This window comes from Lactuca serriola, chromosome 9 (assembly GCF_051521515.1).
Source record: "Lactuca serriola cultivar US96UC23 chromosome 9, Lser_US96UC23_V15, whole genome shotgun sequence".
Classification (NCBI taxonomy): Eukaryota; Viridiplantae; Streptophyta; class Magnoliopsida; order Asterales; family Asteraceae; genus Lactuca; species Lactuca serriola.
The window spans coordinates 157,295,990-157,368,078 of record NC_136416.1 but is presented as its reverse complement, the minus strand read 5'-3'; the positions used below and the strand labels follow the sequence as shown (position 1 = coordinate 157,368,078).

Below are 72,089 nucleotides of genomic sequence, written 5' to 3'. Positions count from 1 at the left end.
TGATAGAAACATCACACCTGCCACATACATTCATCCCATCCCACCCCACCCCTCATTCACATCTACTACACCACATTCATAAACTACCAATAAATATAAAAACCCAAATGATTATAATTTCTTAGTACCCTAAAAAGAATGAAAAAAATTAACAACAATTCAAACATGTACCTCTCACAATGGAACATATTCCTTGTTTGAATCTTGAAATTTTGTAAAAGATGATAGTCAACTAATATGATGTGAGATAGTTTATGAAAAAATAAAATTAGATTCTAATTATAAATCGTCTATGACTATCGACCTCTTCTTGCTCCAACATTAATATAAGCTTTATAATCCTTAAGTAGATCAGGAAGCATTGGTTTCTTTTCTGCTTAACCAATTGTATCCTCCTATGTTCTATTCTCTCTCTTCACATTTGAATCATTGTTACCTTTTTCCTAAAAACACTAAAGAGTCGACCATTACGTGAATTTGGAACAGAAGTTGTTAAATCTAGCTGTTTTTTTATTCTTGTTACCTTTAGATTGACTGATGTAATTTATTATCTTTGCCTTTTGAAGATGCATCTTTTCTATTTCTTGAGTTCTATTCATTCAGGTTCTTGAATCCAATTTCCATTTGGTTAAAAACATAGGATTCTTTATTTAAATTGGGTTTATTGTTGAGAGTACATTTATGACCTGAGATGTAGCCTAATCCTTCATTACATCTGGATCACAGGAGACGATAGCTACCAAAGTTGCGTTTAAGAGCTTTCAATCATGATTTTAAGCGACTTGCATGATTTGATGGATAACCCTTTGAAATCAAATAACAACCTGTCATTAAACAGTAAAACAGCCAAAAAATCAGCAGACGTTTATTATTGGAATGAAATTTCAGATATCTTGTTCAAGCATTTCATCAAACATTTGGTGTGCAACACGAAACTTGTTTTCAAATCCAACATCAGGTGCATGGGTAAATGCAGAATCTGAAAGGGATACATAAGAAAGGAATTAGTATTTGCACCAAATTAAGCATACAAACAGATATCTTAAACCCAATAGACTACATGTATGCATCTGAAATTTTGAGTATCCAACAAATCATACATCTGAAAGTTTGAGTATCCAGCAAAAGGAGACTAAAATTATCAAGGATAAAAGACGAATATACATTTAAGTCATTTTGAGTTTCTCCTTGGAGCTAGTGAATCAGGGTATGCACTATTGTACTGATTTTAACAGATTAAAACACATACATCAAGGAGGGCTGACCAGACCTAATATCCATCAAAATTTCTTCTATAAAATATAATATCTCAGTTTTTGACACTCCTTTATCTGCTTATCATTCTTTCTCAATATAACAGCAATAGATGGAGGCTGGATACATATTGTTTTATTTCCAAATGAAATAAGAACTCAACGCTTGTAATTAAAAAACTCATCATATGTAAATATTAGCAAGCGTTACCGTTTAAACATGAAAAAAGAAGTGGGCTTGCTTAAATCGAGCATAAACATGGTGGTAACATTCGAACGTATATAATCGAACTTAAATTTCCTTAAAGGCTAATGACCATTTTCGAACATTAAAATGGAATTACCCCAAAATTCTTGATGTCCTCAATACTATGAAAAAAGAAGGGTACAAAGAAATTACCTTTCATTAGAAGGAGGTAGCAAACAGTAGGGAAGAGGCAATCGACAACTCAGCTGCCGGCACTGCCATCTACAACACACAACACACAAACAAATGGAAAAACCATGAACCCGACTTTACATCAGGAAAATAGATTTTGGATACCGATTAACCCCAAACTGGAACTTGATTCACCAGCCTAGCTAGCAATGAACTTGAAACAATTTTAAATTATAAGAAACATGGAATCGATTTCCGATGGGGATGAGGAAGGATTAGAAAGGAAAGTGAGATTTCCACGTTCCCACCAAAGATGTAAGATGTATGCGGGGAAAACATGTCTTCTTGGGGTAATATGTAGGGACGACAACTGTTCTGGACCGTCGCCAGCTCAAGATCATGCACAATATTGAGTGAAGGATTCATCGCCAAGAGAGTACACCAGGTTAGCTCGTATCTTCTTTATTGATAAACCGACCGCTAAAAAAAGCTTCAAGGTGGGGAAGACGCTCATATCAAAGCATACGATTAAGGCGTTTCTCCTACTTCATAGTTCAAGTTACAAGTAAGGAACATGGAGGAGCTTCAACATTGGGCTTAAAATTGAGGCAGTTCTCTTATTGCATAGGTTTAAATAAGATCAACTGAGTGACAACGCATAAATTGGCACTTCATTCTAAGCAGGAGAAATCTAAGCAGGAGGTGGCAAGGAACTCCGAAGCCACCGCATAGGTAATGGATGACTCAGCTACTTGAGGCGACAAGAATGGAAGCAGCCAAACACCTTAGCAATATATAACATTTTTCTGATGCCGGTGGATGAAGTTGGCAGCCAAGTAGCATATCGACGTGGACCAAAATGAAAGTCTTCAACATATAGGTAATGAGATATATATATATATATATATATATATATATATATATATATATTGTCACAACTAGCATTTTAGCTAGGAAATTATATTCCTGTGTAAGCATTCAACTATTGTAAAACATATACTCTAGGTAAATCTCACTCGATGCTCATCTAGATTCACCATTTATGTTCATCAAAGAGTCTAAAAACCCTAAGAATCCCGGTTTGAGTCCATATTGGACTAAGAGTTCCTTATTAGGCCTAATGGACCAATAAGCACCCAATTCAAACTTTATTGGACTTAGAAGCCCTAATTGGACCCAATTCATAAAATCTATAACATTTTGGACCATTTGGGCTTAGAATGATTCATTCTAACCCTAATGGGCCTTATTGGGCCATAACTAATTTAATTAACATTAGTGAACCATAAGCCCATTCTTTTTATTCTATTTGGGTCGTGAATGCTTCCAAGGGCCCAATGGGCCGAAAATTTTTATGTTTAGGATTTCAATGGGCCCAAACTACTCCACCCTTTCTTCTTGGCCCAAAAATCTCGATCCATGTATAAAAAAAGGAAAAGAAGTGAAAAAGGGGGGGGAGGAGTTGACTTTGGAAGTGTCACCTCCATAATGTCCAACAAATATCAATGCAAGGACTCTCATATTCCCATGCTAGTCACTTCACTATCTCTCTCCCCTCTCTTCTTCTACTCTCGGCCGAGAGCCACAACACACACACACACTACACCAAATTCTCTCAAACACTCTCAAGAATCATCCTACTCCTTCCCTCCAAAATCTCGAAATTTTCTTATGTTTCAAGAGGGTTCTCACAAGATAATCATCACTTCTTGGTAAGTCTTTACGCATCCAAGTTTTATAACTCCATTCTCATGATAGATCACTCTTTTAAGCAAAGTTTTTGGTGATTATACTCCTATAAATCTTCTTAACTTTGAGATCTACTCAAAGGAGTTGCTAGGGCCAAAAATCACTTCATCTCTTCCCACTTCTTCGTCAAAAACCGAAACATCAAGCAAGGGTGAGTTCATACCCCCTTGTTTTCGGTTTTCATATGATTTTTGGGGGAGAATACAAGTAAAATGTGTAGATCTATGCGTTATATGCATGTCTTGTGTGATTTCTTAGTTTATTTGGTAAAAATATGTCAGATCTTTGTAGATCTTGAAAGTTTAAGTAATATTGAGCAAAGATCTATGAACTATGACATTTTATACATCACTTGGTCAAGCAAAAAGTAATCACATGTTTAAGATACAAAAGATTCCAACAAAAACCTAGTAAAAGGTCAAAAATTGTCAAGAAAACAAAAGATAAGGGTAAAAAGTGTCATTTAAGTTTTCATAAGGGCCAAACAGGTCCTGCATGTATATAAATGGTATTTCTATGTTAATCATACTTTAAAAAGGGTCAAAATGAAAATTTAAGCTTAATGGTCCAACATTTGGGCCTCACGGATTTTGGGGCCCAAATTGCGAAAATAACATTTATTGTCAAATTGGACCAGAAATGTAAATTTTTCCAAAATTGGGCCGAAAGTGTAAATTTTTACAAACAAGGGGTTTAAATGCACTTTTATGCAAAACAGGGTTCTAAAAGTGAAAATATAACTTTTGGGCTAAAATCGTAAATTTTTAGACATTTGAGACAAAATTGCAAATTTTTATAAATTATGGACTAAAGTGTCATTTTTATAAACTGTGGGCCGTAATTAAACATTGGAAGGTTATTGGCCAAAAATGTCGTTTTTACAGAAAATGATATTTTTATTATCAATCTAATAAACCTCGAGCTAAAACAAACAACGGAGTAAAACAAACGAATGAAACATGTCGATAACTATTTATTGGACCTAATATTCTCGATCTTGGCCATTGGGCCCTAAGGGCCCAATTAAGTGTATATTGAGCCCCATGTTTTCCATGACATGTTTACTGGGCCTTGCGACCTACCTACATGTTTATTGGGCCTTTGTGGCCCATTTACATACCTATTGGGCCTAAATTACCCTTTTATTATGTTATTGGACCTTGTGGCCCATTTACATGTTAATTGGGCTTTGAATGAAAATTCACATACTTTGTAGATCGTAATTATACCTCTACATAGTTTATGAATTTGTATACTTACCTTTGGAAAGGAAAAATCTATAACCTACGCGTAAAACATTAAACATGGAAAAATCTTATCAAACGAGAATGGTTGAGAATCTAGTGAGACTTGTCGGTTGGCACCTCTGAGTGTACAATCGTAGCCTGTAGTTATAATCAGAGTTTCCTGGATGGAAAGCGGAAGTTTGTGTATAGATCTATACGGGGTGACCCACCACGCCTTAGCTGCTCGCTACAGCTAGACTAGGCCAGTCTAGGGCGACAACATCCTTAGCAAGACCGGCGTTTAGAAAAATGCCAAGACTGGCGACTTAGTCATTATCATGCATGGTTACAACGACTCATGTAGGGATTCAACACCACTTAAACACATTGAAGATTAATTCTTTAATTGTGTCAACACGAAAACACTTAATCAACGAGACAAGAACCTACACATTAAGACAGAAAATATCGAATTTTCTGGAAAAAATATTCATATACATTTAACACTTATTCACGATACAATGAATTTAAAATACACTCATATATGTTATAACTATGAAATACACACATGCATTTATACTTGATTTTCACATCATTTTCAAACATTATACAGAAAATATCAGATTTTCTGGGTTTTTACAAAAGATACAAAGACTTTTATTCAACCATACTTATGAACACATCAACATTATATATGTTGACCGTTTCAAAATAACTTGTATTCTCAGGTAATCGTTAAGCTGGAAAAATTGCAAGTGTGTTTGGTTTTGTTTATGTAATATCACTTGTCGCATTTTTAACAATTTGAACTTATGTAATTTAACAATGTTCTTGATATAAACAATGTTGGTTGTATTATGTAATGTTGGTGATGAATGTGTTATGTTTCATATATATTCATTGTGATGATTATTCAATTGTTAGTCACACGAGCCCCGGGACGTTTCCGCCGTCTGGTTCGGGGGTGTGATATATATATATATATATATATATATATATATATATATATATATATATATATATATATATATATATATATATATATATATATATATATATATATATATATCCTAGCATAACCCATATTCATTCCTATTCATCTTTAAGAATCTTCCACAACTCCATCGGAAAATTGTTTTCATTGTCTAAGAAAATATTTTCAAAAAATTGAGTTGAGTTTTTATTTTCAAATTTTAATGAAAATTTTAGAAAACGCGTTTGGTTGAAACCGATTGAGTTTTCATTTTTCATCTTAGAAATTTGGAAAACTTTGGAAAATTGTAAAAATCACTTTTCTAATTTACATACAATTTGAAAAACTGGAAATTTTCATTTTTTTGGAAAATTTTGGAAAACTTAACAAACCAAACGCGTTTTCAAAATTTTTATTTTTCTTGAAAAATTTTCCTAGAAAACTGGAAATTTTTCCATAACCAAACACATCCTAAGGTTTCCACCTGAAAACCCTAGCAGCCTCAACTATATAAAGACCCCATAGCATATGATTTTCGGCCCTATGCCTTCTTGGAAAACCCTAGCCGATTTTCATAGTGTTTTATCTCCTCTCTCCTTCTTCTTTTGTTATTGGTGTTTGTGACTCCATTAGAGGTGCAACACTTGAGGCACTAAGCTTTCGAGAGTCAAAATCAACCAAGGAATTCTTGTTATTACTAGATAGCAAGCAAGGTAATCTTCTAACCCTAGTTTTCATATGAATTTCTAAATTGTATGCTAGTATTAGGGTTATTGCTTTGGAATTTCTATTTGCGTGTATAACTAGTAAAAAACTTAGATCCAAAGCAATTAGGGTTGCATGATCACATAGAAATGTAGATATGATTAAAACCCATCAGCAAGAGAATCACGGATGCCCTTTGGAATATGTTGGGTACCAGGAATACACAGGGCGTACTCCAGTCAGGTGCAAACCTTAATTTAGTGTCTTGGACCTTATTTAATAGCCTTAACTCAACTCCAAAACATCTTACCTCCAGCCTCCATCTCATTTAACCTTAAATATAAAACCTATCCCCCATTAGAGTGATTCTTGAGTTCTTGGTGTGATTTCATGTGTTTTGGTGCTCATTGAAGAAGGAGTTTCTTGAAGGAGAGTTGGATTGCCTAGAGCTTGTAGATCCAGTCTTGGTTTTCCTTTCTACATCTTTTGGAGATATAAAGTATCAATCTTGGTAGCTTCTCTGTATACATGTGGTTTTGGGTGGTAATTTATCATGTTTTGGCCCCATAATTATGGTTCTTGTGAGTAGAAGTTACTCCAGAACATTTGAGGCTCATATTTGGTCTTTGGTGAGGTCATTAGGTCATAAAAATGTCATATTGAGGGATTTTGATGAACCATGCAAGTGTTAGTGTTCATATTATGGATATAGATGGATAAAAACAAGTATTGGGTCCCATCAAGTCATGTAAAGGAATAAAGTTGACAACTTTATGTGTTAAGACATTATTTAGGATCAAATATGAGAAGTGGACTTAGTGGCTTAACCATTTAAGCACTTAATAGTGAGATTGGGCTACTGTAGATTACATTGGGTGTACCCAGCTCGTACACAACGCATACTGGCCAAAGGTGGCGTACGCAGCCATTTGACTTCCGTTGACTTTTGTTGACTTGTTAACTTTAGGTCAACTGTGGATTAGCTTGGGACTTATTTACAGCAAAATGGTATTTTGCCCATCTTTGGAATATTTGACTCGTTTATGGGGTGTTATCCTATTTATTAATTAGGGTTATATTTATTGTTAATCAGTGTGAGATTATCCTGTTCAACAACCCAATCCATTTTGTGGTTATCAGCGGTTGAAGTGAGTCTCCTATTTGTACCCGTGGGTCGAAGGCACCAATGTCAGTCAACTAGGATATGTTATACTAATTGTCTTTGTGACTCTTGCATTTTATGTTGTGCTAGACCCATTATATAATGGGCTAGGCCTATTTGTATGTTGGGCTAGGCCCATGAATCGGGAAGGGCTAGTCTCATTGTATGTTATGTAGGGTGCTATCTGTCTCTGTGACTCTTGCATTTGTATGTCGGGTTGGGCCCATCGATTTGGCAGGGTTAGGCCCATTTTGGTGGGTTGGGCCTAATATGTGGGCTAGGGCCAATGATATGTATGGTATGTTGTATTTTGAGGAACTCATTAAGGTTTGTGCTTACGGTTCTATAGTTATGGTCTCAGGTACTTCTAGTTTGAAAGGGAAGGGCCTGACTTGATCGCAACGCATCCACCCAAGTTTCTGCAACTTGATGATTTTGGGATTGTACTCTTATAACTGTTTTATTATGATATACCGTTAAATGTTTGGAAAAAGATAATTGGTGTTTTTGGTTGAATTAAAAATGAAATTTTTACCTTATAATTTTATAAACGTTACAACAAAGCTTAGTGAGTTTTCTCACAAATACCCCATACGATAAACATACAAGCGTGCATTGGGTCTAATCAGCCATCTGGCTAGAATACCCAGGGTTTGTTGGCCTACCGCCTCAACCCAACCGCTCCTCATAAGCCTCTGTGCCTTCGGCTTATAATCAGCCCGTACCGAGTATCTTGGCCTACAACACAAAGCAGGACTGCCTCAACCCACTACCACCATATGTCGACATATAAACAATCAAGGATCGAGTAGGCACATAATACAGGAAAACAAAAATCATACAACTCACTACCGCCTACCAATCATTACACTATACACTGTCCTGCTACCAGTTATCCTCAATGAAATGTGTAACCATAAGTAACGTTAGGTGAGATAGCCACCTGAATAGATGATCCTACTCTAGAGCCACAACCAAACAAGGAACGGGCAAGAAAGCCTAGATCAAGAGTTCTCATGCTATCCTACATGACCACATACAGTCCCTAGGGCTCTCCACTAGATGATAACCAGCAAGTACATGTAGACATACAGATCTACAGATCACTACCACATAGAAACATCATATATACCATGATACAGATCTAATAGATCACTACAACATATCAACATTGTATACACCAAGAGATAGATCTAACAGATCACTACAACATAGCAACATCCTATATATAAGGATACAGATCTAACAGATCACTACAGCATATAAATATCCCATATACCAGGATACAGATCTAACAGATCATTACATCATAGCAACATCCTAAATACTAACAATCCAAGGAATGCATAACCGTATATACCCAGAGGTGAGATAGACACTCAACCAGGTGATCCTACTCTAGAGCTACAAAAAAAAGGAACAGTCAAGAAAGCCTAGATCAAGAGTTCTCAGTCTATCCTACATTACTATATATAGTCCCTATGACATTCCTCTAATAAAGATAACAAAAACTATTGGGCCGGAATTGGTGCCTTCATCCCACGATACAATGAGGTGAAACTCACCTGAATCGAAGAACTTTGAACACTGCGATATGATCCATCCTTTTTTTAGAATTGCTTGCTCCCGCAAATCCACTAACACCAGAACCAGATAGAATCTCAATCAAAAACCCAAAATCCTCAAATTTGACCCAAAGTAAAACTTGGTCAACGGTCGATGAAAGTCAATAATAAATAGACCCTCATGACGTGACCATTTATGGCTCACGTCGTGAGCCACTACAGAACAAAATAGTTGACTCTCACAACCCTCATGATGTGACATGCATCTCCTCACGTCATGAGATATGTCTGAATGCCATTTTGATCCAAAAACTTCTTAATCCACTAAGCCACTAATCCATATTTTCCAGGAGGCTTCCTAACACTTTAAGGGTCATAAAAATTGATGCTTTAAGGTTTTGTATGTCCAATACAAGACTTGAGCTCAAACTAGGTCATTCTAGAAGAAAAATGAGATAAATCCTCAAGCATGAACTATAACATCCTCTAAAACTCAGATCCATAACATACAAGCACCAAGGGACCCTAAGGACCCATAAAGTTGCTAACTTTATGGAGTCCCAACACTCTAACTCTTAAGCTATGGTTAAACATGCATAAAACCTTAGATCTAGCAACAAGGAAACATAAAGTTTGGATATTGGTTACACACAATGGTCCAGAAGTGTAGCTAAAGGTTGCAAATGGAACTCCCAAGCTGAAACTATGCCTCAATGGTGATCTCTTCTTCTTCAAACCACCAAAACTCCACCAAAAGCTCAAGAATCACAATGAGAGGCTAGATTTAGGGTTTTATTGAGCTTAGGTACGAAGGAGGTTGTTTAACTACCCTAAACTGAAGTTTATGAGGTTTAAATGCGAAGAAAACCCTAAAAGATCATGGGCTTGGGCTACAGCACATCTTACATCGTGAGCTCTTATTACTCACGTCATGAGCTCAACATAATTCAACATTTTCATTTAATCACTCCTCACGTCGTGGCCCTTCTATGGCTCACAACGTGAGCACGTTTTACCCAAAAATCATGTATTTGACTTATTGAAACCCTAAATCAATCCGATGTCGAAAACCAGGTGTTACACAAATGAGTATGGATGTTATAGAAGATACACAGGAAAGCTAATACTAGGTTTGCATGGGAAATAAGTGCACATATGATATAAGGTCCTAAGGGTGAATTGACTACCAAAAACAACTTGACACTTAAAATGTTTTTTTCTTGTTCTTTGCCATGGACGAAAATTTAAGAGGGAGTGGGGTTGATATGGTTTCAATTTAAACAAGTTAAGGAGGTAGTCACTATAAATTGGTTTTAATAAAAATCGATGTTAAGACATAGAAAAGAAAGTTAAGGAATTGATTTGAAAGAAAATATCGGTCCATTAAAATAGAAATTGGTTTTAGGGAAAAGGTTGTATTTTTTTTCTTCATTTAGAAACGTAGGATATTATGGGGTGAGTTTAATTTGTGTTAACAAAAAAATGGTTTAAGTTTATGTTTATGAAATGGTTTAAAAATAGGTTCATGATTAAAATTGGTATTAATTGATAAGAAGGATTAAAACTAATTTTTCAAAACCAAAAAGGATATAAAGTGAAAATAAACTTTAAATAAAAGGACTAAAGTTGTGTTTATTTGATATGCAATGGAAAGAATCAATGAGCATATTAATCATATATTGATATTTTCAAGGCTAATTTCCGAATTCATTCGTCCAAATAGCACCAAAAGTGTTTAGTAATTGTTAAAAAAAATAAAAAAAATAAAATAATAAAAAAAAAAGTACCCCCAACAACCGGAATACATATTGTAGAAGACTTTTTTGAATAGCCTTTTTTTAACTATATGTTTAAATAGCAAGTCTCCATTTCGTATCCGAAGGGTCGCTCATGCATATATATCTAAAATAATACAATATTTTTGACTACCGACTACCACCACGTCAGTTTCTCTCGAGTAGGGGTGACTGCCTGGCCGGCGCTGACGTCTTGTCCACTAAAGCTCTTGTGAAGGTTAGCCTTTATATATCACAAATATAGAATCGCAACCCCAAGATACCGAAAAGACATGGCAATTGCTCTAGCAACGTATTCGGATTTAGAGATTGTTGTTGCTTGTATAGATGAAGAAGAACATGCAACATTATCTCCCCAACAACCTTGGCATGCACCTCGGTGAGTTCCACCTCGTCCTTTTCTTTTCAGTATTTTTTTTTTCGTGATCTTGGTACGTCCAATTAGTTTTAATTTTACCTTTATATAACGAACGATCCATAATCCAATTTGGTACGTATTCTTTACTTTTAGCCACTCGATACTATCTCCAACCAGTATTTAAATGGGCATGTAGTTATCTATCAACGTCTTGCGTTTAAATGATTCATAATCGGGTTATATATATTATAAGAAGAATATATACTTTACATGTGAGTGGGTAGAGGATTACTGCTTAGCCTGGGTTGGTGGGATAAGAGGTGAGGGAATCCATGCCAAGAAAATGGCAGATGTTGGCGGTTGATGGAATGATTGTTGTGATTGAGATGGTGGCGCTGTGGCTGGTTGACAAGCCTCATGAAGACAAGAATCAGATATAAACATGTCATAATTACATATTTTTTTAATAAAATAGTTGGACAAAACTTCAAAAATGGTCCCTGTGGTTTCCGAAATTATCAAGTTTAATCCCTAAGTTCAAAAAACCTCACAGATGGTCACTGTGGTTTCAAAACTTTTAATGTTTAGTCCTTATGGCTAACTCCGTCAGTATTTGTCCGTTAAGTGAAGGGCAGTTTCGTCATTTTACTACCCGAGGGACCATTTATGAGGTTTTCGCTTAAATTTAAAAAAAAATAATAATAATATTTAATATGCAAGGTCTCTCTCTCTCTCTCTCTCTCTCTCTCTCTCTCTCTCTCTCTCTCTCTCTCTCTCTCTCTCTCTCTCTCTCTCTCTCTCTCAACCAAAACCGTAACACCATCAATTTTTCTATGGATCTAAAAATTAAAACAAATCTGGCCTTAAAACCTAAATATGTTAAACAAATTGAATCCCCACCGAAAATCGCTACCTGTTGGGAGGAGCTTGCAGATCATCAAAGACCAGAGAGATGGAGAGGAGAATATCAATATAGATTAAAGAGGGGAAGAGAGAGTCTTCGATGGTGGGAGATTGGGGGATCACCGAAAAAGAGACTGTGGGGACTGTGGGTGGCTCATCGGAACAACGATGAGAGGAAACTTCTCCTTACTTTGCTATCTAGCCGAAAATAGAAAACACGAACCTCCAACAACTAAGAACCATCTTCTTCCTCAAAAAATCGGCCATGAAAACCTTGAAACCGGACCTTGAAAACCAAGGAAATCCATGTTCAAAAGGTATGAGTGTTTATCATCTGGGTTTACAAGTTTCTTTAAAATCAGAACTTGAAACCTTGAAAACAAGCCATATCACCATCACCATGGTTCAACAGTTGAAATAGAAATGTTGGTCTCACCATCGTTCATCAGTATGCATCCCCTACTGTGTATACCAGGGTTTCATGTTTGTTCTTATTCATAATACATCAATTATCATGAAAGTATAAATAATTGTGTTCTTGTGAAATCAAAAGAAAGGTATGGTCTTATTAATGGGGGGTTAGGATAAAATAAAGAATCGTAGGTGTGTATGTGTGTGAGAGAGGGGGGGGGGAGAGAGAGAGAGAGAGAGAGAGAGAGAGAGGGGTTGGGACCCCCTTTATATTTCAATTTTTTTCAGAATAAATAAAAAAATCTCATAAATGGTCCCTGGGTATTGAAATGACGAAAATACCTCTCTCTTAACGGTAGAAAGCTAACGGAGTTAGGCGGAATGACTAAACATTAAAAGTTTTGAAACCACAGGGACCATCTGTGAGGTTTTTTGAACTTAAGGACTAAACTTGATATTTTCGAAAACTACAGGGACCATTTTTGAAGTTTTGTCAAATAGTTATCAACTACTGATAACCGTTCCTAATTAATTATAACTAGAGTTACTATTCCGTGCGATGTTGCGGAAAATTTGCGTATGTTAAATAGAAAAGACATAATTTACAGAATAATTAAGTTTAATTATATGTAAGAGTACGTATATTTCTGTGTTGTGAAAATGATTATTTAGAAGGCTATTTGTATATGTTCTTTTAAATCCCTATATAATTGAAAAAACAAATTCTTAAAAAGTAATAATTTAATACAGAAACTTTTTAAAAGACATACATAAAAACTAGATGTAATAAATAAGTTTTTGGAAAAAAAAATGGAAAAATAAAGTGGTAAAACAATAACTGTCTCATTTACCTATCAATATGTCGATTTTGTTATATTGTATTTTGGATTAGTAAGCTTAAAAATATTAGCTAAAAATGAAATGAGTCAAATAAGTTTATGCAAAATTTCATGCTCTATCTTCTTGCTATTAATAGTGTGCCAAAAAATTTTTACAGTAAAAGGTTTATATTTTACCAATTTATGCAATGAATTGGTTTTTACATAATTACGCATTTATATTTCAATTGATTGAATATATATTACATGTAAAACATTAATGCATATTTGGTTCCTACAATAAATTGTGACAGCATATTTCATCTAAAGATCACTTTGTCGCATAAAATGAACAAAAAAATACATATTTAACTCAAAATGTTACTTTATATATAATATTTTGAGATGTGTTATTTTATATTTAAAATGTCTACTGATTTTGTTGCTTGTCTAGGTTTCGTGAATGTTCAGAGATATTGTATTACGTATATGTTGGGACTATTCTGGTCACATATACACCACTCATAGGGCTGATTCAAGTGAAGTTCCAAAATGGAAATATGTCTCCTTTTAAAACACATAGTTTCTTCATGATCATATCTGTGGTTGCATTAGTCATGGCCACACTGACTCTTAGGATTTTGTTTTACATCAATAGTCGCTTTGAAAACGAATGCTCCTCTCCTATTCATCACATCATCCTAATAAACATTGCTTGGTTCTCGACACTTCTTGCTCCTCTATCCCTTGTGTTGGTATTATTCATCCCTACAAAGCTCATATGGATCGGATATTCAATCGTATGTGCACTCTTTCTGGCCATTGTTGCATGTAACTTTATTGGCCGCATATATTTACTTGGAAAACTAGCATATGCCACAACTTTGAAGCGCATCAGTTATTTCCAAACTACCATATAGAGAGATAGTATTGCAATGAAGAACAAATAATATATTAGGTATTCCGCATTCTACATGTAAAGGTTCCAATATATGATTGCTACGTGTATATATTATGATTATAAGCAATTAGGGTGATTGTCAAGACAATATGGAGTTAAGTAATTTCGTTTATGTCAGCTTCATATTTTTCATGCAGAGTAATTGCTCTAAGCATTGTATGTATAGTGATTCTTTGTATAGAAGTACTATTTTTATTTATTGAAATTTCATTATGATATAATGTTTTTGTTAAAAGATTGAAAACACTTGGAATGTTACTAGACGTGTGCCCGCACAAAGCGACGGTGATAAATAGTTCTTTCGGCGATTAGTTTTTCTTACGGGTAATAATTATTATATATTATTATTAGTTATTACCACTTCTAAAAAAATATTTATGTTTAGACCTTATATTTATATTGACTATTTATATATTTGATGTCAATTAATTAATATCGGTATATAGTTTAAGAAATATAAATTAATTTATATGCATGAATTTAATATTTTAAAATTGTCAATTTGCTCCAAGTTAAATTTCTTAATAACCTTCCTTAATTTAAGTTTTCAAACTTTTATTAAGTATTAATGACTTTTTATGCATAACTGATTTATACAAAAACTTTCTATATTATACCCCTTAAAATTCAAGATATGATTAATATGTTTTACAATATAATATAAAATTTAAAATTAGAAATTGACCCATCCCCACTTCGTAGGGGACCAAGCAAAGTTTTGTTTAATATCTTCTAGTCACATAAAAAGAAAGTATTATTATTCATCATTTTATCGTTTTGTGTATACTTTTGTTTAATATGTTCTAGTCACATAAAAAGAAAGTATTATTATTCATCATTTTATCGTTTTGTGTATACGATTTACGGGGAACCAAACTTGATGACTTACCGAGTCTAGGAACCAAACTTGCAAACATGTCAATATACAAAAGTTAAAGGATTTGTTAAAAAGGATTCGTTTGAATTTAATTACTCATATATCTATGGAGCTCATGATCTTAAAATATTATGTACAATGGTTTTGTTAAAAAGGCATTAACATATCTACCTTTATATTAAGTGGAATCAAGAAATCATATATTTATCTTAAAATGATTTTCTAACCAAAGCTCTTCTCAAAATCATTGAAAGCAAATAACTAATACATGAAATTTGATTTAATTTCATTAAGCAATTTGAAAATAAACATATATTTACACATCAAAATTTGATGATGGTTGCTATTTTGGGTGTGTTCGACGAGTGATGGTGGTGATACAAGGTGGCAGGTGGTATAAGGTTGGTGCTTCTAATTGAGTTCGATGGTGGAAATCAGGTGGTTCGGTTAACTGGTGGGTTTAGAATTCACGGTGGAGACTGTGTTCGGATGTAAAGTTTTTGGCAGGTTGTGGAGTTCAACATGTGAAGGTCGTTTGTACATGTGGCTTATGGGTTCCGATGGGTGGCTGGAACGAAGATGGCAACGTTTTTTCCCAGAAGGTATTCAGAGGTGAACGGTGGAGCAGGGGTGAAGAAGGTGGTCTTACTGGTGGTGATGGTAGACGAAAGTGCAAAAGCCGGTGGTAGAATAGCCAATTTATACATACAAAAGGACTAGATGTTCCCATCTCCAAAATGATGCCAGCTCAAAAAACACTTTTCATAAGCCATTTTTTTATGTATTGGATAATTGTTTGACGGAATATTTTTAAGATAAAATCAAGGGAAATAAAAAAAATCTTATATGTATTGAAGATAATAACTATTTTTTAACAAAAAATAATCATTTTTTCTGAAATGGGTATTTAGAACAAGAAAAAACATTTTTTTTTACTAATTTTGAAACAGCATTCCGGATTCCGGACTAAAATGTCAGATTTCAGAAAAGAAAAAAAATCTTCAGAATTTTAAGAAAAAGTCCGAAATCCGAAGAACCACACCGGAATTTCAAGAAAAAAAAATCATTTTTTTGTTTAATTTAACAAAAAGTAAAACAAACATAATTATATTAGTGCATAAAATTAGATATTTTTATTGAAAAACACTAACATAAACATTACAAAATGTAACATTTGAAATCCAAAAAAAACATTTCCTTTTTGAAAGTTATATAAAAAAAATCTGGAATATACACAGTACTACGAAATGAGGACATTCCGGAGAAAATGATTATATTTCAAAAACTAAAAAAGGATGGTTATTTATTTTTTTGAAAACCTCATTTATAATGGTTAGATTACTCAATTTCCCTAAAATCTATCATTTTATCATAATCAATAATTATAATATTAATTAATAATTATATAGTTTGAATAGTTGAAATTGTATTATTTAAAAAAAATTGAAATTATTCACTCAAATGACCATATTATGGGAGAACATATAATGAGTCACCGAGGTTATCCTTTTATTTCCTTTACCAACAAATTAATATTCAATATCATTTCTTCATTAGAATACAATGTACAACAAAATATAAATATACGATTGTTGATATGGGCTTGCTAAACTAAGCTACAATCGAGCTAAATACAAATACACACTAACATCCCCTCATAGTTTTATTGGGAGATGTATGATTGACGTTCAAACTGGATTGAAAATCGGAAAATAAACTTGTTGGGAGCCCTTTAGTGAAGATATCGGCGTACTAAGCAGATGAAGGGACATGAAGAACTTGAATACGTCCGAGAGCGGCTTTATCGCGAACAAAATGTATATCAATTTCGATATCTTTGGTTCTCTAATGGCGAAACGGATTACAAGACATATAAACAACACTGATGTTGCCAGAGTAATTGATGGTGGCTCATGGAGTAGGACAACACAGCTCAAGTAACAAGTTACGAATCCATGATGTTTATTCAACAATGTTGGCAACGCCCCAATATTACGCCTCCACACTAGATCTGGAAATGGTGCCCTGAATTTTGGAGGACCAAGAGATGAAGTTGTAACACCCAAAGTCAGGAAGGCCAAGAAAGGAAAGGAAACCCTAAGTTTAAGGGACGACTCGTCGAGTCCAAGGAGGAACTCGGTGAGTCCGAGCGGGGTCCGGGTCATGGAGTAAGTGACCGACTCGGCGAGTCTGGCCTGAACGAGGAAAACCCTAAATCCGGGACATGGAGCCTATTTAAACGTCTCATTCTCTTCCCTAGGGTTCCTTTACTGCCTCTCAAACCCAGAACACTGAACCCTAAGCCCTATTGTTGCTCATTCAAGCTTCCAAGCCATTTTTGGGTGATTTGAAGGAAGAAGAAAGATGGAAATCATTGAAGCTTCAAGGATTGGCCTTAGATCCAGAGTTTGTGGAACCTTTCAGGGTTATTGAAGGTACTAAGTCGTTTCCTTCATTTAGATCTATTCTAGTTAGGAGTTTTGGGGCTTTTAAGCCATGCTTAGATATCCATTTGAGTTAGAAGCCAGATATGAAGTTGCTACTTCGGATCTAAACTCATTTTGGCCTTGTGAAGCATAAAGTAACTGCCGTTGAGTTGATTATAGAGCCTCCTTGCCTTAAACCCTAGTTTATGGTGTGTTTAGCCCATATCTCCTTCTCTACACGTAAAGTTTGCAACTTTACGTGAGGAATAGGCTTGGGAAGGGTAGATCTACAGTTTGGAGTTCATGCATGACTCAAAAGTCCTCTGCATGTGTGAAGATCTGAATGGACTCGGCGAGTCCTTTGAGTGGACTCGGCGAGTAGCATGAAGATTAGGAGGAACTCGACGAGTGGGATGAACAACTCGTCGAGTCGGATGAAGATTTGCCTTGTACTCGGCGAGTCTGTTCTTGGACTCGGCGAGTCAGGTCGTGAAACCCCCAAACCCTTCGTGTTGAGACTCGAATCAGTGAGTCGAGTGGAGACTCGGTGAGTCGGACAGGTCAGGAATTGGAAATCGGTAGACTCGGCGAGTCATGGACTGACTCGGCGAGTCGAGTCGCGAATGGAAGGACTCTGAGCATATGAACTCGGCGAGTCAGCAGGTTGACTCTGCGAGTAGGGTTGACCTTGACCAGAACTTTGCCTTTGACCAACGTTGACTTAGTTGACTTTGGGGGGTTAGTTAGACTAAGTGTTGCATTGATATTGGTAGCTCGGGGAGCTAGTGGAGCAGGAGTTCAGAGAGTTGTCTGGCAGCAGCTAGAGGGATTATCAGCAAGTTCAGGAAGTGCAGGTGAGTTTCCCCTTGTGTGAATGGGTCTACGGCCACAATGCCGACCCATGTAGTTATGAGTAGAAGACCCGGGGGTTAGCCCTAGGCACAATATGCTAGTATGATATTCAGGACGAGGTCCAATGATAGCAGGCGGGTGCCCAAGGAATGGTTTATATGATAGTTTATACTTGTTGTCTGTGTGATACATGTATGTGCCTGGTAGGGGGTGAGTGTGGGCGAGGTCCCGTACTGTCACAATCTGAAATTTTGTGTCTTGTAATAACTATATTTAAGTGAAATGTTGAATCAAAAACTTGAAGAGCATGTGTGATACCTATTATTATGACATCAAAAACTTCAATCAAATACATTATACAAGTACTACCAATAGTCATCAAACAATTGGAAACCCTAGAAGTTCTTGTTTAGGTCCATTTTGGACTAGGACTTCCTTATTGGACCCAAATGGACCAATAAGCTTCCAATTTGACTATCATGGGCTTAGAACCCTAATTGGGCTCTAATTGAACCCACATTTATTTATTTCAAAATTTTGGGCCATATTGGGCCTAGAATGAAATAAATTACAAGCTTTGATCCATGATTTAACCTAATCTAGCTTAATAAAGCATAAAAATCACAATTTTATTTTATAAGGCCAATGAACACCCTAACTAACTCTAATTTTGGGCTTAAGGGGAAAAAGGCCAAATTTTTCCTTTCTTCTTCAAAATTTTCGGCCCAAGGCCCAAATCCAAGAAGAGATGGAGAAGTGTTGACTTTGGATGCCACCTCATTTTTATTCATTGGATATCCATGCATGGAACTCATACTTCCAAGCACCTATCTCATCAAGGATCACTTCTCTTCTCTCCTCTCTCTCACTTTCGGCCGAAACACACACACACATACACAAATATCTCTCAAACTCTCTCAAGAACACTCAAGAACACATCCTTCCTCTCCACTCAAAAATCTCGAAATTTAGGAAGCTTTCAAGAGGATTTTTCAAGTTAATCATCATCTTAGGTAAGTTTTTACTTATATCCATGGTTTAGCTTCTTGATTTCTTCAAAATCTCCTCTTAACCCTTTCCATTTCGTGAATCATGCATCTTAGAGCCATCTAGATTGTAAAGCTCCTCAAGAAATTTGCTAAGGCCAAAAACCTCTTCACATCTCCATCAAAAACCGAAAGCTTCAAACAAGGTGAGCTTCATACTCCCAATTTTCTGTTTTATAAGTTTTATGGGGGGGGGGGAATACAAGTGAAAGTGTAGATCTATATGTATTTTGTATGCTTTGTATGATTTCTATGCTTATATGTGTGATTTTGTGTGTTTATGATGTTTATCTAGTCATAAACTCTTAAAAATCGTGATGTATTGTATGTTAAATGATACTAGCACATACTAGATTATTACATACAAAGTATCCTAAGAAACATTGCTAAATACCTCCATAACATCTTCTTTTGGCTAAAAACTCATTTTTTTGACATAAAATGCTAAAAAAATAAAGTTAAAGGGCCCAAATTTACAGATTGCGAATTCTGATGGATGAGAAGTGTCAAAACAGTTTCAATATAGTGTTTTCTGGAAATATAAACTTTTGGAGGATTACAAATATGAACTTCAAGCTTAATGGGCTAAAAATGACAATTTTGGCCCAATAGGGCCCAATATGCGAAATTTTCTGTTTTAAAGGGCTAAAACTGTGTTTTCTGTAAAACAGTGGACTAATAGTGTTCCAAGTCCTTTTCTAAGGTTTAAAATGCTTTCCAAAATTTAAAAGGACCAAAGTTGCAAAAATTTTCCAATTTGGGCCAAAAACGTAAAAATTGCGAAAAAGAAGGGTTACAACCGAGAAAACTGAATTTTTAGGGACTAAAACTGTTTTCAACTAAGAATATGCTGAGAAATGTCAATTGCAATAAGTTTTGGTGCTAAAATGACAAGAAAAGTGGTTTAAGGACTAAACCGGAAATTTATTTATTCCAAGGGGTGAAAAAGTAAAATTTCCAAACCAAGAGGGGATGTAAACAGAAAATTTTCATTGATGATTCAATACATTCATTGTGAACAAATAATGGCACTACAACTTTCAACGAATTGCAATCCACAACAACACCAAAAATCGCTACATAGCGAATTGATTCGGTCTCGAATCAATAACAACTCGAACTACTAACACGACGATAACTCGAATCATACAAGTAACGTTTGGGAATTCAATACACACGTGAGAGTGCACAGACGTCGACGCACCATCTTTGGGCCCCAAAGTGTAAAATCTTGTTTGTTGGGCCTAGCTAGCCCAATGACCTGATCTTAAGGCCCGAAGACTCCAACCTTACGAGTTGTTGGGTCTTACATGAACCAACACAGCGCAAAAGGACTTTCAATGGCTTTTTACTATTGGTCCCCAAGGGTCCTTTGGTACTGCTAGTAAATTCGGTTATTCACATGCGAGTGGGCCAAGGGCCCTTCGTACTCATTTTATCCCCAACCGGCTAATAGAGTTAACGAGGTCTTCGTGCCCTCTTTCTCTTCGGATGTGGGACTACCTGAAGTCAGGGCGGTTGGATAACGTGATTAGTACGGACGACGCCTACGGGAATCGTTAGTATAGTTATAAACTGGTCGTTTTGAGTAACACGTGTTTATAGTAATTAATCATGCGCAAAAATAATCCGACGTCGCCTGGAATTAATGACTTCACACGCTGCAATGGTTATATTTTCAACTACCGGGAATTCAAAGTGTTAGGAAAACATCGGGTTTTCCTAGGGATTTTCAATACATACAGTTTCGAAATGTACACAAGTTTTATGAACAATCGTTTTTACAACTATAGAAACAAACAAGCATACTCATGGATCTTCACAAATCTTTTTCAGAAACTCTTTTCAGAAAATATCGGATTTTCTGGTGGTTTTCAAACAATACAAAACGTTGATTTTCAAATACCGCTTATGAACTCACCAACATTTTATATGTTGACGTTTTTCAAAATACTTGTATTCTCAGGTAACAAGTGAACCGAAGAAATTTGTATTCAGTAATGGATTGCAGTTTGTTATCTACGATCGAACAATTTATTCTGGGAATGTAATGCTAAACAATGTACTCAGTGTAAACTTTATCGGTTGTACTATATTAATGCATGGTGATGAACAATGTTATGTTTCATATATATTCAATGTTATGGTATTCAATTAAGTCACGACAGCCCTCGGACGTTTCCGCCGTCTGGTCGGGGGTGTGACAGGTTGGTATCAGAGCTTTGTTTATAGTGAACTAGCATATCTAGCCACACATTGATATGCAACTATAAACCAAAAAGAGGGACTAACATAACTCTGAACAACACAAGTAAATAAAACACCCTTTCTTGCTTTAGAAATAAGAACATAACACCGAACCAAACATGATAATACTAGTATCCCGGTTAATTCCGGACTGTTCTTAGTGGTATCAAGGGGTGGGTGTAGCCTGATCAACTACATTCCCTCCAGGATATAACTAATGCATGTCCCGATGAAATCATGGTATCTAGGGAACCTAAAACTATACCCCTATAGCACCAAAAAGAGAACGTTTGTTGGCTTATGCAATAGTGGTAAAGTCATAGGAAAGTGATAGCTTATTCATATACCTTCTCCCAGTCTTCATGGAGGGAGAGTATCAGGGCATTCAATTTCACCAAGCCCTAGTGGCACACGGGATACTTGAAGACGAACCAGAAGGGAATCAAGAAGGAGCCCACGACGTCGAACCTGACGAGTACATGGACACCGACTACGAGTTCGAGGAAACCGACGATGACATGGAGGAGGATCAGGCCCCGGACACGGATCGCGTCGCATCTCCTGTTAGCGAGGTGCAACATGACCACCATGTACCACCAGTGAATCCCGCAAGGGAGAATCGCTCCCTAGAAGCCGAGATTGCCGACTTACGGCAACAACTGTTCGCCATGGAAGCACATGTCGTGCAAGCAGAGCATGAGAGGGATGAGGTCATTGTAGATATGACTGAGATGGCTCAGTTGTTGGCTCAGCACTTCGGCATATGATTCCACCGCTATATTAGGACGCAACTCATCGCGGTTAGGGATAGACTTATCTTAGTAACTCATAGGAACTATGCTATGTACCCCGACTCTATGTTTAAGTGATTACACTACTCATAGGGCCGTTATGCTGTCGAACTAGTGTCACCCATGTATGCTCTTACGAGCAAAATTTTTCTTGTATCAAATGCGGATAATATTAATAAACTTTTATGTGCTGTATTATGATATTACAAATTGCTATGTGTTGAGAAATTATGATTGAATGTTCGATGGTAGTAGTGCTTAGGTTCGTACCAAGCACCTAGTCAGTAGGATCACAACCTCACGGAAACCACACACACTCAACATCTTTCCGTTTCGTGACAGAAAGATGCATCTCCGACCTACTCGCGGAAACCCAGGACCAACTCCATCTGAAGTTGACTCCACTGCATTCCAGGCAGCCGTGTCTGCTGCGGTCACCGCAGCTACGGCACAACTCCATCAGGGGAATAATGGAGGAGGCAACGGGCAAGGGACAGGGAGTTCGAACAACGGGATGAATCAAGGACCTACCAAAACATGTACCTACAAGGACTTTACGAACGCTAAACCACGAACTTTTAACGGCACTGGAGGGGTGATCACTCTGAAGCGATGGATCGAAAAGGTGGAATCGGTATTCGAGATATGCGATTGCCCTGAGCAGATGAAGGTGAAGTTCGCGGCCTGCACTTTTGTGGACCAAGCACTCACTTGGTGGAACGGACACGTGGAAGCCATGACGCTCCCTGTAGCCAACTCTATGCCGTGGGCAGAGATGAAAGAAATGTTAATGGTTGAATACTGCCCGCGAGCCGAGATACAGAAGATGGAGCAAGAGCTGTGGAACCTCACTGTGCAGAATGCGAATATCGATGCCTACATATCGAGATTTAGTGAACTATCTCTGCTGTGCCCGGGTATGATCACCTCGGAAGGAAAGAAGATTGAGCGATTCATCTGGGGACTAACATCACCCATTCAAGGAAACGTAATAGCTGCAAACCCGGAAACATTTGACAGCGCGAAGAGATTGGCGAAGAAGTTGTATGACCATAACACCAAGAAGGGTGAGAAGCCAGCGGAGACTGAGGGCAAAAAGGAAGGTGATGGCAAGAAAGGGAAGAACAACAAGAGGAAGGGACGTCAGGGCCCCGAAACCTCTAAAAAGCAGCAGATAGTGGCGGTTAATGCTACCACTGCATCGGTTTCAACCGCACTACATGCTCCAACCTCAGCTGCACCAAATGCTCCCAGACCTTATTTCGGTAATCTTCCCAAGTGCAATAAGTGCGGTCTCCATCATACTGGAGAATGCAAGGATTTTCGGTGCACCAGTTGCAACAGAAGGGGACACATTGCAAGGTACTGCAGGACTTACCCTCCCCAGGACCAAAGTCAGGGAAACAACAACAATAACTATCACAACAACAACACCACCACCGGTGGCAACAATGCAGGACCTAGCCACACCTGCTATGGGTGTGGAAGGACTGGGCATTTCCGCCAAGACTGCCCTAACAACAACAATTCAGGAAACAGAGGAACAGGAAGGATGCTGACCATGGGTTAGGGAGAGGCGATTCAGGAACCCTCAGTTGTTACCGGTACGTTTCCCCTAAACCACACTTATGCATGCATCTTATTTGATACCGGAGCGGAGCGAAGTTTCGTAAGCGATAAGTTTAAACATTTATTAAAACAACAACCCCAAAAGCTAAATGAAACCTATACGGTAGAAATGGCCAATGGGAAAACCGAATCCACTGGGGAAATCTACATCGGATGTACCCTAACCCTTAACCAACACGTCTTTCGAATAGACCTAATGTCAGTGTCAATTAGGAGCTTCGATGTGATCATCGGCATGGACTGGTTAAGCCCCCACCATGCTGAAATTATGTGCCACGAGAAGGCCGTTCGTCTTCGTCTCCCAAATCACGAAACCCTAGTAATTTACGGAGACAAACCTAGCATGAACCTTCACCTCATCTCGTGCATTAAGGCACAAAAGCACCTACGAAAGAAGGATTCGGCATTTCTGGCTCACATAGTGGATAAAACCAGGGAAGAGACTAACATTCAAGATATTCCGGTAGCGTGTGAATTTCCAGACGTGTTTCCTGAAGATCTTCCGGGAGTACCCCCAGAGAGACAGGTTGAGTTCCGAATTGCAATCCACAACAACACCAAAAATCGCAATCCACAACAACACCAAAAATCGCTACATAGCGAATTGATTCGGTCTCGAATCAATAACAACTCGAACTACTAACACGACGATAACTCGAATCATACAAGTAACGTTTGGGAATTCAATACACACGTGAGAGTGCACAGACGTCGACGCACCATCTTTGGGCCCCAAAGTGTAAAATCTTGTTTGTTGGGCCTAGCTAGCCCAATGACCTGATCTTAAGGCCCGAAGACTCCAACCTTACGAGTTGTTGGGTCTTACATGAACCAACACAGCGCAAAAGGACTTTCAATGGCTTTTTACTATTGGTCCCCAAGGGTCCTTTGGTACTGCTAGTAAATTCGGTTATTCACATGCGAGTGGGCCAAGGGCCCTTCGTACTCATTTTATCCCCAACCGGCTAATAGAGTTAACGAGGTCTTCGTGCCCTCTTTCTCTTCGGATGTGGGACTACCTGAAGTCAGGGCGGTTGGATAACGTGATTAGTACGGACGACGCCTACGGGAATCGTTAGTATAGTTATAAACTGGTCGTTTTGAGTAACACGTGTTTATAGTAATTAATCATGCGCAAAAATAATCCGACGTCGCCTGGAATTAATGACTTCACACGCTGCAATGGTTATATTTTCAACTACCTGGAATTCAAAGTGTTAGGAAAACATCGGGTTTTCCTAGGGATTTTCAATACATACAGTTTCGAAATGTACACAAGTTTTATGAACAATCGTTTTTACAACTATAGAAACAAACAAGCATACTCATGGATCTTCACAAATCTTTTTCAGAAACTCTTTTCAGAAAATATCGGATTTTCTGGTGGTTTTCAAACAATACAAAACGTTGATTTTCAAATACCGCTTATGAACTCACCAACATTTTATATGTTGACGTTTTTCAAAATACTTGTATTCTCAGGTAACAAGTGAACCGAAGAAATTTGTATTCAGTAATGGATTGCAGTTTGTTATCTACGATCGAACAATTTATTCTGGGAATGTAATGCTAAACAATGTACTCAGTGTAAACTTTATCGGTTGTACTATATTAATGCATGGTGATGAACAATGTTATGTTTCATATATATTCAATGTTATGGTATTCAATTAAGTCACGACAGCCCTCGGACGTTTCCGCCGTCTGGTTCGGGGGTGTGACACGTACCTCACCAATAGCAGAGTGGATGGTGTTCCACATCTCATTAGCAGCAGAACAGGGGCGAGGCCCAAGTTAGGGAAGGAGTGAGTGTGGGTTGGGCCCGTATCTTACTATCAGCAGGAGCATGGACGGGGTTCCATGAATCATCAGTAGCAGGACAAGGGCGAGGCCCAGGATAGGCGAGGCCTTAGGACAGGATCCGTTAGCATGAGTTTAGTTATGTGTTGTGATATGTTTATGTGCTATTATATGTTAGCGGGCGATGCCCAGTGACAGGCGAGGCCTAAATGAAACAGATTTGTATCCGAGCGGGGCTCGAAGCCAGGCGAGGCCTGGAGCGGCGGGGCCGTTGTAGCGGGCGAGGTCCGAGGTAGAGGGCGTGGCCCAGTATGTGCAGTATGTGGTTATGCCTGGTATGTGGTAGGGTGGGGAACTCACTAAGCTCCGTGCTTACGATTTTCAGTTTTGGTTTCAGGTACTTCCGGTAGCGGAGGGAAGAGCTCGGGGTGATCGCATGGCACACACCACAGATTAGACAATCTGGGAATGTTTTACTTTGATAACGAACATGTGTTTTGGAAATTAATACTCTGATTATGTTTTGGATTGATGATTTTGCTTTAAGTAATGTTTTATTAACAGAAATTTTTAGTCGTAAATTTTGGGATGTTACAAGTTGGTATCAGAGCCTTGGTTTGAGGAATTCGGACATGCTCTCGGGTGTGTCTGAACTCAAAATGAGGAAATTGTATAGAATTTTTCAAAATGAAAATACAGTTTTGTAAGAAGAGAGTTTTGAGAAAGGGGTGTGGTGCATGCAATCAGCCGAGCTCAAGTAAGTACCCCAAAATACCCATACAAGTTTATGTTATGATTATCAGTTAGTAGAACATCATGCTAGATTAGGACTAAGGATCTAGGGAGGATGCCTTATGTGCCTGTTATATGTGCTTTTGAGCTGCATGATAGTGCTGGTTAGACAGAGGTAGGATAGCCTATTTAGGTTATGCTATGTTTATGAGCTTGTGTTGCATGCTAGTACAGATCCTTGATATGAGAATATGATTGCTTGAGTATGTTATGGTTAGATTTTCCCTTGTCTGAATGCTGCTTGCATTGTGCATTATGGGATTCTGAGTGATGGGAGTTAGCCATTAGGTGGATGCGTCACGTCACATGTGATCAGGGTTGAATAATCTCAGAGTGCTGGATTTGGCCCTATTGCGCAGCTCTTGTTTGAGTCCAACCGTTATAGGGACGAGTCTTTTACTTGAAGGATTATCTGAGCCTCGTCACATGTGATGGTATCCTGGTGATGGCTGATTGACATCACAAGGAGGCCTTCAGCGGCTGAGGACTGGTTTGGTTTGAGTCAGAGGTTTCCCTAGGGTAAGCCTAGGATGAGGTAGTACTGGGAGCAGTAGTAGTAGAAAAGGGACATGGTGGAGTCGAAGCAGTTTCCAAGGAAAGTACGGATAGATGTGGAAGGTAGTATGGGCCCGTATTACTGAAAGCAGAGGATCCGTACTCGATTCGGGAAAGGCCAAGATGAGACCGGGGAAACTTGTAGTGTGAACGTGTATGATCCCTCAGTAGTGATGTGCATCCTGATAGTTGTGTGTTATGTTTGTCAGCAAGGTGACATTGCGAGAGAGGCCAGTGGGCGGACCAGGCGCCGGAGAGGGATCAGGCTCGGGTTCAGGAGCCGAGCAGCTCGAGGAGCGGATGAGGGAGTTGATATCAGCTGAGGTTACGCGCAGCATACTAGACCAGACTCCTGTGATCTTTGGCACGGTCAAGGAGGGTATATTGGAGATTTTGGATGAGAGGTTGGGAGCCTTCCGTACGGAGATGATGGCTTTGATGGGAGCGCGTACCTTGACATTTCGAGAGTTCAGGGCTTACGGGGCACCAGATTATCATGGGGCTAGGGACCCCATCGCTAGCAGCAGATGGTTGGCTGATGTAGCCAACGCTTTCCGAACGAGCTGGTGTCCCGAGGGGGACAAGGTCAGACTCGCCTCCTGTCTACTGAAAGACAGAGCGAGGGATTGGTGGGAAGAGATTTATCATGCTTTGGGGGATGATGCAGCGTTGGACGCGATGACATTGAGTGATTTTCAGCCAGGTTCAGGGCTGAGTTTTCACCGATTATTGAGGTGCAGCAGTTAGCACGGGAGTTTCAGGATTTGACACAGACCACTGAGACTGTGGCGGAGATCACCGCCAAGTTTAGGGAAAGGGCTCTTCTTGTACAGCAGTATGTCGCGGATGAGGAGATGAAGAAGGCCCGATATCACGAGATGTTGAGGGCTGACATCAGGGAGTTCGTGAGCAGATCCGGCTGTAAGACGCTGGAAGATATGATTTCTCGGGCTAGAGAGAAGGAAATTGATTTGGAGCAGATCCGGAAGAGGAAGCCGGATGAGGTTCAGGTAGCCACAGGTTCGGGCAAAAGGCCCAAGGGATCGGATCCGAGATCGAGGGATTATCAGGATCGCAGTCGGTGCGGGAAGTGTGGCAGGGCGCACGGGGGCGCGTGCAGGAGTGGTAGCGGTGGTGAGTCTGGCTGCTTCAAGTGCGGTCGGACTGGTCATTTTAGCAGGGATTGTGTTGTTACCACCACACAGGGATCGGACTTGATATGTTTTCACTGCAATCAGCGGGGCCACAAGAAGGCCTAGTGCCCTAGTTTTTTTTCAGCAGGATGGCACCTGCCCCTGCAACTTTGAGGATCACAGACGGCCGTCAGGGCCGTACAGAGGTGCCTACGGTAGGAGGCAGGGCTTTTCAGATGACTACCTTGGAGACACGAGCAGCGTCGGACGTTGCAGGTATGCGACTTCCATTTTCAGTTCTTTTATTTGTGCATGATTATATTGTTATGGTTCTGCATCATTATCGGTATGAGTATTTTATTTTTATGCGGCTTGATTGTGATCGAGTTATATGCCATCTGCATGCCTTGGATATTTGAATGGTAGTTAGGGGATGTGCTCTATTGGAGAAGGTTACATAGGATGCAGTAACTGTAGCATGCTTGGGAGGGACTTGGTACGTCTCGCTAGTTCAGAGTTGTATAGTTTTAGAGATGGATGGGTTAGATCCCTAGCTATGGTAAGCTTGGGTTCCTCGGTAGATTGATTATGGAATGGTAGCAAGGATTGGGATTTCTTCTCGAGCATTGAGCAGTAAGGGGTAAGCGGGATCGAAGTGGGGGAGAATCCTCCGAGTGTGCAAAGGTAAGAGCACGCAGATCCAGGATGAGTACATGACCTCTGAGAAGGAACAGAAGTAGCACATCGTTTGATGGACTGAAGAATTCCGGATTGGGAATTTGAGAAACTCCCCATCAGTTAGTGCGGGTAATGGTGATGGTTAAAGCCTTGTTAGGAATTCAGGTTGGTGGATCGCCTGTAGGACTCGAGAGAGTCGGAATGAGGATCTTGAGAATTGATAGCATGGGGTGCTTTCGTATTAGCGGTCAGTGGTAGAAAGTGTTGTAAGACTACGGGGCAGTCGTAGCATTCACTAGCGGTCAGTGGTAGAGAGTGTTTTAAGACTACGGGGCAGCCGTAGCATTCACTAGCGGTCAGTGGTAGAGAGTGTTGTAAGACTACGGGGCAGCCGTAGCATTCACTAGTAGTCAGTGGTGGAAAGTGTTGTAAGACTACGGGGCAGCTGTAGCATTCACTAGCAGTCAGTGATGGAAGGTGATGTAAGACTGCGGGCAAGCCATAGCATTCCTTGGTAGCTTCGTTAGCGGAGTTGGGGCGAGGCCCTTATCTCCTAGTGATCAGATAGGGATCAGGAATGGGTAGTGGATGAGAATGGTAGGGAGTTTGCCTGTATAGCCCTAGAGAGGTGAGACCTTGGGAGAGGCCGCTCCAGGATATAGTAGGGTGAGACCCGTGGGCGGGGCCCGTATGAGAGTAGCAGTGTAGGTGAGACATGAGAGCAGGGTTGCTTAGTAGTATGGTTGGGTGAGACCCATGGGCGAGGCCCGAACGAGAGTGGTTAGACAAGTGGGACTAGAAGGTTAGAGGCGGGTGAGACCCGTGGGCGAGGCCCGTGAGTTTTAGCAGCACAGGTGGGACCTGGTAGGGACCTTACTGTCAGGATAGGGGATCGAGGACCCCAGGATTGTAGTGCCTGAATGGCAGAATAGATTGAGCAGTTATAGGTGGTCGAAGTTTCTTCGAAAGTCGCTTGGAGCGACTAGGAGTTGTGTTGGGACTAGCGACCGGTGGGAGCCGGTAATCCAGCTATTGATAGGTTGTTAGGGACCAGGGTGGTCTCAGTTCATTCGGAAGGCAGATAAGGAATAGTAGAAATTTTCAGTCAGTAGCAGTGCACGTAAGCAGTCTATGGTAGAATTCAGTTAGTTGGTCGTGGGGTGCTCGACACCAAATTATAGTAGAAAGAAATGCCCAGTGGATACTTGCGATTATGACCCGTACTGGAGGTAGCGGGAGTAATGGATTTGGTGAAGGATAGGATCTTCACAGTGACGGAGGAAATAGTTGGTTATGGAGCATCGCCTTGGGAAGGCAAGAGAACACACAAGGAAAGAGGGGTGAACCCCTATGGGTTCAGTTGCAGTACTCAGAGAGTACCAGAAGGTTTGACGGTTGAGTAAGTTGTGATTCCAGAATGTTCAGGGTCAGGGTTGACCCGAGATTATTATCCGCAAGGGTTAATATTAGTCAGAATGACCGGGCGAAAGACCAGCGAAGGTAGGCAGCTGGTGTTGGATCAATTAATAGAGTATTGGAAGCAGATCGCAGTCGGTTAGCCATAGCAAACTTCGAGGGCGAAGTTTAGTTTAAGTGGGGGAGAGTTGTAACACCCAAAGTCAGGAAGGCCAAGAAAGGAAAGGAAAACCTAAGTTTAAGGGATGACTCGTCGAGTCCAAGGAGGAACTCGGTGAGTCCGAGCGGGGTCCGGGTCATGGAGTAAGTGACCGACTCGGCGAGTCGGCTAAGGAGACTCGGCGAGTCTGGCCTGAACGAGGAAAACCCTAAATCCGGGACTTGGAGCCTATTTAAACGTCTCATTCTCTTCCCTAGGGTTCATTTACTGCCTCTCAAACCCAGAACACCGAACCCTAAGCCCCATTGTTGCTCATTCAAGCTTCCAAGCCATTTTTGGGTTATTGAAGGTACTAAGTCGTTTCCTTCATTTAGATCTATTCTAGTTATGAGTTTTGGGGCTTTTAAGCCATGTTTAGATATCCATTTGAGTTAGAAGCCGGATCTGAAGTTGCTACTTCGGATCTAAACTCATTTTGGCCTTGTGAAGCATAAAGTAACTGCCCTTGAGTTGATTATAGAGCCTCCTTGCCTTAAACCCTAGTTTATGGTGTGTTTAGCCCAGATCTCCTTCTCTACACGTAAAGTTTGCAACTTTACGTGAGGAATAGGCTTGGGAAGGGTAGATCTACAGTTTGGAGTCCATGCATGACTCAAAAGTCCTCTACATGTGTGAAGATCTGAATGGACTCGGCGAGTCCTTTGAGTGGACTCAGCGAGTAGCATGAAGATTAAGAGGAACTCGACGAGTGGGATGAACAAGTCGTCGAGTCGGATGAAGATTTTCCTTGTACTCGGCGAGTCTGTTCTTGGACTCGGTGAGTCAGGTTGCGAAACCCCAAACCCTTCGTGTTGAGACTCGAATCAGTGAGTCGAGTGGAGACTCGGTGAGTCGGACAGGTCAGGAATTGGAAATCGGTAGACTCGGTGAGTCATGGACTGACTCGGCGAGTCGAGTCGCGAATGGAAGGACTCTGAGCATATGAACTCGGCGAGTTAGTAGGTTGACTCTGCGAGTAGGGTTGACCTGGAAGGTTGACCTTGACCAGAACTTTGACTTTGACTAGCATTGACTTAGTTGACTTTGGGGGGTCAGTTAGACTAAGTGTTGCATTGATATTGGTAGCTCGGGGAGCTAGTGGAGCAGGAGTTTAGAGAGTTGTCGGGCAGTAGCTAGAGGGATTATCAGCAAGTTCAGCAAGTGCAGGTGAGTTTCCCCTTGTGTGAATGAGTTTACGGCCACAATGCCGGCCCATGTAGTTATGAGTAGAAGACCCGGGGGTTAGCCCTAGGCACAATATGCTAGTATGATATTCAGGACGAGGTCCAATGATAGCAGGCGGGTGCCCAAGGAATGGTTTATATGATAGTTTATACTTGTTGCCTGTGTGATACATGTATGTGCCTGGTAGGGTAGTGAGTGTGGGCGAGGTCCCGTACCTCACCAATAACAGAGTGTGGATGGTGTTCCACATCTCATTAGCAACAGAACAGGGGCGAGGCCCAAGTTAGGGAAGGAGTGAGTGTGGGTTGGGCCCGTATCTCACTATCAGCAGGAGCATGGACGGGGTTCCATGACTCATCAGTAGCAGGAAAAGGGCGAGGCCCAGGATAGGCGAGGCCTTAGGACAGGATCCGTTAGCATGAGTTTAGTTATGTGTTGTGATATGTTTATGTGCTATTATATGTTAGCGGGCGAGGCCTAGTGACAGGCGAGGCCTAAATGAAGCAGATATGTATCCGAGTGGGGCTCGAAGCCAGGCGAGGCCTGGAGCGGCGGGGCCATTGTAGCGGGCGAGGCCCGAGGTAGAGGGCGAGGCCTAGTATGTGCAGTATGTGGTTATGCCTGGTATGTGGTAGGGTGGGGAACTCACTAAGCTTCGTGCTTACGGTTTTTAGTTTTGGTTTCAGGTACTTCCGGTAGCGGAGGGAAGAGCTCGGGGTGATTGCATGGCACACACCACAGATTAGACAGCCTGGGAATGTTTTACTCTGATAACGAACATGTGTTTTGGAAATTAATACTCTGATTATGTTTTGGATTGATGATTTTGCTTTAATTAATGTTTTATTAAAAGAAATTTTTAGTCGTAAATTTTGGGACGTTATAGAAGTTGTCCCAAAAAATACACAATAATCGAAGTTTGATCGATGTGTAGCTAGACATCCTCCAAGTCATCATCAGAGTAAGCAATTAAGGACAAAGGACATGGAGGGGAGACATGAAGTTGAAGCTCATGGTCAAGAGTGCTTCGAATGTATCAAAGGATCTGTTTGAGATCATGAAGATGCATCTCTTTGGGATCATGCATGTATAGGCATATTTGCTGAACCATGAATGTAATGTTGAGTATGGTGAATGTAAGATGTTGAAGAGCCCTTGCAAGGTTATAAAACATGGTAAGATCCGCAACTAAAGGACCGGTGGCATCCAGTTTGTGAACTGGTTCGCAGGGATTCAACAGGGGTTGCAATTTTTTATGATTTTACATTCCAGTGTCAGAGGCATACTTTGCCAGATACTAAGAGAGAAATAAACATGTGAAAGATCTCATTGCATAAATCCCTAGAAATTGTAACAATGTACAACACAATATAAATACACGAGTACAATGAGATGGACTTGCTAAACTAAGCTACAAATGAGCTATACAAATGGGTTGAATACAAATATACACTAACACAAACGACCACCATGTGTGTACATTCATTAAGGGGGAGAACAAGAACAATAACAACAATATGTAAGACATGGTCGGATTTGAAGGGGGAAAGTGGGCAGCTGTTCAAGGCCCAATATTTTTGGGGCCTATTATATATATATATATATATATATATATATATATATATATATATATATATATATATTATCTATTTAATCCTGAGAATTTAGCTTCATAAGGTCAAGATTAAGGTGTTGTTTGTTCTTTGGAAAAAAAAAACCTCTTCAGACCTCTTATTACTACGTGGCGCAGCACACGCGCAACACTTTTCATCTCGTAGCTGTTTTTTTTTCAGAAGTCTTCGGATTAAAAAACTTATGCGAGTGTTCTTCTTAGCACAACACTTGTTATGTCTCTTCCTACCTCTTCCAACCTCTTCTTCTTCTTCTTTTTCTTGTTAAAATATTGATTATATATTGCTGAAATCTTATTTCACATTTTTTTCGTTTTTTTTTATTTATTCTTGTTGAATTTTTTTTTTCTTTTTTTTTTAATTGAATAATAATAATTTGTTAATGAAATATCATTATTTTATGGTAAAATATCTTTATTTTTTGTTAAATTATCATTTTTTGCTGAAATATCATAAATTCTTGCCGAAATGTCGTGCATTATTATATTTTCGGTATTAAAAAACTATTTTCGGATTATTGATTATAAAATTAGTTTATTTTAATTTTTTAATATCTGCAGAAGCATGTAGATGTTAAAAAAACAAACACGCTTTTTATTACAGTCTGCAACCGTTTGATCTACATCTTCTACTGCAGAGGGTTGCAGAGGTGGTCCGCAGACTTTATAAATTTTTACTTCAATAAAAACAAACAGCACCTAAGTGAAAATTGAATGGAGCCAAGTTCAAGAATTACAAGAAATAATAGTAAAAAGATGAAAAACAAACAAGAAACAATTCAATCCAAATCTTCTTATAAGTTTACTAATGATATGTACGTTGTGCAAGATCTTCTTATTATTCTACAATTTCTAGTTCGCTAGGAAATCAAGTTTTGTTGGTCTAAAGAGAGAAAAGAAAGCAAAGTCTGATGTTGCGTCTATGCAAGGAAAAGAAGAGATCCTTCCTTTTGATTTTGGCAGTTTCGCGCCTTGAAGTTTGGCATACTGTTAGAAAATACCCCAGTTCTGAATTCTCAACACAACTAGTACAGAAAATTACAAAATTAGTCCCTAGACTTATATTTTCCAAACTATTATTATTATTATTATTATTATTATTATTATTATTATTATTATTATTTAAATAATTCATTTGCCAAACTTACAAAAAATAATCTTTAATTATATAATTATTTGTATTATTTATTAACCCTATTTTGAAAAAATTAATCAGAAACATAGCGTTATATAATTTTGAATCAGATTTCAGATTATCAGAAATTCTTATTGAAACTAATGAAGAATGCTAGGGGAGCTTTAGGAGTCGTCATTTTGCTGTTATTGTATGTCATTAGTCGATAAAATATTATGATTTTGCTATTTTCTATGCTTATTGCAATAAAATTTATCGTCGTTTAAAAAAAAAACTTTCTTTTATATGATTTAATTCCTTACACGTTAGGGCCTAGGGGCCTTTTTTCGGCTCGTCCTAAGCATTTTGAAGCCTCATGATCAACCTTGATGTAAGAACAAGATAACTAAAGTAATTGAACATGGAGGAAGCAATAACAATGAATTACACATCATAACAATGAATTACACATCATAAAGATTTGTCAGGTGCAGTAGAGAAACACAAAAGAGATGGTAGCTACAAGGGTTGATAGATGATAGAATTCCAAACTTCTTATACTTACGAACACTCATAAAGTTGTGGTAGAGCCACAAACGAACACGATATCTTATCCACCACATATGACTCAAACCTTCAACTCCTTAGTAAGTAACACATTTTCAAGAAAAAAAATGTATTTGTACATACTACATATAAATTAAACAAATACTCTATTTTCATTTTGGAAATAGAAAAATAATTAAAATATGGGAAGTGTACAACATTTTTTTATTCATACATAAAAGTTGTAATTCTAAATACAAAAATCGTATTCTAATTACATGATGAAGTGATTGATTCGATTTGAGGAGATTAAATTATTTCTCTCTAAACTTTAAAATAATATATTTCATTTTTGGCCTTTGATTTATATATATAAACTAGACGAACTTTTGCACAACATATAAAAGTTATATAGTTAAAATATAAAAAACTTTAATGTCAAAAATAACTAAGTTGTTATTATCTATGAAATAATGATTTTATACTAAGTTAAAAAAAATTATCTTGAACATTATCATTATAATCAACTATATAGTAAAATAAAAACATCTCTTATAAGATGGGAATTTTAGAGTTCTAATAGTTATTACAATTGAATATAATTCATAAAAGTCAAATTCAAATTAATATGAGCTAAGATAAAAACTTATATATAACAACATTATTTCAGTGAAATCTCCTCGTGTGTTGCGTGTAAAAAAAGTTGTATATGAAAAGATCGATCGATTAATGGATTTATAAAAACAAATGTGAACATCGAAACATCGTTACCTTTAACAAAATAAACAATCAACCCCATAATCAGGGTTTACTGTTCGCAATTTTGGGTTTTCTCAATCTAGAGGATTTTCTGTACAAAAATCAAGATTTTTCGGGCAAAATGCTTTCACAAATTGACTATAAAGAAAGTGTAGTGTGTCGGAGTAAGCTTGCCATTGATTTTGCACAGTTGTAGAATCGGGAAGCTGGATTATATGGCTGCCATGATTCTCTTTGCTTTGATATCGGTTTATCGCGACATAAGCAACGAAGAGTCTCATTAACACTATAAATGGAAAGGGTGTTAGCTAATTCAAATGAGCTCGATGACATTGTTGGAAGCGTTCGTAAGAGAGAAATAAGGCTTTGAGGCTTGATCTCTTAGTCTTCAACCCTTATATAATTTATATAGAAAGCTGACTAGACACACATGTAGATTAATCATACATGTAAGCAAAGACTTTTGTTAATTGACATTATAACCGGTTAAAACACCTCGAGTTGCCTTTTTTAGCAGATAATTTTCCACTTTAATGGGGTCAAAGTTACAAAAAGCAAAAAAAAAAAATAAACAAACAAACAAAAAAACTTTAAGGACCATATAAAACCATAACGGAAACTTTTTTGTGCTTTCACGTCAATAAGTTTATTTATAAATAGTTAATAAATTTTTCCAAATTATGAGGTATTATAAAGCTTATACATTTATCATCGCTTCATAAACAATGGTTTATTCTATTCCTCTTTATGAAAATATATTTTTATTTTTGAGCTTATTAAATTTATTATGGAATTAATATATGATAACTCGTAACTTAAATGCTTAAACCCTATATTTTAATTTTTTTTTTTATGGTTATTTACTTTTTGTTTTAGGATATTAATAATATTTTTATTTTTAAATAAATTATTTTATAATTTAGGATCCTTATTAACCTGCGACTATCTATAATCAACCGACTAATAATGGTATTATACCCTCCAACTTTGATCATTTTAGTGATTATCCCCATCATTTATTTTCCTAAAAACATTCAGTTTTCTAATACAATGACACATAAAATGCTATTTCAACAATCCACATCGATATAACCACCTGGATGAAAGTAATTACAAGTTTACAACTTGAGAAAGATTCAACTACAGACGTTCATTTCATAGGGCTTTAGACAATGAACACGAGGAATGGAATCCTACATATATATTGACATATTAAGATTAAGATAAACAAAAGTTAAATGTATAGATGATCGATCTGCATATGAATTGTATGCATGAAAGGTTTCTCAAATACACAATATAGTTCCTACAGGAATGCTTGCAGGATCAAAATCTGTCAAACAATCAAAAACATGCATGTCAATGTCATGATTCATAAACTGATAAAAGAAAGAAAACAACCTGCAAATCCAATGTCCTTTGGGTTAGTAATTTTCTGTACTTTAGGTCCAAAAATTGAACCTTTCTTTTCACTTTTGGTCCCTATTTTCAGGTTTCATTTAAGTTTTAGTCCCACACTCACACCCTCACCGTCAGTTTAAGACAGTTAATAACTGGTAAAATGACCATTGTAGCCTCCATCTTGTGTTTTCCATTATTTTTTACTATTATTAGTAAAAACTTATATAATAAGGGTAAAATGGTCATTTTACTAGGGCTTGACGGACTTAAACTCAAGGTGTGGAACACAACGGAAATGAAACCTGAAAATGAAAAAAAAAATCCTTCAGACCTAAACCAAGAGAAATCAGTAATCACAAGGACCAAATTTGCATTTTACTCGAATATTTTGACTAAAGCACAAAAAAAGAAAGGCAATACCTTTTGTTATTAGCAAGCTATTGTGGCTGTAGCCTCCGAGGGAGGACAACTGCAAGCACATAACCAATTAACCATTAGCTAATAATCTTTAATTCTTTATCTATCTAATCTAACCAAACCAAGTCTCATAAAAAGATACTCAACACTTCTTATAGTTAGTTACCTTCATCCATACTGCAAAAGCTTCCTGTTGGAAATATTGTTTCCAGGTCAACCTTCTCCTGCAATGGCAGAACCATCGCCACAGCTCTTTTACTGTAGGAAAAAAAAAAACCCCAAAATGAATATCTTTTCATTACACAAATAAAATAAAATAAAAAGCATAGATATAATGATAGAAAGATATACTTGGCCCATGATGGAATAAACTTTTTGGTGGGTAGTTCTTCTTCATCTTCATCTTCTTCATCAGAGCATTGATATGGGGAAATGTCATATGATTTTTCTTGACTAGTCAACATCACCGATCCCACTTGTCCAGGTGACTTTGTTTCCTTATCCTATAATTAATAATGTTGATCATCGTAGGTAATATATTATAAATTGCACCCTACTTTACTCATACAGTATAATAATGCCCCTATATTGGTAAAAAAGAGTAAAGTGCATTCCTATTATACATACCTTTTCAGGAAAAGGTGTAAGTTGTTGGATGATGACGTCTGCTGCTAAGCTTTTCTCATGTCTTTGAGAACCCTTTTCATCAAAAGCATTTTTATTTTCAGATCCTTTTTTACTTCCACCACCAACATGTCGTGATTTTTCATGTTGTTGTGCTTTCTGCTCTTTTCGTGTTTCAGCAATCTTTCTTTTTTTAGCAATTTGCTTTCTCTCATCTTCCTCCCTTTGTTTTTTCCTTGCTGCCACGTCAGCTTCTTTTTTCTTCATTTCCTCCAGTTTTCTCTTTTTATTTAATTCCATTTCTCTTGCATTTTCTTTCCCAACTCTTGCCCTCTCAATCTTCAATGCTTCTTTCTTCATCCTCCTCTCGTTTTCCTTTTCCTGTTCACGTCGTTTTGCAGCCTCAGCTGCCTCCAGAGCCTTCACTTTTATATCTCTCTTACCTTCAAAAACAACCAAACACACACACAGACACACATTAGGTGATTTTTTTATATTTCACGTGCTTTGGGATAGAGAAAAAAAAAATTATCTACCTGGGCAAACTGCAGCTGCTTGTTTTTGTTGAACAATTGAAACAAAGGATGTCACATTTGATACAATATTGTTACGCTGTGTTGGCCTTTTTATTGCACTTCTCATATTTTTACTGTTTTGAGTCTGAAGGGATGCATTCCTTCTAATACTGGCACGTGTGGAAACTGATGGGGTCCGGCTAACTCCAGGATGAAATTTGGACTTGTATTTTAACTTATCATTAGTCCTAGGGATGTTCACTTGTATATTCACAGAATTTGAACTACATCTATCGCGATATTTCATGGGCCCAGAGGGTGGTTCTCTTTCAGCAAGTTGATTTTCTACTTTCGGAACAATTCCAATCTCCACCTCATCATCATTTTCTGTTGTTACAATCTCCATTTCTGTCTGTTCATTTGCTTGAAGTTCATCATTTTCAGTTTCTTCATTACTGTTAGGATCTTCATCTTCTTCAATGGGGAAGCAAGTATGTTCAGGATTTGAGCTTAATCGATTCTCTGAACTGCCTGAACTTGATGTTGACCTGTCCCAGAGCTTTCCAATACCAACGGGAGAGGAATAATAATTCTTTGATTCCCAATTAAATGGAGTACCAGAAAATGGAAGTGAATCAAAAGTCTTCTGCTGTGTTGGAAAAGAATAACCACAATCACTTCCTGAAATATCAGTATCCTTTTTGAAATCATCCTCATCAAGGATGATCCCATACAGGTCTTGAACTTGATGTTGATTAAATGTAGCAGATGAAAACTTGGAAAATGGTGTATTCATGCTAGCAGATTTGCAGATTTGTGCTAGAAGGCTGGCTCTTTTGATTGGGGAACTTGGCAATTCCAGCCTGTCAAAATCTATTCCACCACCTCCTTCAGCATTTTCCAGTTCTTTTTCATCTATGGTAAAACCCTCATACTCAGGCATAGTTTCATCAGGGTCAACCACAGTAACACCAACATCATCATTGCTTGTTTTATCCTCCACTTCAGCAACAGTTGCCTGTGATAAGAAAATTCAAGAGAAAAATGTTAAATAAAGGGAAATGTCTTTAAAAGTTCACTCAAACATAAGTTGGAATTAGTAGAACATTCATACCTCTGTAGCTTGAACCTCCATCTCATCACGAACTCGCTTTTCAAAGCTCTGAATAATGCCATCTGATTGGGAGATATGGAAATCATTTTCAGATGCTTCAAGATCACAATGAATAGCATCACCTTGAACATGTCTGGAATCAGAGAAGCATTTTTTTCGGTCATCAGCATTCCTGTGAAGGTCCTGTGGCCATGTATTCACTTTGGCAGAATTCAGTTTCCAATTGGATTTTGAAGGATCAAGATCCAAGCAATCCTCAGAATCCTTGTCTCCTTGTTTGGATAAACATGAAGTAATAGATTGCTTGAGATCTTCAGAGACAGGTATAAAATCATCAGAAGCATTTTCATCATGAACATCAACCTATCACAAAAGATGAATATGGCTTGAATAATGTTGGAAACGGAATGTTTTGTGTTACTTTTGCAACTACATTACCGAAATGAGAAATGAAAAGCATATATAGTATTGGTTATGTAAGGGATGTGTGTAAACTCTTCAGATATATCCATCCATGTTTGGTATATCTTATACTGATATTTAGAAATGGGTTATATACATATTCTGTCCAATTTCAAGTAGCATCTCAGTGGAATGGGTTTCCAGTTACATTCTTGATGGTTGGAATGCAAATAGGGTTTGTAAATTTGGGGTCAAAAGGTAAATTATGATGAGAAACCTCAATGCATGCTAAAATGTTTGTTGAACAAAAACTAAAAAGAATGAACTTAAAGTATAAATCTTACATATCATGAGTATAAGTTTTGAAATGCAAGTTTTGGGTCTTAGAGAAGTGGCACTTACCTCACACAGAGCAGCAGCATCATCAACATGTAGGGAAACCTTAGGGTTGTGTTCAACATCCTCCCCTATTCTGTTCTCATCCATGTTCAAGCCAATGTTCATCATCTCATCTTTTGCACACTCATCAAAGTTATCATGGGAATTTGTCCTTGCAGTTTTTGATTGGCTTGAGTTTACATTCTCCATTGGTAACTGCTGCTCAATGGAAGTACCACTGGACTTATGATCTATTGATGAAGCAGAATCCATTCCCAACAATCCATCTGGCATTCTCTTCTTGGAAAGCATACCACCCTCCACCATTGGATTCTCATTCGTGTCCAAATCAATATTCATTGTCTCATCATTTGCACACTCAATAGAACTGTCATGAGAATGTGTCATTGAAGCTTTCGATTTTCTTGATTCTACATTCTCCAATGGTAATTGCTTCTCAATGAAAGTACCACTGAAATTAGGATCTATTGATGAAGCAGAATCCATTGAAGGATTGCATTCCTGTCCCAACAATCCATCTGACATTCTCTTCTTGGAAAGCATACAATCCTCCACCACTGGATTCTCATACATATCCAAACCAACATTCATTGTCTCCATATTTGTACACACATCAATATCCTCATGAGAATGTACCCTTGCAGACTTCGATTGGCTTGACTGCTGCTCAAAGAAAGTACCACTGGATTTCTGATCTTTTAACAAAGCTGAATCCATTAAGGGATTGCAATCCTGTTCCAACAATCCATCCAGCCTTCTCTTCTTGGAAAGCAGACTACTAACTTTATTTAAATCGCATCCATCCATTTCATCAAAGTTCAGTTGCTTAGGTTTAACAAGAATACAACACTCAGAAGATTGCTTTAAGGGTAAACCATCTGATTCAGTGCACATGGTGACAGGATCCAACTTTTTTACAGAATTTACAGGCTGCATTGCAACTGGAGCATCTATGGGCCCATTTCCCACAACAGTTTCACCATCTTCTCTGTGGTTAGCATCAAGTGGACATTCTTTCATAGATTCAGACTTGGAATTTGTAACTCGAGAAGTAGCAATATTGGAGGAAATTACAGACTGTTTTACATCTTTACTGTTACAAGTAACTTGTGTCTCCCTCACTCTATCACTACAAACCTGCGAAGTTTTGACTGCATCTAGTAACTTGTTGGAGGCATCAACTCCATGCTTCAAATCACCAATAGAATAACAAAGTGCACCTATACTACCTTCCTTTGGTTTGTAAGAAGCAGATGTGCCCACTTCTAAGGACTTGTTTAGCCCACCAGTTTGTTGGGTTGAACCCTTAGACCTGGTAATTCTACCAGAATAAGGTTTGCTTTGCCTTTGTGTATCGTTTGTGTTGCCAATTGCTGACTTTTTGGCTCCATAACTTCCCAAAGAGATGTCAAGAAGATTAACCCCTTCCATAACACCATCAGCATGACCAGAATGTTGACCTGTTGACTGTGCCAGGATACCACCATCTAATTCTTCCTGATCATTGGTTTTGGAAAGATCGCTCATAGAACTATGTTTTTCATCAGAAGTGCTAGACCCTGCAAGTCTACCACTAAACCTGGTTCTACCCTTTCCTTCTGCTGCCACTGAATTTGCTCCACTGATATCGTTGCATATGCCTGGTTCTGAAGGGCGCTTATCTTGAGTGACTTGATGGAAATCACTTTTGGATACTTCGCCTCCAGTAAAAGAAATACGGGTTCTACTTTCATCACCTAAACAACTCTTGGCTGAAGTTTTTGCACTAGTTCGAAGCTCTAGAGCTTTTTGCCTTGACTTGGACCTCTGAATTCTAGCAAGTGAAGTGTCTGGTGCAGCATAAATGCTTGATATTCTAGCATCCATCTCATGCTCTTTCTGAGGAGAGTTAACACTGTCATCTTGCTCATTAACTCGATTTAAGCTGCATCCTATGTCAACATTAGGACAAGCAAGTGTCACAGGTTGTCCATTGGTCACATTGCCACCTTTGTTAGGAGCAGGGGTTTCCATGGACACTTCATTTGGTAACTGCCCATTACCCCTGGAAACAACTGGTCTGTCATACAGAAAAGGGCCACCAGTTGAATAGCGAAGAGACTCCCGCGGATGTTGAAGTAAGAGCTTGGAGATGATCTCTTCTTTTTTCAACTCTGCAAAATAACACCAATGTTTCAACAATTAATCATCATGAAACCATACGTCCATACCATAGAACCAGGAGTCAAAACTATATAATACACAGTGTAAAAGTCTGATGCTCCTTGTTCTTACTATGCTCATGGGCTTAGGGTTTATACTCATAAATGATAAACTAGTAGCAAATTGTACTCCTACGTCCAGCAAATCTTCCAAGAAACCCCCTTTCAACTAGAAAAACCCTAAAAAATTCTACAAGACCGTCTAGGTATTATCCATACGGAGAAAACTTCTGAATGATTGTTAGCTCCTTTCAAGAGCTTTCCCCAATAAATGTCAATCTCGCATGCCCAAGTGACAAACACTTCAAAATCGGTGATGTTAAATTTCAAAATACACAAATATAAGTAGACTGTAGACATATGCATTATGATAACGGCCTCCTATGAAGTTAATGAGAAAACAACAGGATGAAGATTTTTGTAGACAAAAAGGGAGAAGCATGCATGTATGACCTAATTTTCTAACTTGGAAAGTACTGCAATCCCCTAGTTTAATCTGAAATTTAACAGCCAGTGCCTACTTAAAACGATAAGTGAATGCCTACCATGGGGATGCGAAGAGCCAGAGTTAAATCTGGGGTTCAAAAGGCATGGAGGAGGTGTAATTCCATCGATAAGGAGCCTAGAAGCAAGTTGCTCGGTGTACGCATCGGCTTGCTGCTGGGCTTGTTCGATGATCCAGTCTTTGCGCTCGAAGAATTGAATGAACAACTTCTCCAACGACATGTTCACCGGCGATGAACCAAATCCATTAACGCACTCTTTTTTTCTGATTGAGTTGTTATTGAAGCGCGAATTTGAATTCAAATATTTAGATCCGGCGCTGGCGAGGGCGGCGCTGTCGGAGCTTGACGTTGGAGGTGGTAGCTTGGCGTCGAAAGTCTGACCTTGATGGTGGGAGTCGATTTCAAGGAGGTGGGAGCGATATCAGAAGGAATCTACGGTGTGCGGTGCGACAGAAGCTCCGGCGATGTGCGGCGTCGGCCGGCTGTGCGAGGGCGTCGCGGTGCTATGTGAAATCGGATATGCAGATGCAGAAGAGGTGGAGGCTATGGTGTTCGATCAATGCAAGAAGAGAGACGATGGTAGGAGTAGGGCAAAAAGGGAAACGATGGTGTTCGGATGAGGCTTTGAGTGAGCGGGATATTTTCAGTTGCAAAAGATTCAAATTACCTTGATAAAATATATTTTTATTTGTATATAATTTGTATATATTTGATTATTAAGTTTTTTTTTCTATTATTTGATATTTTTTTCCACATTTGAATATCTGGTCGGGTTAACTCGGAAAATGACTTAATATGATAATATATTTTTTAGTTTGTATATATTTAGTCCTTAATATTTTTGTATACGATTAATCATTATGACCGGTTTCTTCGGATTTTGCTCACGACATCCTACATGAGATAATCATTAACGAGTTGTTCTTATACATAGCTCGTCCTTCACTTATATCAGTAATGTAATTCACAAATCGGTTAAATAATGTTGGTTCCTTAGTTTTCTTCAAACAGAATATGTCTTCGTCTTCGGTTTCATCTATCTTCATAGTGGATAACGATATTTTTGTATTGGAAATGCAAATTTGTGTTTAAAGGAAGCAATCACAAAATGAATCTCGTTGTCTACTATGGAGATAGATGAAACTTTTTGATAGTGTATTCTTTTGTCTTGGAAGTGCAAATGCTTTTAGCATCTTCCTTAATTTATTTTGTGTCGGAAGTGCAAATTCGAGTTAAGAGGAAACAATCATAAAAAAACACGTTGTTTCTTATGAAGATAGATGAAATCAAAGACAAAAACATCTTCCGCTTGGAGAAATCTAGGGAACCAACATTATTTAACCGATTTGTGAATTAGGATATCAATATAAGTGAAGGACGAGCCACGTATAAGAACATATCGTTAATGATGGTCCCATGTATGATGTCATGAACAAAATCTAAAAAAAATGGTCATAATAACTAAATATGTACAAAAACATTAAGGATTAAATGCGTACAAACTGAAAAATATATTACCCTATTAAGTCTTTTTTTACTTAATCTAGAGTACTCGGTTATAAGGACTGAATGTGGACAAAGAAACAAGTAAAATAGTTAAATGTGGACAAAAAAACTCAATGACCAAATGTATACAAATCAAAAAATATATTACTCTTTTAAGTCTTTATTCGTATTATTTATAGAGAAAGTGAATAAAGGTAACAAGCTTTTTGGTCTACACAAAATAAAAAAAATAAAAATATTATTTTCTTTACATATTACACCGTGTTTCACGGTTATGCATGTTTTCTCTTAAAAACTGAAATCAACTTATGCAATGTGTATTTTGTAAGTAGAATGTTGAATACAAGATGTTGTAGTTCGTTGGATGATCTACCAATAGAGATTTTGACTCGGATTATTGTAATGTTAGGGTATGAATCTGCAAAAGACATCATATCTACAATAATTTGGTAATTCTCAATAAACACTAACTTATGAGTGTATAGTTGATGGAATATAACTTTATTTATTAGTTATTAACTGTATATTTCAATTTATGAAGTTCGAAAAAGATGTATGCAGCAGAGGAAGAATGTGACGTGTTCAAACAAGCATCCCTCGACATGTTTGAAGGGATGGATCCCAAAGATCTTAAGGATGATGTATTTACACACAAATGTGCAACGCATAAAAACGTTGAAGCTATGTATAGATAAGGAGTGGGATGTGTAATTTGAGTAATTTTATGTAATTTGATTGAACTTATTTTTAGTGGCATTAGTCTTAATATTGGTGTTGTTTTTATTTGTTAAGAGGAGGAGTGCTTCGGTAAGGGCAATTTTGATTTAGAAATGAGTTTGTTGGGTGATGCAGGAGATAAGGATCATCTTGAGGCAATTTATTTCCTTGGGATGATCCGCATATCAAGAGGGCCTCATCGGTGTGATGAAGGTATGTATAGTATGTACATTACATTTTCTATATAGTTAATTAATACATGTTTATATGTTGTGCAATGTATTGGTCACATAAATCTTTAATCTTAGTATTAATGTCAAAGACCATATATTAGAATATCTAGTGTTATGTTGTATAATTTGCAATGCTTATTGAAACTAATACATCAGATTTGTAACATCCATAAAAATCGTGAAAATTTTAAACTTTTTAAACATCACAAAAACCATTCGTTGTTTAAAAATTGTTTTCGAAATAGTATAACATCAGAGAATCCCATAAATCATATCATAAAATATGAGGAGGTGCACGACCAAAAACCCGAACCCGACGGGGAAACCCGAAACCCGATTATTTCGGGTCGGGTAACGGGTCGTTATCGGGTTTTTTATCGGGTTCGGGGCAGGGAGTGGGTTATCCTCGCCCCGACCCGACCCGCCCCGATTATATGTATGTATGTATATATATATATATATATATATATATATATATATATATATATATATATATATATATATATATGTTAATGACACACATTCAAAGATAAAATACTGGCTGTGGACAATCTTTTTAGTTATTAATAATCCGGTGTGAATGATCATTTTTTATGTTTTGACGTATTACACTAAAATTAAATAAAATAATTTTTACTATAACGTCGATTTAATTTTATTAAAGTGATTCATCATATTTTTAATTTAAAAGGGAGGCTAGAACACATATTTTTATGACATCGGGGTACGCTAAAACGGAATAAAGATTTCGTTATGAATCGTTGTAAACCCGATAAGAAACCCGAACCCATTGGGGCGCCCCGATAAGAAACCCGAAAGATATCGGGGCGGGTTTGGGAAACCATGCCCCGCCCCGAACCCGCCCCGTTGCCATTCCTACCCGCGATCATCCGAAGTACGTGAAACAAAATCCACAATTGTAAGCACGAAGCTTAGTGAGTTCTCCAAAATACTCGCACAACAATAACACACATATAATAACAGCATACTATGGGCCCAATCAACCATAGGGTTGGAATGCCCCAGGCCCTCAACCATCGGGTTGGAATGCCAACATACTGCGGGTCCAATCATCATTGGGATGCTATACCCTCGGCCCACAATCAATCGGGTTGGAATGCCCACATACTATGAGTCCAATCATCATCGGGATGGAATACTCTCGGCCCACAACCATCAGGTTGGAATGCCCACATACTATGAGTCCAATCATCCTCGGGATGAAATACTCTCGACCCACAACCATCGGGTTGGAATGCCTACATACTATGCGTCCAATCATCATCGGGATGGAATACTCTCGACCCTCAACCATCGGGTTGGAATGCCTCGATCTGTTGGCTCATGCACAAAGCAAAAAGCCTCAACCACCAATCAAACATATGCACATATATCTGATAATCACATAATAGTCTATAGACAGTCAAACCGATCTACAGATCACTAAGCATAGCAACATCCTATCTACCAGGATACCGATCTAACATATCATAACCATATAGAAACATCATATCTACCAGGATACCGACCTAACAGATCACAACAGTAATAAAAGCATGATAACAATCCAAAGGGTCAAACTTGGTGCCTTCGACCCTTGAGTATAGTAAGGAAAACTCACCTCACAAGTAGTGTTGAACCGATACGAACAAATCCCAACTCGCAGCTCCAAACTCAACTGCCTACAATCACCAAGAGACTAGTTCCATCAAAATCCTGAAATACCCAAAATACCCTTAAAGTTAGACCTGGTCAATCATGGTCAAGGTCAAAGTCAACAGTCAAGGTTAACAGTCCATGTTGACCCAACCCGTCGAGTGCATCTAGCAACTCGTCAAGTTCCTTCGATGTTTAGAAAACCGGGAAAAACCCTAGCCAACTCCCCGAGTTATCTCATCAACTTTTCGAGTCCGCTCAATATCCAGAAGGCGGGAAAACCAGATCCAAATCGTCGAGTTGGCAGAGCAACTCATCGAGTTTTCATAGCCTTAATGCATTCATACACTTCAAAGCAAAACCAAAGCCCCAAACTATAGATCTGGTCCTTTAGGACTGAAATTGTAACATCCCAATTTTCAAGACCAAAAATTTTGTTTTTAATTATGTTACTTATAGAATTGTTTACTGAAAAACATCATCAACATCATAAAAATCCATAACCATAATCACGTGTCTCAAAAATCATATCAACAATAGTAATAATATCATAGTACAATCCCATGGATCTCAGAATGCGGAAATCATGTGTGTGCGATGCGCCACTACCGTGTCGGCTCCTTCCCCTTCGATGAAGAGGTACCTGAAACCAAAATTGAAAATCGTAAGCACAAAGATTAGTGAGTTCCCCCATCATACCACACATCATACAATAAATATTGTCAGACAATTCTGGGGTGCCTGACCTACCTATGTCAAGCCATTCTTGGGTGCTTGACTTACCCAGGTCAAGCCATTATGGGGTGCTTAACTTATCCATGTCAAGCCATTATGGGGTGCTTGACTTACCCGTCGGTTTATCTCAACCGACTACTGGGGACTATTTCACCCCTTACCACTACCACATAACATAACATAAACATACTGACATGCAATTATGGGGTGCCTGACCTACCCATCGGTCCTTACAACCGTGACACGGGGACTATTCCCCCTACTACCTACTATCACATAACATCATACCATGCTAACACATAAAACATATAATGTAGTAACAAACCTAGATAACTATCTCAAAGACAATCATCTATTAGACAACTCCTACTAGTGGGTCGACATTGTGGCCTTATACCCACTTCTACTGGAAGGTAACTCACCTCAATGTCGTGCAGTAACTAGACTGTCCTCGATGTCGGGATCAACTTCTCCCAACTCCTACACATAACAACCTTCCTTAATTTACCATTACATACTCATAACCCTTACAAGGGTTACTCAGGTCAAAGCCAAAGTCAAGGTCAACACCTTGGTCAAAGTCAACTATGGGTCAAAGTTAACGTCTGGTTGACTTAACTCGCCGAGTTGCCCCAACAACTCGTTGAGTCCCCAAATCCTCAAAACATTAAAACCTCGACCCTACTCGCCGAGTCTTGCACGTACTCGTCGAGTTCTCCTTCATACAAAGTCGGTAATTTCTTTAACTGAATCATCGAGTTCATCCTTGAACTCGTCGAGTCCTTCTTCATGCAAGAAGACACATTTAGTCTTGGACTCGCCGAGCTCCTTATGAACTCGTCGAGTTTATCTTCATGCATTTGGGACTTGTCTTGAACTCGCCGAGTTCTATTCTTGAACTCGCCGAGTTCCATAATCTTCAGGTCCATATTCACATCCATCTTGTCGAGTCCTCTTCTAAACTCAACCAGTTCGATCAAAAACATAAAAGGTTAGGGAACCATTGTTGGGTTTTGAGCAATCTAACACTTCCTAAGTGTGCATGCAACCCTAATAAACCTTGGATCTATGTTTGTCTAAATACAGGCAAAATAATAATTTTCCAAGGTTCATAACCTATCTAACATGGCATGGGGTACTTTTAAACATAAAAGAATTAGATGAGATTACATACCTTTTGATGATGATTTTGATTCCTAAGGAGTTTGAGGGCCAAGCACCAATAGTGTGAATGCCTCAAATGGAATCACAAATCACCACAAACTCTTGGAAAACTTTGAGAGAGTGTATGCACACTTATAAAATCGGCCACACACAAACACACATACTCTAGTGACACACTAGTAGCTATTTCATGCAACATAAGCATGCTTATATAGTGTACACGATTAGGGTGAAACCCTAATAACCCATGACCTTTCCTTTTCCAAGGATCCATGGGTTAAAAGCTCCATGGATCATCCATGGACTTCCATACAAGCCTAGCCCATTAACAAATGAGTGTTAGCCCACACTATATAAAACCAATAGCCCACAATCTAATTAGTCTTCCTTTTAATCTCTAAATTAATTCATAATTAATTTAAGACTAAGACTAATTAAATAACATGACTTCATATTAATATATTATAATATATTAATAAACATATATGTATAACTCTCATAAAATTATCCATAAATAGTTCGGGTGAAGTGCAACCCAAATGGACCATGCCGGGTCGGGTCAAGTATGTACCAAATAAGTTATGGACTTAGACACCTTATCCAACAAACTCCCACTTGGATAAGTCTAATAACTATATTTGCGTATGTTACTTCAGGAACCAACCAGCAATCGTAGCTCTCGAAAACTCTGTTGAACTATGAAGCGCCATTTTAGATAAGTGATCATATAATCCTCTGTTCTCATGATATCAGCCGGACAAATACATGGAACAACGTCGTACTTATTGTCCAGCAGTTTGTTTCCCGATTTCCGATTTGTTTGACAAAGAACTTAATCGAACACATCAATTTAGTTCTGACCGGCCGGTACATAGGTCACAAGAAAATCATCGAGGGGCCCAGATATCGCTTCTATTTCTAGAAGGAACAGATAAACTTCGACTCATATGCTTGTTCTACTACTTGTTGAATTGTACACAAAGGCACGTTTTATAACATCAAGTTACTGATGCATTTACGTGCAATCAATGCACAACCAACTCATAGGTAACAACTCATATCTCTAGGTTTGAAGATTTATATGATATTACCGTCTCACGATCACTCGAGATAAATTCCATGAAGTGATACAAGTGAGCGTGGGTTTATTCCAATACTCATAACTTATGAGCACTCATGAATGTTGTAGCAACCATTGTTATGACTAAACCCATTTAGCCATCTACAAACTCGATTCATGACAATCTTGATTCATACCTACTTCCAACATATGAACGACTGTGGAGTGTTTAAATAACTTAGTCATTCGGAAAGAATAACCTAGCTATTTTGGAAGTCAAAACATGCAAAGTGAAACACAATAATAATCGAATCCAATATGGTCTCAGAACCCTTTTGAATATATATATAGAACCACCTTTTATTTATCACCATATTGATTACACATTATTCATTGTATAATGTTTCAAACAATCAACTTAAGACTTGAATAAAAACAACAGTCGTCCCATGCTCCTAGCATGTACACTTTGTTTTTCTAAACAATAGTTATGCCATACTCCAAGTATGCACACTATGTTTGTCTATGATCCTTACATTGTGATGTAGATCAATTGAACATGATTCCAATGATACTCATTTCACAATCCCAAATCCTTATTGTAAATGTGAGAATCCCCGATTCCTATCATTTACCAAAAAATCTGTTAGATTTTAAACTTTTATGCAATGTTCCTCTTGTAATGATTATGCACAAAGTCACCAAAACCTTGTCACCAGTCATTACAGAGTATTCCAAAGAAGGTCAACCTCTATGGAACGGAAGTCTCATATTCAAAGTACATTGCTTTGAACATCCTTCTTGCATTAAGGTTTTCTAATCTTACATAGATTGAATAACTTCCACCTATGGAGACATTTCCATAGTCCCATTTTGACTATCACTTCCGAACAAGAGTTACTTCTTTTCGGAATATGTCAATATGGTCCTTTCCGACAACTTACATCATACTTCCAACTTTCCCTGAGCAACCAATCTTTGGCAAACCTCAGATTGTCCTCGACAATTGCTTAATCACTTTAGTCATATCCAGTTCTAGACTTTTCCCTTCTCAATGCCTTAAGCATTTGGAAAATTTAGAAAAGATGAATATTATAGCACATGCAATCGATCCTATATCCGAAGCATATGGGACACGATTCATGATGTTTGACATAAAGACATGATACTAGACAAGTCTTTTGCTACAATATTTTTTATTTGCCATGTTTTCAAAATTTAACTATGAAGAGGGATGCCGTAGTCATAATTGAATTTTGAGAACGCAATACATATATGAATTTCCTTAAGTCGAACCATTCAGACATAAAATTCATATATATATATATATATATATATATATATATATATATATATATATAGTCTTGACTAAAGATGATTAAAATCTCAATCTAAGCTTCTAGAATTGAAATGAAGTATAATTTTCTCTCCCTTAATTATAGCAAAACGACTTTTTCAACCCCTGCAACTTCACGAATTGAAACTTTTGTTTTTCTATAATTAACATTGCTAGCTTGCAATAATAGTAATCACAATTATCATGCTCCCACTAACATGATGATTATTAGCATAACACTTATGCTCCCACTAGCTTTGACATGTATTTAGAAATCGGTTGGACTTCTAAAATTTAGATTCATACACCTTTTCGTAGATAGCTCACTTGTGTGTCTAAACAATTTCCAGAACTATGAAAAGGGATGCTGTAATCATAGTCTCAATTGATTAGTCCTTTTCCATTTCTCACAAGTCCATGTTAGTGTGCCGGTTAACCACACACGCTCCACTAACGACTTTTGAAAATGCAAATATCACAATTGCTATCTACTTAAAATCTACTTAGTGAAAGCGTTTCCTCACCATCATTTTCATGAATCGGAGAGAAACCTTATGACACTTAGATTTTATAGTGTATGAGTTCCTATCCATGTGAATTTGTCAAAACCATAATCACAAGATAAGGTTAGTGACAAATTCAGCCTTACATGGATTAAACTTGTTTAGTCTTAGTTTCTTGTCACCTTGGTAGCACAATGCCCACCAATTATTCCAAGTTGAACTCTGATAACTCACATGTAAATTCAACTTATTTGAAGTAGGTACAGAAATAAGAATTATGTCAACACGATAGGTTGCAAACCTTAAGTCGTGTGCTAGTGATAAATTACAGGTTTTTACTCTTGATTAAATCTTGAAACTCTTTCAGGATCTTTAAGGCTCCCACTGTCCCCTTGACATTTAAGTTTCCCCAGTCAAGAACCATTCCTTGACAAAACAAATATTCAAGGGACAGTGCGGATTCTTATCAAGACTAACACTTCACACAATTGGTCTTAGTTGGTCTTTGTCTCATCCAAGACATCACAACTTACCAATCTCAAATGTACAAGAGTAGAAAACATTTTACTCTTACATTTGACTAGTGTTAATAAATCCTCCTTTATGTCACTCAAGGTTACAATCTTGGAGTACGACTCTAAGAATTGTTTTGGAACGAAGTATGACTCATCTTCTTGATTTTAACCAATCCAACAATTCATGACCTCTCTTCTTAGCCATAACAATGCACTAAGACGTCCTTAGAGTATGAATTTGTGATATGGTTTCATAATCATTAAGATGATCATGAAATACGATACTAAAGTACTCTCCCATCCTTTTAGATTTGAGAAACTTTTATCTTTCTGCCTAATTTGATTCTTCTCATTTGTTTTGCCATACATTGTAACCTTTCCAATGTTACAGAATTATACTTAACCTCATAAGTATAATCATATTTACTAATCTTTAGTAAATCATGACAAATCAATCTTTGTGGTGGACCTTGACCAGCGCACACCCAGTGTACCTAATTCCTTAGTCCTTCAATTGACTCACATATACATGTGATCAAAGAATTAGTCTTAATTTTTCAAAGATGAAAATTCTCATTCATCATACAATACAACTTGTATGATTCCAAGTTTCTGTCCAATTGAAATTTGGGTGATGAAAAACTTTCTTCATTTGGTAAATTCAGACACTACCACAAATGAAGGAATCAAATCCACTTTCCAATATTGCTATTACTGGAAACATATAAGCAACAATTTTCCACAGATGCCATTGTAAGGATGTTTTTAAAATAAATAAAATTAAAACCCTTTTTTTCTTTTATTTTAAAACTTTGCGGAAAAACTTATCCTTACAATCCACATGAAAACCTTGTTGTTATCTATTCATAAGCAATATATTATAACTCTTAAGCAACAACTCAAAATTCTGATTACCGAATCATGCGATCGAAACCCACCTTCGCAATCAGAATCAACATATACTTACTTTAAGCTTCCTATCTTTTCTTTGATTCTTAAAAACATCAACATGTGACCCATTCACATTATGTAATAAAAATCTACAAATAGAAACTTAATAGAGTTAGTCAGTGGACTTTAACTGAAGTATAATCAAACTTTTTGACTTGATCAATCTTATGATCTTTCAAGTAAATATGGCAGCTTTGCAATCAGTGTCCCTCCCTTTGGCAATAAAACATATAGACCCTTTGGTAATGGCACATGAGACTATCTCAGACTTAGCCTTTCTCTTTACCATTTGGTCAACCGAGTTGACTATGGCCGATCCCTTTCCATTGGGAAGAGAAATGCTTTTCTAGATATCCAATGCTACCATTGTCAATGTCCATTTAAGACTTGGGAAGTTGTTCTTTTAATCAAATTTGCTTTACTGGTGTTCCAAATCATTGTTGATTCCACAACACCAAGCAAATAGATAACATCATTAAGGGTCATGTCATAGTCTGTCTCATAGTAGTCCCAAAGAGACTCACTATGTTACTAAGAAAGTGATTGAACATCCAACTTTCACGAGACTTTGACACCCAACTCTCCCGGCTTGTCAATATGTGACTTTATCTCCAAGATGTGAGCACACATAGACTATGCTTGCCAATAGGGATTGAGTGACTTTAAACTTTTCAAGAACTTGTGGGTGAGGGAGAATAATTGGAGGAGGTGGAGGAAGTGAAGCATGATGTTGAGGGACACCATCTTCAAGAGATTTGGGAAGATCGTAGTTGTCTGAACCAGACATCTATAATGGGAGAAAATCAAGTTAGTTGATTCAAAGTCCTTAATATAACACCCAATATAAAATATTAAGGTGTCACAACTAGAAACTTTGTGTCTTGTAATCACTACATTCAGGTAAAAGTGTAGAATCAAAAACCTAAGAGCATGTATGATACTTACTCTATGACAACAAAATTTCAGTCCAATACACCATACAAATACTACTAATAGTCAATAAGCAATTGGAAACCCTAGAAGTTCTTGTTAGGTCCATTTTGGACTAGGACTTCCTTATTGGACTCATTGGGCCAATAAGCTTCCAATTTGACTATCATGGGTTTAGAACCTTTTAATGGGCTCTAATTGGACCTACCTTCATTTATTCCAACAATTTGGGCCACATTGGGCCTAGAAGGGAATAAATCAACTTCATGAAACATTATGGGCCATAATTAACTTAAACTAGCCCAACAAAGTATAAAAATCACCATCATATTTTATAAGGCCAATAATCATTCAACTTAACTCCTATATGGGCCTGGGGGCAATAAAGCCCAAAAATCTATTCTTTCTTTCCAAATCTCGGCCCAAAACAAGCCCAAGAAGAAGGGTTGACTTAGGCTAGCCACCTCATTATTATATGGTGGGTATCCAAGCTAATATTCATCATACATCCAAGCTTTACTCACATTCCCATGCAACTTCTCTCTCTCTCCCTCTCCCTTCTTGTTTCGGCCGAGAGTAACACACACACACATCTCACAAACTCTCTCTAAATTACTCAAGAAATCATCCCCTCTCTCCATTCAAAAATCTCGAAAATTTGGCTTGAAGCCTAAGGGTCATCATAAAGAAATTCATCATCTAAGGTAAGTTAATGTTTAACTTATGATCTAACTCCCTCCACTTCATTAAAATCTCTTCTAAATTCATTAACTCTTATGATCTTGCATCCTAGAATCACCTCAAGGTCGAAATCTTCATCAAAGGGTGCTAAGGCCAAAAATCACTTCATTTCTTCCATCTTTTCTCCAAAAACCGAAACCACACCCTAAGGCGAGCTTCATACCCCCTTATTTTCGGTTTTTATAAGTTTTGGGGGGGGGGGGGGAATACAAGCAAATGTGTAGATCTATCATTATGTGTATGCCTTGTATGATTTCTATGTTTATTTACATACTTTTGTGTGTTTATGGTGTTGAAACTAGTCAAAAGGACCTAAAAATCGAGATTTATGTTATGATGCATGAAACAAGTGCTAAAACATATCATTATACATAAGCCATTACTAGAAAAATAACCAAGTTGGTTTAGATGAACATCTTGGGCTAAAAATCACATTTTTGGACTTAAAATGCTAAGAATATGAAGTTTAAGGGCCCAAAATGTAAAAATACAAATTCTGGAGGTTAAGAAGTGTCAAAACAGTTTCATAAAGGAATTTTTCCAGAAATATATGTGACATCCCCATTTTCACGGCCAGAAAAGACCGATTTTGTTTATGCTTTATAAAAATCAGAGTACTTCATTTCATAAAAATGTTGCGGAATTTGTTCCCAAAAAAACATGGTAAATACGTTATTAAAACATTTTCGAAGAAACGTATTTATTTCATTTTAAAACGTTTGGGATGTCATCGTTAATACAGAAACATAAGCATAAACAGAACTTACAATTATTCACACTAATGGTCTACATCTCTTTAAATCTCTCAGTGTAATGTCACTCCATATCAACACCTGTGATATAAATAAACTGAGTGGGTCAGGTTGGGAAACCTGGTGAGTACATAGGGATTTCAATCCCACAATGTTATACCATATATATAGTTTAAAACTCACAAAATATACCATTTCACCATATATATATATATATATATATATATATATATATATATATATATATATATATATATATATATAACAACTCTTATCCCACCCCTTCGATCCTCACAACGAGACTATCCATATTCTCGGACCTAAGGTTAGCCGTTTTACCTAATCCATACTCCCGGATCAGAAATGAACGACTTTACCTAATCCATACTCTCGGACTAGGGACAATTGACTAATACATACTCTCAGATTAATGATGAATGATTATGCCTAATCCATACTCTCGGACTAGGGACAATGACTATGTCTAATCCATGCTCTCGGATCAATGACATATACTAAAGTTCTATTCTCAGGGTATAAGTCACTCGTACTCGTAAGAAAATACTACCTAATATTCCTCATAATTAATTTAGGTTTACTCTTCATCCTAAATCATCATGTATAATCAGGTATGTTCTTTAACATGTATTTCAGGCAACATCAATTAACTCGCACATAAGCATATAATTAATACTTCAACTAATACTTGTATTAAAATCATGTTCATGAAAGGGACTATGCACTCACCTGAGTAGGTGGTGACTCGGCGCTTGGACAGCACTTCGTTACTCTTAACACACTTTTCCTTCAATAAAACCTAGTATCAATACCACTAGGGTTTAGTCTAACGATAACCGCGATTAATTAATAGTCTAGCTATTATTAGTATTATTATATAAGCGTTAAATAACACTCAATATAACTCATAATAATATCCCAAATACTCATTATAAGTTCCTAATAATGTTACTATATTAAAACATAAGCTATACTAAAGATAGGTTAGGCGTAGCTCACTTACAGCGGGTTTTTTGCAAAACCGGGCTTCGCTGGAGCAACGTTCCCGATCCGAAAGGCTCTTTTCTCGGGACTCCGGGAGCCTCGGGTCTTCCTTCGGGTGCTAGGGGGTTTACCTAGGCTTTTAGGGGGGTTAGGGAGGCTAGAGAGAGAAACTAGAGAGAGAAAGTGAGTTTGGGAGGTGTGAAGAGAAGGCTAGACCCGGCACCTCTATTTATAGTGCAAAATCTGATAGACTCGCCGAGTAAGGGGGACCTACTCGCCGATTTGGTCCATGTGGTGGCCTTCTGGTGGTGCCACGTGTCCAATTCTGGTGGTGCCACGTCACCCCCTATCGCGTATCAGCCTTCGAACTTAGAAAAATCATAACTTTCGCATACGAGCTCCGTTTTCGACGTTCTTTATATCCACGCGTAGGTAAAATCAAGATCTACAACTTTCATTTAGACTCTGTCGGCTAATTCTTGACTGATCTCAAATTTAACAGTAGGAGGCGTTTAGACTGTTAAATGACCGCGAAGAATTCATAACTCCTTCATACGAACTCCGTTTTCGTCCATCTTTTTACCGTTGAGTTCCTATTAATGAGATCTTCAACTCTCATTTAGGTCGCGTAAGCTAAAAACCGCTCGAACCAAAATTCGAGTTTCAGGCCGTGTATTGCTAAGCCGAATCTTAGAAAAATCATAACTTCCTCATACGAAGTCAGATTTGGGCGTTCTTTTTACCGACGCTCTTAGTTTAACATATTCTACAACTTTTGTTTAGATTGCTAAGGCTAAATCTCGCTCTATCGTAAATTCATTATTTACGCTTCCCGGTGTCGTGTTGGTTTTGCCGTAAAACTTCGACGGGCCATAACTTCTTCGTTATAACTCGGATTTCGGCGTTCTTTATATGTACGGAAACCTTGAGACATATTCCACAACTTGGTTAAGATTATTTATTCTAAATAATATTTTGTCAAAAAGTCATTTTCGACCCCTATTTCCTCTAAATTGACTAGCCCGGATCTGCAGGCGTTACAATTATCTCCCCCTTAGGATGATTACGTCCCGGAATCATCAACGAAACAGGGTCATATAATGACTCTATACGTCATCTCTTCATCCTAGGTAATAATTATCACTTCTACATTCCTTCAAGTCTATCTCTTAAACTCATTGGCTGTAAGAGTACTCGATCGTGCACCTGCTCTCCACCTCAGGCTAGACTCCCAATTATGACTTATCATCGTGTGATGCATGTTTAGACTCAGGTCTCTTAGAGCTAAATTCTAAAACAGACTATGCCTTCCTTCATGGTCTAATGTTATGTAATCACACGTAGCATTTCTAGCTACCAACTTCTTTAACAACGAGCGCGATACTTCTATTGATCGCTTTGATTTCAATCGTTTGGTTTGAATCGGACGCTACATCAAACTTGGTTCTCTGAACCACGTAACCTACTCATCGTAGTCAGACTCAATGTGACATGTCCACTAAGGTCGGGATAACAACAATCTTCTTAGTCATTACCGGTAACGACACACTTGAATAAAACGAAATCAATTACTAGCTTCTTGGTAACCTTGTGACTTTCCCTGATCCAAGTGTGAGTCCTGTGCTTCCGGTAGTATAGGCCTCTACTACCATTCACACCTACTCATACTCGTCCCAAGTATTGTCCCGCAGTTTTCCAAGTCACCACACAAGAAAATCACATAGTAGCTTAACACATCAAATATCAAAACGAAGGTTTTATTACTCCTTGAAACTATTACATAGGTGTTCAAGTTCACCCTAGACTATGCCTCTAATAGGCTACATCATATGATTATATGGTTACTTCATAACTCGACCTTCGGATATCAAGCCTTCACTCCTGAATCCTCGCATTGTCATCTGCTTCGTTAAGGATCATTTGAAATGCTCTCGCCTTTGGTTTTGGCGGCACATTTGGCTTTGTAGCCCCCTCTTTCCTTGGGCAATCTTGCTTGAAGTGTCCCTCTTCACCACACTTAAAGCAGACTTCTCTCTTGGTTGTGCATTCGCTAGCGTAATGACCAGTCTTCCCGCATTTAAAGCAGGTCATATCCTTAGAGCATTTCCCAACGTGCTTCTTTCTGCACTTGTCACACCATTGTGTTCCTTCTTCGAACTTCTTTGAACCAGACTTCGAGAATTTTCTCTTCTCGTCAGACCTTGAAGACCCTTCAAACTTTCTCTTCTCGCCAACCTCAACCTTGTTGGCTGCTCTTCCCTTAATCATATCCTCCACAGACTTGGCAGCCCAAATAGCTGCCTCCAGAGTATGTGCCTGACGCACTGGCACCGCGTACTCCCATGGAAGTCCCTTTGTGTACTTATCGATTTTCGCCAGCTCATCCGGAACAAGGCGCAAGGCAAACTCCATCTTTTCTGTGAAGTTGTTCGTGTATTCATCGATTGACATGCTTCCTTTCTTCAAGGTTAGGAACTGGTTCTCTAGCTCGAGTAAGTTTTGAGCTGAGCAGTACTTTCGTTTGAATTGCACCAGAAACTCTGCCCATGTCAGTTGCAGGGGATCATTGGGGCTCAAAGTCTTCCCTAGGGTATTCCACCAGCGAACAGCGCCTCCTCTGAATTGACGTACTGCAAACGTGGTTTGTAGCTTGCCTTTGCATCCACATGTTATGAAGGCCAATTCCATCTCTGAGATCCAATCCATGACCCCGATCGGATCTTCCTTCCCAGTGAAAGTCGATGGCTTGCAAGTTAGAAAATCTTTGTACTTGCATCCATTCCTCTCGACTCCTTCATCTTGATTGTTCCTCCTAATCACCGGGGGATCAGCTTGACCAACAGTTCCACTATAGTTCTCCTCCTCAGTCTGCCCTTCGTTCAACTCGGGCCGTTCGATCTGAATAGTCGCTTCCTCTCGATTTTGCTGGAGCAAACGTCTGGTTTCCTCCATTTGACGATCCAACATCGCCTGAATCATTGCTTGCACTCCGGCCATTGTTATTGGCTCAGCAGCGGCTACCACAACCGGTATTTGCTCAATCACTGGGGGTTGGTTTCGGTTCCCATTTGCATTCACGTTTCCGCTACGGGTTCTTGCCATCTTGATCTATACACCGAATAAGGTGAATCTAGACCTTTACTTAGGATTGACGTTTAAATCATCCTTATCACTCCGAAACGTTTACATGCTAGTTCTAATATCATAGTTAAACGCTTAAAATCCTAAACACATAAGGTTTCCAGATCCGGTCGGCAACAAACCATAGATCCGAACAAATAACAACATATCAGACACAAGCATTTAGCACATAAAAGCATTTTAGGCACAATTCCTAAAATAATCTAGTGCTCACACCTCACAATCATCGATTAGCATTCTAAGTTTAAGTCTAGAAATAAATCCATATTCCTAGTTCGCTTAAACTAATGCTCTGATACCAACTGTGACATCCCCATTTTCACGGCCAGAAAAGACCGATTTTGTTTATGCTTTATAAAAATCAGAGTACTTCATTTCATAAAAATGTTGCGGAATTTGTTCCCAGAAAAACATGGTAAATACGTTATTAAAACATTTTCGAAGAAACGTATTTATTTCATTTTAAAACGTTTGGGATGTCATCGTTAATACAGAAACATAAGCATAAACAGAACTTACAATTATTCACACTAGTGGTCTACATCTCTTTAAACCTCTCAGTGTAATGTCACTCCATATCAACACCTGTGATATAAATAAACTGAGTGGGTCAGGTTGGGAAACCTGGTGAGTACATAGGGATTTCAATCCCACGATGTTATACCATATATATAGTTTAAAACTCACAAAATATACCATTTCACCATATATATATATATATATATATATATATATATATATATATATATATATAAACAACTCTTATCCCACCCCTTCGATCCTCACAACGAGACTATCCATATTCTCGGACCTAAGGTTAGCCGTTTTACCTAATCCATACTCCCGGATCAGAAATGAACGACTTTACCTAATCCATACTCTCGGACTAGGGACAAATGACTAATACATACTCTCGGATTAATGATGAATGATTATGCCTAATCCATACTCTCGGACTAGGGACAATGACTATGTCTAATCCATGCTCTCGGATCAATGACATATACTAAAGTTCTATTCTCAAGGTATAAGTCACTCGTACTCGTAAGAAAATACTACCCAATATTCCTCATAATTAATTTAGGTTTACTCCTCATCCTAAATCATCATGTATAATCAGGTATGTTCTTTAACATGTATTTCAGGCAACATCAATTAACTCGCACATAAGCATATAATTAATACTTCAACTAATACTTGTATTAAAATCATGTTCATGAAAGGGACTATGCACTCACCTGAGTAGGTGGTGACTCGGCGCTTGGACAACACTTCGTTACTCTTAAAACACTTTTCCTTCGATAAAACCTAGTATCAATACCACTAGGGTTTAGTCTAACGATAACCGCGATTAATTAATAGTCTAGCTATTATTAGTATTATTATATAAGCGTTAAATAACACTCAATATAACTCATAATAATATCCCAAATACTCATTATAAGTTCCTAATAATGTTACTATATTAAAACATAAGCTATACTAAAGATAGGTTAGGCGTAGCTCACTTACAACGGGTTTTTTGCAAAACCGGGCTTCGCTGGAGCAGCGTTCCCGAGCCGAAAGGCTCTTTTCTCGGGACTCCGGGAGCCTCGGGTCTTCCTTCGGGTGCTAGGGGGTTTCCCTAGGCTTTTAGGGGGGTTAGGGAGGCTAGAGAGAGAAAGTGAGTTTGGGAGGTGTGAAGAGAAGGCTAGACCCGACACCTCTATTTATAGTGCAAAATCTGATGGACTCGCCGAGTAGGGGGGACCTACTCGCCAATTTGGTCCATGTGGTGGCCTTCTGGTGGTGCCACGTGTCCAATTCTGGTGGTGCCACGTCACCCCCTATCGCGTATCAGCCTTCGAACTTAGAAAAATCATAACTTTCGCATACGAGCTCCGTTTTCGACGTTCTTTATATCCACGCTTAGGTAAAATCAAGATCTACAACTTTCATTTAGACTCTGTCGGCTAATTCTTGACCGATCTCAAATTTAACAGTAGGAGGCGTTTAGACTGTTAAATGACCGCGAAGAATTCATAACTCCTTCATACGAACTCCGTTTTCGTCCATCTTTTTACCGTTGAGTTCCTATTAATGAGATCTTCAACTCTCATTTAGTTCGCTTAAGCTAAAAAACGCTCGAACCAAAATTCGAGTTTCAGGCCGTGTACTGCTAAGCCGAATCTTAGAAAAATCATAACTTCCTCATACGAAGTCAGATTTGGGCGTTCTTTTTACCGACGCTCTTAGTTTAACATATTCTACAACTTTTGTTTAGATTGCTAAGGCTAAATCTCGCTCTATCGTAAATTCACTATTTACGCTTCCCGGTGTCGTGTCGGTTTTGCCGTAAAACTTCGACGGGCCATAACTTCTTCGTTATAACTCGGATTTCGGCGTTCTTTATATGTACGGAAACCTTGAAACATATTCCACAACTTGGTTAAGATTATTTATTCTAAATAATATTTTGTCAAAAAGTCATTTTCGACCCCTATTTCCTCTAAATTGACTAGCCCGGATCTGCGGGCGTTACAATATACACTTTAGAATGTTTAAAATGTAAATTTCTAAACTTAATGGGCTAAAAATGAACTTTTCGGCCCAATATGCGAAAATTTCCAATTTGAGGGGCTGAAACTGTGTTTTTCCGTAAAACAGTGGACTACTAGTGTTCCAAGTCCTTTTCAAAGGTTAAAAATGTTTTTCATAATTAAAAAGGACCAAAGTTGCAAAAATTTTCCAATTTGGGCCAAAAGTGTAAAAATTGCAAAAAAGAGAGGTTACAGCCGAGAAAACTGTATTTTGAGGGACTAAAACTGTTTTCAACTAAAAATGTGTTGAAAAATATCAATTTCAATAAGTTTTGGTGTTAGAATGCCAAGAAAAATGGTTTAAGGACTAAACCGAAAATTAATTTATTCAAAGGGTTGAAAAAGTAAATTTACAAAATAAAGAGGGGCTGTAAACAGAAAAATTTCAATGTTAATTCATTACATCCGTTGTGATCAAATATTGACACTGCGACTACCGACGAATTACAACACACTACAACACCAAAAATCGTTATCAAACGAATTGATTCGGTCTCGAATCAATAACAAATCCGAAACTACTGACACGATGACAACTCGATTCATACACGGAAAATTTGGGAATTCGATACACACGTGAGAGTGCACAGACGTCGATACACCATCTTTGGGCCCAAAAGTGTAAAATCTTGTTTGTTGGGCCTAGCTAGCCCAATGACATGATCTTTAGGCCCGAAGACATCAACCTTACGAGTTGTTGGGTCTTACATGATCCAACACAGCGTAAAAGGACTTTCAATGGCAATGTGCTGCTGGTCCCCAAGGGTCCTTCGGTACTGCTAGCAAAGTCGAGAATTCACCAATGCGAGTTGGGCTAAGGGCCCTTCGCATTCACTATAGCCTTGAACGACGTAGGGAATTACCTGGGGCTTTGCACTCACTTTTTCCCCTCGGTCGTGGGGCTACATGAGTCCGGGTGGTTGGGTTAAGTGAATAGTGCGAGCGACGCCTAAGGGAATCGTTTGTACGGTTGTCAACGGGTCATTTTCATTAATGTACGGTTACAGCAATTCACAATCCACAATTAATCCAACGTCCCCGGAGCTCAACGAATACACCTGTCGTAACGAAATAACAAAACATAAAATTATTTAATGCAAAGTAATGGGAAAACGTTGGGTTTTCCTAGGATTTTCAATTATTACACCTACGAATTACATACCGAGTTTTACAAATCGTACTCTTACATTTATAGAAACAAATAAGCATACTTTCGGATCTTCACACCTTTTATACTGTACAATTTTCAGAAAATATCAGATTTTCTGGTGGTTTTCAAAACGATACAAAACATTGGATTTCAAACATTACTTATGAACTCACCAACATTTCATATGTTGACGTTTTTCAAAATACTTGCATCCTCAGGTAACAGATAAAGTGAAGGAAGAATTGTACTCTATGACGTTTTGCTGTTGTTTAATTAATATCGAACAATTTACTTTTGGGAATGTAATATTTTGAAACTATGTACTGAATGTAAACACTACCAGTTGTAATATTCCAATGCTTGGTATTGTATGATGTTATGTTTCATGTATATTCATTGTGATGGTATTCAATTGAGTCACGACAGCCCCCGGACGTTTCCGCCGTCTGGTTCGGGGGTGTGACAGGTTGGTATCAGAGCTCTGTTTATAGTGAACTAGCATATCTAACCATCCATTGATATGCAACTATAAACCAAAAGAGGGACTAACATAACTCTGAACAAAACAAGTAAATAAAACACCCTTGCTTGCATTAGGAATAGGAACATAACGTCGAACCAAACATGATAATACTAGTATCCCGGTTAATTCCGGACCGTTCTTAGTAGTATCTAGGGGTGGATGTAGCCTGATCAACTACATTCCCTCCAAGGTATAACTAATGCATGTCCTGATGAAATCGTGATATCTAGGGAACCTAAAACTATACCCCTACATCACCAAAAAGTGAACGCCTGTTTAGCTTAAGCAATAGTTGTGGCACCTTAGGAATAATGTTAGCGCATTTACACACTCTCGCAGACAGCATGGCTGGTTTTCATCATCCAGGAGATCCCTACTTCCCTAACCAGGGAAACAACGGATGGCTAGAGGAGGAGGAGCCTGAGGAAGAGCCTGAGGAAGACCCCGAAGAGGAATCTGACGGGGAATCGGAGGCAGGAGTCGAGGGCGAGCTTGCCGAATCAGAGGAAGATGAAGGAAGCTTCGAGGAGGAAACTGATGATAGTGAAGGGGGTGATTCGGACGCGGAGTCCGAAGTCATCAACCCCCCTTACCCGATCAGGGTGCCTGCTTACCGTGTGGGCCCCACTGGTCCTACACCTCCCTGGGGTATTGATCTTTGGAGATGGAGCAGACAGCAGGGACAACGACCCCCGTATGGCATGTCACGTGAGTTCTTTGACCTGAGAGACGGAGGACCGGATGATCGAGCCCTTCCAGTCATGGTGAGACGGTTACGGAACACGGGCGACCTTGCCCAGGACACTACTGATCAGGTACGCCAGCTGTGGACTAGGGTCGAGCGTGCAGAACAGGAGACGCGTGACGTCCTTCGGGAGTTTCACATGAGGCAGGTAAGGTGGGAGTCTCGACTTCAGGACGCAGAACGATTGGTGGCTCGTTTCAGGGAGCATCCACATCCTCGGCACCACCTCCGGATGCAGCTCATCGCGGTTAGGGATAGGCATATCTTAGTAGGTCGTTAGGAACTATGCTATGCACCCGACTCTATGTTTAAGTGACTACACTACTCATAGAGCCGTTATGCTGTCGAACTAGTGTCCCTCATGTATGCTCTTACGAGCAAAATTTTCTTGTATCAAATGCGGATAATATTAGTAAACTTTTACGTGCCTTGTTATGATATTACAAATTGCTATGTGTTGAGAATTTATGATTGTATGTTCAATGGTAGTAGTATTTAAGTTCGTACCCCACACTTATTCAATAGGGTCACAACCTCACAAAAACTACTTACACTCAACATCTTTCCGTTTCATGACAGAAAGATGCCTCTCCGACCTACTCGCGGAAACCCAGGGCCAACTCCACCCGAAGTTGACTCAGCCGCGTTCCAGGCAGCTGTATCTGCTGCGGTCACTGCAGCAATGGCGCAAATTCATCAAGGGAACAATGGAGGAGTCAATGGGCAAGGGTCCGGAAGTTCGAACAACGGAACGAATCAGGGACCCACCAAAACATGTACCTACATGGACTTCACAAACGCTAAACCACGAACTTTTAACGGCACTGGAGGAGTGATCACCCTGAAGCGATGGATCGAGAAGGTGGAGTCGGTATTCGAGATATGCGATTGTCCTGAGCAAATGAAAGTGAAGTTCGCGGCCTGCACTTTTGTCGATCAAGCGCTCACCTGGTGGAACGGACATGTGGAAGCCATGACACTCCCAGTAGCCAACTCTATGCCGTGGGCGGAGATGAAAGAAATGTTAATGGCTGAATACTGCCCACGAGGTGAAATACAGAAGATGGAGCAAGAGCTATGGAACCTCACTGTGCAGAATGCGAATATCGATGCCTACATATCGAGATTTAGTGAACTATCTCTGTTGTGCCCGGGTATGATCACCTCGAAAGGAAAGAAGATTGAGCGATTCATCTGGGGACTAACATCACCAATTCAAGGGAATGTGATAGCTGCAAACCCCGAAACATTTGACAGTGCAAAAAGATTGGCAAAGAAGCTGTATGACCATAACAACAAGAAGGGCGAGAAGCCAGTGGAGGCTGAGAGAAAGAAGGAAGGTGATGGCAAGAAGGGGAAGAACAATAAGAGGAAGGGGCGCCAGGGCCCCGAGACCTCTAAAAAGCAGCAAACAGTGGTGGTTAACGCTGTCACTGCACCGGTTCCAGCTGCACCACATGCTCCAGCCTCAGCTGCTTCAAATGCTTCAAGACCTTATTCCGGTAATCTTCCCAAGTGCAACAAGTGCGGTTTCCATCACCATGGAGAATGCAAGGAGTTACAGTGCACTAGTTGCAACCGAAGGGGACACACGGCAAAGTACTGCAGGGCTTACCCTCCCCAGAACCAACAACAGGGAAACAACAACCACAACAACAATCGCAACAACAACAACGTCACCACCGGCGGAAACAATGCAGGGCCTAGCCACACCTGCTATGGGTGTGGAAGGACTGGGCATTTCCGCCGAGATTGCCCTAACAACAACAATCCAGGAAACGGAGGAACAGGAAGGATGCTGACCATGGGTCAGGGAGAGGCGATTCAGGACCCTGCTGTTGTTACCGGTACGTTTCCCCTGAATCACACTTATGCATGCATCCTATTTGACACCGGAGCTGAGCGAAGTTTCGTAAGCAATAAGTTTAAGCATTTATTAAAACAACAGCCCCAGAAGCTAAATGAAACCTTTACGGTGGAAATGGCCAATGGGAAAACCGAATCTACCAGGGAAATCTACATCGGATGTACCCTAACCCTCAATCAACACGTTTTTCGAATAGACTTGATGTCTGTATCAATTAGGAGTTTCGGTGTGATTATTGGCATGGACTGGTTAAGCCCCCACCATGCTGAAATTTTTTGTCACGAGAAGGCCGTTCACCTTCGCCTTCCCAATCACGAAACCCTAGTAATTTACGGAGACAAACCTAGCATGAACCTTCGCCTCATCTCGTGCATCAAGGCACAAAAACATCTACGAAAGAACAACTTGGCGTTCCTGGCTCACATAGTTGATAAGACCAAGGAAGAGGTTAACGTTCAAGACATTCTCGTAGCATGTGAGTTCCCAGACATGTTTCCAGAAGATCTTCCAGGAGTACCCCCAGAGAGACAAGTGGAATTCCGAATCGACCTCGTTCTGGGAGCAATTCCTCTCGCTAAATCACCCTATCGGTTAGCTCCTGCTGAGATGCAGGAATTATCCAGCCAACTCAGCGAACTCTTGGACAAAGGATTCATCCGCCCTAGTTACTCGCCATGGGGAGCTCTAGTCCTCTTTGTCAAAAAGAAGGACGGATCTTTTAGAATGTGCATCGATTACAGAGAGTTAAATAAACTCACTGTTAAAAATCGCTACCCACTCCCACGAATCGATGATCTATTTGACCAGCTCCAAGGAGCTAGTTATTTTTCTAAGATAGATCTACGGTCTGGATACCATCAACTCAAAGTCCGGGAAGAGGATATTCCAAAAACCGCTTTCCGAACTCGCTACGGACATTATGAATTTGTCGTAATGCCCTTCGGTCTGACAAATGCCCCTGCAGCATTTATGGACCTAATGAACCGAATCTGTCGACCATTCCTCGACAACTTTTTCATTGTTTTCATCGACGACATCCTCGTCTATTTTCGAAGTAAAGAAGAGCATGGCCAACATCTTCGACAAGTCCTAGAAACTCTGCGATCGGAAAAGCTATACGCCAAACTCTCCAAGTGTGAGTTCTGGCTCCGGAGTGTGAACTTCCTAGGTCATGTAGTTAGCCAAGATGAAATTCATGTGGATCCCTCTAAAGTCAAAGCGGTTGAAGGATGGGCAATCCTGACAACACGTACGGAAATCCGACAGTTCTTGGGTCTAGCAGGCTACTATAGGAAATTCATTCAAAACTTCTCTAAGATCGCCAAGCCACTTACCTCGCTTACACAAAAGGGCGTACCATTCAAATGGACGGACAAACAAGAAGCCGCATTCCGAACCCTGAAACAAGCTCTCTGTAGCGCCCCGGTACTATCGCTACCAGAGGGAACAGAAGATTTCGTGATCTACTGTGACGCGTCAAATCAGGGCTTAGGTTGCATCCTCATGCAGCACGGAAGGGTGATAGCTTACGCATCTCGCCAACTAAAAACGCACGAAGTAAATTATACGACCCATGACTTGGAATTGGGAGCTGTGGTCTTCGCTCTGAAAATTTGGAGGCACTACCTGTACGGTACGAAGTGCACCATCTTCACGGACCACAAGAGTCTCCAGCACATCTTGAACCAGAAAGAGTTGAACATGAGGCAACGAAGATGGGTTGAATTATTAAACAATTACGAGTGTGAGATCAAGTACCACCCAGGCAAGGCCAACGTGGTAGCCGACGCATTAAGTCGGAAGGAGTACTCAAATCGTCATACGAAAACTCTCTCTATAACCATTCAATCTCACCTAGTCAGTCAAATTGCGGTAGCCCAGTCGGAGGCCATGAAAGCGGAAAACAGGGCAAGCGAAGCATTGCGCGGGATGGAGAAGAACCTAGAGGCAAAGGAGAATGGAGTATACTACTTCATGAACCGTATTTTGGTCCCTAAAATCAGAGGATTTAGGGAGGTAGTTATGAAGGAAGCCCATAAGACGCGATACTCCGTTCATCCTGGTTCAGACAAGATGTATTTGGATATTAAACAACACTACTGGTGGCCTAACATGAAGGCAGAAATTGCTACCTATGTTAGTAAGTGCCTTACGTGTGCCAAGGTAAAGGTGGAATACCAGAAGCCCTCAGGGTTATTACAGCAACCGGTAATTCCTGAGTGGAAATGGGAGGGGATTTCTATGGATTTCGTGACCAAGCTACCCAAAACGTCGGATGGACTAGACACCATATGGGTAATAATCGACCGACTGACGAAGTCTACCCATTTCCTGCCAATCAAAGAATCCTACAAGATGGAGAGATTGACGCGTTTATACATTCGAGAAATCGTGAGACTCCACGGAGTACCAGTGTCTATTATCTCGGATAGGGACAGTAGGTTCACTTCACGTTTTTGGCAATCACTCCATAAGGCAATGGGAACTCATCTCGACATGAGCACCGCTTATCATCCGCAAACGGATGGTCAAAGCGAACGAACCATCCAAATGCTCGAAGACATGCTCCGCGCATGCGTGATAGACTTTGGGAAGTCTTGGGATACCCACTTACCTTTAGTCGAATTCTCGTATAACAATAGTTATCATTCGAGCATCAAGGTCGCTCCTTTCGAAGCACTATACGGGCGTAAGTGTAGATCACCGTTATGTTGGGCTGAGGTAGGTGATGCCTAACTAGCAAAAACGCATACATCAGACAAGGCACTAACAGGACCGGAGATCATTCGTGAAACCACAGAAAAGATCGTTCAAATCAGAGCTCGATTACAAGCATCGCGCGACCGAAAAAAGAGCTACGCCGATAAACGACGAAAGCCCTTAGACTCTCAGGTCGGGGATCGAGTACTGTTGAAAGTCTCACCCTGGAAAGGGGTTATTCGTTTCGAAAAATGGGGAAAACTGAACCCACGATACATTGGACCTTTTGAGATCGTCGCCCGAATAGGTCCAGTGGCGTATAAGCTGCAGCTACCCGCAGAGCTAAACAGTGTTCACCCCGTGTTCCATGTCTCTAATCTAAAGAAGTGCCTATCGGATGAAACACTCGTCATTCCCCTTGACGAGATCGAAATCAATGAGAATCTCCTGTTCGTTGAAGAGCCGGTTGAAATCATGGACAGAGAGGTGAAGCGTACCAAGCAAAGTCGCATCCCGATCGTGAAAGTACGGTGGAACGCGAAGCGTGGGCCAGAATTCACGTGGGAACGCGAGGATCAAATGAAGCAAAAGTACCCTCACCTATTTTAGCATTCTCAAATCTTGCTTTCAAACAGAATTTCAGGACGAAATTCCCTCTAACGGGGGGATGATGTCACAACTAGAAACTTTGTGTCTTGTAATCACTACATTCAGGTAAAAGTGTAGAATCAAAAACCTAAGAGCATGTATGATACTTACTCTATGACAACAAAATTTCAGTCCAATACACCATACAAATACTACTAATAGTCAATAAGCAATTGGAAACCCTAGAAGTTCTTGTTAGGTCCATTTTGGACTAGGACTTCCATATTGGACTCATTGGGCCAATAAGCTTCCAATTTGACTATCATGGGTTTAGAACCTTTTAATGGGCTCTAATTGGACCTACCTTCATTTATTCCAACAATTTGGGCCATATTGGGCCTAGAAGGGAATAAATCAACTTCATGAAACATTATGGGCCATAATTAACTTAAACTAGCCCAACAAAGTATAAAAATCACCATCATATTTTATAAGGCCAATAATCATTGAACTTAACTCCTATATGGGCCTAGGGGCAATAAAGCCCAAAAATCTATTCTTTCTTTCCAAATCTCGGCCCAAAACAAGCCCAAGAAGAAGGGTTGACTTAGGCTAGCCACCTCATTATTATATGGTGGGTATCCAAGCTAATATTCATCATACATCCAAGCTTTACTCACATTCCCATGCAACTTCTCTCTCTCTCCCTCTCCCTTCTTGTTTCGGCCGAGAGTAACACACACACACACACATCTCACAAACTCTCTCTAAATTACTCAAGAAATCATCCCCTCTCTCCATTCAAAAATCTCGAAAATTTGGCTTGAAGCCTAAGGGTCATCATAAAGAAATTCATCATCTAAGGTAAGTTAATGTTTAACTTATGATCTAACTCCCTCCACTTCATTAAAATCTCTTCTAAATTCATTCACTCTTATGATCTTACATCCTAGAATCACCTCAAGGTCGAAATCTTCATCAAAGGATGCTAAGGCCAAAAATCACTTCATTTCTTCCATCTTTTCTCCAAAAACCGAAACCACACCCTAAGGCGAGCTTCATACCCCCTTATTTTTGGTTTTTATAAGTTTTGTGGGGGGGGGGGGGAATACAAGCAAATGTGTAGATCTATCATTATGTGTATGCCTTGTATGATTTCTATGTTTATTTACATACTTTTGTGTGTTTATGGTGTTGAAACTAGTCAAAAGGGCCTAAAAATCGAGATTTATGTTATGATGCATGAAACAAGTGCTAAAACATATCATTATACATAAGCCATTACTAGAAAAATAACCAAGTTGGTTTAGATGAACATCTTGGGCTAAAAATCACATTTTTGGACTTAAAATGCTAAGAATATGAAGTTTAAGGGCCCAAAATGTAAAAATACAAATTCTGGAGGTTAAGAAGTGTCAAAACAGTTTCATAAGGAATTTTTCCAGAAATATACACTTTAGAATGTTTAAAATGTAAATTTCT

General features: G+C 38.7%; 1 protein-coding gene across 2 annotated transcripts; it reads right to left on the bottom strand.

The window, feature by feature from the left end:
- Positions 1-36,997: 36,997 nt before the first annotated feature.
- On the bottom strand, positions 36,998-44,168 carry WYR (inner centromere protein, ARK-binding region protein). Of its 2 annotated transcripts, XR_013690937.1 has the most exons (10): positions 43,553-44,168; positions 40,810-42,959; positions 40,006-40,368; positions 38,913-39,909; positions 38,380-38,819; positions 38,104-38,255; positions 37,919-38,010; positions 37,756-37,804; positions 37,336-37,637; positions 36,998-37,267 (listed from the first exon to the last, which is right to left on the bottom strand). XR_013690937.1 is itself a non-coding variant. In XM_079018538.1 (9 exons), the coding sequence occupies exons 1-8, from the start codon at positions 43,731-43,733 to the stop codon at positions 37,773-37,775; spliced, it is 4,407 nt and encodes a 1,468-aa protein (XP_078874664.1). In that variant the 5' UTR covers positions 43,734-44,167; the 3' UTR covers positions 36,998-37,267; positions 37,756-37,772. The 2 variants fall into 2 exon arrangements, 1 of the variants encoding a protein (XP_078874664.1); XM_079018538.1 differs by lacking the exon at positions 37,336-37,637 and having other exon boundaries at positions 43,553-44,167.
- Between the last annotated feature and the right edge of the window lie 27,921 nt (positions 44,169-72,089).

Bases quoted from the DNA above. Each gene is read 5' to 3' on its own strand.
- WYR (XM_079018538.1), bottom strand. From the start codon at position 43,733: ATGTCGTTGGAGAAGTTGTTCATTCAATTCTTCGAGCGCAAAGACTGG. The intron at 38,011-38,103 runs GTATATCTTTCT...TTTTTCCTACAG, and splicing joins TTTATTCCATCATGGGCCAA to TAAAAGAGCTGTGGCGATGG. The intron at 37,805-37,918 runs GTAACTAACTAT...ATGTGCTTGCAG, and splicing joins CTTTTGCAGTATGGATGAAG to TTGTCCTCCCTCGGAGGCTA.